Source organism: Zophobas morio, unplaced genomic scaffold, assembly GCF_036711695.1.
Source record: "Zophobas morio isolate AGI-343-1 ecotype UQ-CSIRO unplaced genomic scaffold, CSIRO_AGI_Zmor_V1 ptg000119l, whole genome shotgun sequence".
NCBI lineage: Eukaryota > Metazoa > Arthropoda > Insecta > Coleoptera > Tenebrionidae > Zophobas > Zophobas morio.
In genome coordinates, this window is record NW_026972224.1 from 55,088 (window position 1) to 116,035 (window position 60,948).

General features: G+C 34.9%; 9 protein-coding genes and 1 long non-coding RNA gene across 13 annotated transcripts; 5 read left to right on the top strand and 5 right to left on the bottom strand.

Moving 5' to 3' along the window:
• The first annotated feature begins 5,577 nt into the window (after nt 1-5,577).
• On the top strand, nt 5,578-7,071 carry LOC135145042 (succinate dehydrogenase [ubiquinone] iron-sulfur subunit, mitochondrial-like). 2 transcript variants are annotated; one of them, XM_064077165.1, is made up of 9 exons: nt 5,578-5,649; nt 5,759-5,812; nt 5,910-6,051; nt 6,107-6,240; nt 6,294-6,404; nt 6,459-6,587; nt 6,642-6,737; nt 6,804-6,871; nt 6,952-7,071. In XM_064077165.1, the coding sequence occupies exons 1-9, from the start codon at nt 5,605-5,607 to the stop codon at nt 6,956-6,958; spliced, it is 786 nt and encodes a 261-aa protein (XP_063933235.1). In that variant the 5' UTR covers nt 5,578-5,604; the 3' UTR covers nt 6,959-7,071. The 2 variants fall into 2 exon arrangements, with proteins under 2 accessions (XP_063933235.1, XP_063933236.1); XM_064077166.1 differs by lacking the exon at nt 6,952-7,071 and having other exon boundaries at nt 6,804-6,923.
• A 22-nt stretch (nt 7,072-7,093) lies between these two features.
• On the bottom strand, nt 7,094-8,880 carry LOC135145057 (autophagy protein 5-like). The gene is made up of 10 exons (XM_064077184.1): nt 8,805-8,880; nt 8,502-8,562; nt 8,364-8,438; nt 8,151-8,298; nt 7,941-8,092; nt 7,792-7,879; nt 7,535-7,628; nt 7,420-7,478; nt 7,270-7,352; nt 7,094-7,210 (listed from the first exon to the last, which is right to left on the bottom strand). Exons 1-10 carry the CDS (start codon nt 8,837-8,839, stop codon nt 7,094-7,096), a joined length of 912 nt encoding a protein of 303 aa, XP_063933254.1. The 5' UTR covers nt 8,840-8,880.
• A 7,273-nt stretch (nt 8,881-16,153) lies between these two features.
• Nucleotides 16,154-19,133, top strand: LOC135145046 (RING-type E3 ubiquitin-protein ligase PPIL2-like). Of its 2 annotated transcripts, XM_064077172.1 has the most exons (19): nt 16,154-16,293; nt 16,366-16,458; nt 16,581-16,643; nt 16,694-16,800; nt 16,862-16,976; nt 17,082-17,182; nt 17,263-17,303; nt 17,365-17,454; nt 17,567-17,717; nt 17,766-17,893; nt 17,947-18,027; nt 18,086-18,136; nt 18,194-18,245; nt 18,305-18,353; nt 18,408-18,481; nt 18,537-18,589; nt 18,644-18,730; nt 18,789-18,904; nt 18,955-19,133. In XM_064077172.1, the coding sequence occupies exons 1-19, from the start codon at nt 16,262-16,264 to the stop codon at nt 19,040-19,042; spliced, it is 1,572 nt and encodes a 523-aa protein (XP_063933242.1). In that variant the 5' UTR covers nt 16,154-16,261; the 3' UTR covers nt 19,043-19,133. The 2 variants fall into 2 exon arrangements, with proteins under 2 accessions (XP_063933242.1, XP_063933241.1); XM_064077171.1 differs by having other exon boundaries at nt 18,305-18,481.
• Nucleotides 19,134-20,719: 1,586 nt separating this feature from the next.
• Nucleotides 20,720-23,359, top strand: LOC135145068 (uncharacterized). Its single transcript, XM_064077194.1, has 12 exons — nt 20,720-20,852; nt 20,928-21,062; nt 21,508-21,657; nt 21,722-21,859; nt 21,913-21,984; nt 22,035-22,169; nt 22,223-22,324; nt 22,378-22,467; nt 22,523-22,612; nt 22,661-22,795; nt 22,863-23,000; nt 23,070-23,359. The coding sequence occupies exons 2-12, from the start codon at nt 21,035-21,037 to the stop codon at nt 23,294-23,296; spliced, it is 1,305 nt and encodes a 434-aa protein (XP_063933264.1). The 5' UTR covers nt 20,720-20,852; nt 20,928-21,034; the 3' UTR covers nt 23,297-23,359.
• Nucleotides 23,360-23,686: 327 nt separating this feature from the next.
• LOC135145040 (uncharacterized) lies at nt 23,687-25,698 on the bottom strand. The gene is made up of 5 exons (XR_010283308.1): nt 25,672-25,698; nt 25,427-25,550; nt 24,693-24,892; nt 23,915-24,007; nt 23,687-23,856 (listed from the first exon to the last, which is right to left on the bottom strand). It is a non-coding gene; the product is annotated as an uncharacterized LOC135145040 (long non-coding RNA).
• Nucleotides 25,699-29,790: 4,092 nt separating this feature from the next.
• Nucleotides 29,791-32,588, bottom strand: LOC135145050 (uncharacterized). Of its 2 annotated transcripts, XM_064077178.1 has the most exons (15): nt 32,203-32,588; nt 32,043-32,143; nt 31,851-31,986; nt 31,734-31,797; nt 31,570-31,664; nt 31,468-31,520; nt 31,213-31,289; nt 31,084-31,158; nt 30,929-31,033; nt 30,691-30,876; nt 30,587-30,630; nt 30,446-30,533; nt 30,142-30,387; nt 29,984-30,082; nt 29,791-29,926 (listed from the first exon to the last, which is right to left on the bottom strand). In XM_064077178.1, the coding sequence occupies exons 1-15, from the start codon at nt 32,395-32,397 to the stop codon at nt 29,844-29,846; spliced, it is 1,647 nt and encodes a 548-aa protein (XP_063933248.1). In that variant the 5' UTR covers nt 32,398-32,588; the 3' UTR covers nt 29,791-29,843. The 2 variants fall into 2 exon arrangements, with proteins under 2 accessions (XP_063933248.1, XP_063933249.1); XM_064077179.1 differs by lacking the exons at nt 32,043-32,143; nt 32,203-32,588 and having other exon boundaries at nt 31,734-31,772; nt 31,851-31,898.
• Nucleotides 32,589-34,338: 1,750 nt separating this feature from the next.
• LOC135145058 (uncharacterized) lies at nt 34,339-35,500 on the top strand. Its single transcript, XM_064077185.1, has 6 exons — nt 34,339-34,840; nt 34,891-34,926; nt 34,998-35,083; nt 35,133-35,247; nt 35,295-35,404; nt 35,456-35,500. Exons 1-6 carry the CDS (start codon nt 34,339-34,341, stop codon nt 35,498-35,500), a joined length of 894 nt encoding a protein of 297 aa, XP_063933255.1.
• Nucleotides 35,501-35,590: 90 nt separating this feature from the next.
• Nucleotides 35,591-39,449, bottom strand: LOC135145059 (ubiquitin-like modifier-activating enzyme 1). The gene is made up of 12 exons (XM_064077186.1): nt 39,251-39,449; nt 38,824-39,041; nt 38,353-38,775; nt 37,976-38,290; nt 37,808-37,909; nt 37,598-37,751; nt 37,285-37,537; nt 36,925-37,231; nt 36,651-36,872; nt 36,515-36,591; nt 36,079-36,451; nt 35,591-36,019 (listed from the first exon to the last, which is right to left on the bottom strand). Exons 1-12 carry the CDS (start codon nt 39,384-39,386, stop codon nt 35,591-35,593), a joined length of 3,009 nt encoding a protein of 1,002 aa, XP_063933256.1. The 5' UTR covers nt 39,387-39,449.
• A 907-nt stretch (nt 39,450-40,356) lies between these two features.
• Nucleotides 40,357-44,503, top strand: LOC135145052 (WD repeat-containing protein 36-like). Its single transcript, XM_064077180.1, has 20 exons — nt 40,357-40,435; nt 40,795-40,923; nt 40,976-41,090; nt 41,178-41,413; nt 41,475-41,559; nt 41,618-41,790; nt 41,848-41,909; nt 41,965-42,023; nt 42,093-42,184; nt 42,248-42,312; nt 42,365-42,687; nt 42,746-42,950; nt 43,014-43,083; nt 43,140-43,327; nt 43,382-43,637; nt 43,685-43,754; nt 43,804-43,959; nt 44,012-44,081; nt 44,136-44,238; nt 44,301-44,503. The coding sequence occupies exons 5-20, from the start codon at nt 41,502-41,504 to the stop codon at nt 44,442-44,444; spliced, it is 2,094 nt and encodes a 697-aa protein (XP_063933250.1). The 5' UTR covers nt 40,357-40,435; nt 40,795-40,923; nt 40,976-41,090; nt 41,178-41,413; nt 41,475-41,501; the 3' UTR covers nt 44,445-44,503.
• Nucleotides 44,504-52,381: 7,878 nt separating this feature from the next.
• On the bottom strand, nt 52,382-55,246 carry LOC135145060 (pescadillo homolog). Its single transcript, XM_064077187.1, has 16 exons — nt 55,146-55,246; nt 54,993-55,098; nt 54,776-54,921; nt 54,652-54,729; nt 54,463-54,575; nt 54,339-54,409; nt 54,175-54,290; nt 53,977-54,094; nt 53,878-53,925; nt 53,635-53,790; nt 53,496-53,564; nt 53,322-53,444; nt 53,173-53,266; nt 53,009-53,116; nt 52,516-52,718; nt 52,382-52,462 (listed from the first exon to the last, which is right to left on the bottom strand). The coding sequence occupies exons 1-16, from the start codon at nt 55,244-55,246 to the stop codon at nt 52,382-52,384; spliced, it is 1,731 nt and encodes a 576-aa protein (XP_063933257.1).
• Nucleotides 55,247-60,948: the final 5,702 nt, after the last annotated feature.

The following is a 60,948-nucleotide window of genomic DNA, read 5'->3' on the forward strand; positions in this document are numbered from 1 at the left end:
GTAATCAATTTTTTATTAGTTAAGCTTATTTATCCCTGACCAAACAGTTTATACCTCGCTCCACAAAAAGCAGCTATAGGCCAACAACCAACTTTAGTAATCAAAAAAACTCTTCAACTAAGCTATATTTTGTTTTAACAAAATAAGGCTAGTTAAAGTTTTGTATGCTGGTAGTTAAACTTAATTTTTTTTTATCTATATTTTAAAGCAAGGAGGGGAAAAATCACTTTCACCCAAACAAAATTGGTCATCAGTAGAGATTTATGCTTTTAAAATAAACCACGCAGTTTACATATTTGTATCTTTTTGTTTATTTTGCTTATTAATTAATGCCACCTAACATTAGTGCGTTTTATTGGTAACAATTTATTAAAATCTAGAAATATTATTATAATGCGCATGAATATAAACCCTAATTTTACAATATAGTTGTAAGGTTGTGCCTTCTTCTAAATGCTGGCTTCTGGCTTCTTGTTTTTTCTCTCTATTAGTATACGCCATTCATTAGTCGGTTTAGAGCCTGCATACCGTCATTCGATTAAGTTAAGCTATTTCACTTTTAACAGGTTAATACTACAATTTTCCGCCCATAAACTCCACACAACCCACTGGCAGAGCATTTAATGGCTAAGACAATGTTGCGTCGAGCCAATTTAGATGACAGTTTTAAGCCGGAGGCCATAAATTATGCTGCTGAATTTTTAAGTAACGTATACTCAGGCTGCTGAAAAAAATTTTATAGTCATTTCTAAAGTTAATGAAAGTTAATGAATGGGATTTTTTCTAGTCGATAGTATATTATCCCAAATTAAAGATCAATATTTAGCTTCCTTCAGTTTATATCTGTGGGTTGCGTTAGGATTTTTAACCCTAAAACCAAGAGAAATGCGAAGATTAAGCTTTATAGTATCTACTAGAGAAGCAAGAAAAAGCCATATAGAGGAGGGGCAAAATGTAAACGTTCCTTTGACTTAGCGACCACATAGTAGAGCCCTGAGAAAGTCATGGTGGCAATGAGTCCCCCACAACGCCAGATGTCACATATTGTAATTTTAAGAGAACTTACTGGTAGAATATAAATTACGGAAGTTGAACCAACCTCTAGTTTAAAATTCGGGACCAAAGTGAATGTACTGCATTGCTTTCCCAATAAAAAAAGGTATAAACCGATGTGGTTTTCTTGTATCAGCAAGTAATTATATTATAAAAAAACCTTTTTACACTATTGTTTCTAAGGGCAGTGACATTGGGCAAGCCCCTGGTAATGAAGAAATACAAGAAGTTTTTTAAGGTATGACGGTGAGCCCATATTGCCCCAAGGCATAGAAACGGTTGTTAATAATATGTATAAGGGACTCAGATGTCTAGTTGATTATCCTATTGTTAAGGCCAATAATAAATCTTTAATACATATTGCATACTATAAAAGTGGAACCAAATTGTCAAAACATTGACGTAATATAACTTAGATAAAGATGAAGTGGAGAGCTATTATGTGTTGTTAAAGTACGACCTTTAAATGAAATGTTAGCTGATTTTCTTAACAAATGTATATGACTGGTCATCAAATTACTTATAGGTCTCTAGGATAACTAGCTAATAATTTTAATTCAGGGAACTGTGTTAAAGTAATCACAGTTTACATATTTGTGTCTTTGTTTATTTGCTCTGCTTATTAATTATTAATGCAAACTAACATTTGCGTACTTATTGGAGTAATACTTTGGCGAGCTTTGTACCATATGCATGTATGTAAACTCTTATTTTACTATAAAATTTTAAGCTTTTGCTTTCCGGTTTTCTGCCTCTTGCCCTAGTTCCTCGCCGTTAGTCAATTTATAGAGCCTGCATACCGCCAGTCGGTTAGGCCAAACTATTTTACTTCTAACAACTGTGATCTAGAACAATACTTGATACTAAATATAAATTTTGACCCCAATTTCCAATAGGTGTGCTGTTACACGTATTTGTCTTACGTTTTCATGTTTCAGGGTTGTACACTTTAATAAGAATATTAACTAAACAAATTTATTACCAACTTATAAACTTGCATTGTTATTTCTTGTTTATTTCTTTTATAGTGCTTTCCATTTTATAAAAACAGAGTTACTGAGTGCCACTTAGCCAATTAATAGGTTTATTTATCCTTACAAGAGCACAGTCATATTGTTTATGGTTTGCGTAGCGTCGCTTTTAGACAGTTTATGTTTAAAATGTGCACATTCTTAGCTCAAGAAAGTCAAGTTTAGTAGTTAAAGAATAAGCAACTCCCTCTAAGCAAACCAAGCAAGCGCGCACCAGGGGCTGTAAGAAGAAAAAAGAGTGCTTTTTATTAAAACAAATAAGCGTTTTTATACGTAAAAAGTAAAAAATATTAGATTAATAGCGATGAAGAGCGTGAAGTGGCTTAGATCTCTGAGCTTATTGGTCGTAGCTTTAATCAATAACATTCACGGTAGGATCTCTTTCTTTGCAACATGTATGTATATAATTTGTATAATTGAGTAAAATAATATACTATATAAAATAAATATATGAAATACAAAATTACAAAAAAAATAAGCTAAGGTAACGAAAAACCACTTTATTAACCGGTTTTCGATCTGTATTTATATCTTTTAATTACGTCAAAAGTACTTCCACATTTGTATAACAAATTTAATTTTACCAGTATTTTTCTTGGTTTTGATAGTACCCGTAGTAGTGGTATAGCGGGTCAAATTATTCTGTATGTGAACAAACCTAATATCTCTTTTCCTGTTTTTTATTATCTGGTTTTCAGGTACCTGATTAGCTTACTCACAGAAATGTTTTTTTTATAACTTTTAAGTGGTGTTTGTTTTGTGTATATGTTTTTTGTATTTTGTTTTTTGTTTGATGTTTTAAAAGTTATTTAAAATGTGGTATTAAGTTTTTTTTATTCTTGTGACAGTCTACAGTTGTACCGACCACTTAAATATCTCAAGCACATTGTTAGTGTTCGCACTGTTATGCGTGAACTTGGAAGTCTATTAGTGGGTGATATAGAGACAAATAAATTAGTGACTTTCCGAACAGAGCCACGTATCCTTAACTAAGCCCTACTATCTTGACCCGTGAACTAATGTAGATTGTAAGGTTCGTATGATCATTCTTAGGGTGTACAGAGTGAAATAGAAGCTTGATATCAGGATACGTTTATCTTTATTTAGCCCAGGGCTAGCCATTTTAATGAAAGATGCACTTGTAGACAATAAACAAGAAGGAAGATTCTAACTTCTGCAATTGTAAACTAGTAGAATGCCAGGTAAAAGGACGTGAATTTACCAATTTTAAATCACATTCTTTTTTAATTAAAATATACTAATTTAATTAATTATTAACAACAATTAAGATAATTTTAATATTCTTAGTGTTATAAATACTAAGTTGGAATTGCTTTTAGTATAACTGATACCGCTGGCATGGGTCAAACTAAATAAAAAGGCTACTTGATAATCACCGGTCTGAAAAATAGGGTAATCGTAGCCTGGAAAAATGGAACCTGTAGTGTAATCATAACATGTAAATTAGATTGTTGTACTTTGTAAAAAAGGAGCAAGTAGCTCTTTGAGGTAGTCTCTCTAAACTAGCTTATAAATTTATATTAGATGTCCCAAAATAGCATTATTATAACTTTTTTATTATTGTTAGGACTCAATACTTAACAAATAATTTTTGTGCCCTTTTAAGTTGGGTTTCCACTTTTTAGCGTGGTGGGAAATTCAATAGTACAATTAGTATTGTAGTTCATCTTACAATGCGAGGACGCCTCGTAACACCCTGGGTGCATCTCAAAAATTGTTTGCAAAAAAGCACAGTTTTTTCACTCATCTTTAAACCGTCCTACCTCTTTATAATAAAAAACATTGAGCGACATTAAAAAAAAGGAATAAAGAAAGTAAGAAAACGAGCTAGGTTAGAATGGAAAAGGATCATATATTATGATATGGACCCATGATAAAAAAGGTCCGCCACGCCAAAAAGTGAACGTTCTAAGAAAAAAGGCAGAAAATCCTTTATTGAGATAACAAACTTAATACACACCCTTACTTTAATAAATATCATATTTAATTAGGTCATCGCCCAAGTTCACCTAAATTTAGTTAATCATTAGTGTTTTTGAGGGAAGCAAATGCATACGTAAATCCATCAGAAAGGAGACAGCTGCCACTATAACTCTAAAGTTAAATTGTCAAAACGTAAAAACCATGTCGTGGTCTCGATACCAGTCTATTGCAGCATGGGTTCAATGTACTTAAATTATTGAATTTTCTCCTTAAACGTGTAAAAGCTTTTATAAAGGCAAAACGAGGTGTAAAAAGTTTTGTTATTATCTATCATAATTATAAATAAACTAACCCAAGTAATTTAATTTAAAATTAGATACATATAAATTAGAAGGCTCCAAATTAGGCAATACTCAGATTCTACTTTTTATTTAAAATTTTTTGTTAATCTTTTTTTTTATTTAAAATATATAAGAAGAAATCAGCCCTTATAATGATTAAAATGTCGCATTTTGGGTTTAAAATTTTGTTATATAACTCCCATTATGTTTTAAAAATTAAGTTTCTTTTGCAGGGTGGCACAAGGGCAGCCCCTGTTTAGCAGTATGTTTCTTGGCAACTTAAGGCCATAATCACTGTATTAAAGATTCTCTTCTTTTTTGACGGCTTTACTGAAGCACAAATGTGATTTATGAGAGTATGAACTGGGTATAATGGGTTAATTTAGAAGTTGTTTACTTGACTGTACCTCAAGCTTTAATCATATTGAAATGTTGGCACGATACATCTTTAAAATTCCTTTTCAAAGGTGGCTATTCACTTTATCTACCATAATCCTTCAGTATCATTGAATACGATTTAAAGAGGGTTTTTTTTAACATTTAAAATTATATCCTGTTTTAAGCCTTAATCAATGCTGTAAGGTTTGTGATTAACCTCATTAGCAGAAAATTGTGCTTATTATTTTGTAATTATTATCCAAAAATCCTTTTTACTTTAAAGATTTATAATCTTATACATTTACTAGACTTTTATCATTGTTTAAGTCAACTAAAGTAGCATAACTAAAGCTTTTAATGTTATTTTAGTCAGAGAACTTAAAAGAGGTAAAAAAATAGCGGCTCAAGCTTAAGGCTAGAAAGTACACGTACTCTTAGTGGTAAATTTATGAATATTACTTAATAAAATATAGAAATAACACATTTGAAGCTTAAATAGTTATATTTAGAATCTTCTTTACTTACTACATTATGAATGAAAGCGTGGTTGAGGGCGTTGCAAATGTGCAAACTCGCTTGACTAATCTTCGCAATTGTTAAATTACTCGTCAAGCGGGTCAAACCATAAAAACAATTTATAATATTTATGATGTAATTGAACTACTTAATTAAGTTTATCAACACTGAAAAAGCAAAGATTCATATTGAAGAGATAGAAGCTTTTAACAATTCATTTAAGGGTTAAGGTCATTGGCGAGGGTTATAACAGTACTCGTAAGTTTTCGGATATACGGCGACAGACTCAGTTACTTTTATTATGCGTTGTTTCCATCTTCTAGGTGAAGACTTTATAAACAATGTTCTCAATGAAAGTTTCGAAATTAAATAAGAAACACTTTCAAGTACAACTCTAGTATTTTTTTAAATGGCATATTAATGCCTAGTATTTTTTTGTGAGCTGTGTTTAAACGTAAACCCTTATTTTCTATAAAATTAACTTAACTATTTAAGATCTTTAGAAGTGTTTCTACCGCCAACGTGAAAGAATTTTTAGTATACCGTTGGGTGAACTTACTTATCCTCTTTATTTCAAGAATAAAAATTCTTATCCACAGTATACCTATTTCTGTCTTTTTTAATATTTATTTTTCTGTTTTTGTAGAGTCCAGAGGGTAATGAGAAGCCCCGATTACAAAGTTACCTTGTTAACCTAAAAGAATGTGGGCCTATGGTTCTTGACGCTCTTATAAAAATTAAAAACGAACAAGATCCTACTTTGACGTTTAGACGTTCTTGTCGCGAGGGTGGGTTTTTATAAAACTAGTATTTAAAAAGTACAGCATTTTGTAATAATATTAGGCATTTGTGGCTCCTGTTCTATGAATATTGGGGGCGCAAATACTTTAGCCTGTACCTCAAGAATAAAAGAGGCGGGCAAGCCTACTAAAATTTATCCCCTTCCTCATATGTACGTAATAAAGGACTTGGTCACTGTAAGATGCGCTCAAAAAGTTGTGTTCTTTATTTTAATAACTAACCTTGTTAGGACATGAGCAACTTTTACAAGCAGTACGCCTCGATTCAGCCGTACTTGCAAAAGTCTGCTCCGCTTCAGAAAACCGAGACACCACAAAGCGTCGAGAATCGGAAAAAACTAGTTGAACGCAATTTTTCTCCTTTACTATTTCGCTTTTTACTTTTCCTCTAATAGGATGGATTATATGAGTGCATTCTTTGTGCTTGCTGCAGCACGTCCTGTCCCAGCTATTGGTGGAATCCGGATAAGTATCTCGGCCCGGCCACTCTGCTGCAAGCCTACCGCTGGATTATCGACAGCAGAGTGGGCTCCTTTCAATTTAATTTTTATAAATGTCTTATTAATTTCCTTTTACAGGACGAGAAACAAAAGGAGCGCCTGAAGAAGCTGGAGGACACCTTTTCCTTATATAGGTGTCATACTATAATGAATTGCGCCAAAACTTGTCCTAAGGTTGGCCACAGTATAAATACTTTTTTTGTTCGGTAGCCTTTATAACTTTTCTCCACCTAATCGTAGGGGCTCAATCCAGGGAAGGCAATTGCAGAAATCAAAAAGCTAATGGTTTCGGATAAGTCAGCTTCAGCGTAGCTTTTACACCTTATTTTCACCTACATTAAAGATAATTTTTTAATTTTGGTTGTCTGCCGGCTGAATTTTATGCTAGTTTTTAGTCCTTAAGCCTTTCTATGGTACAACCACCCAATAACTTAGCAAAGCCTTTCACCGCAGCCGCAAAATAAAGAAGTACGTCAAGTCTTTTCGGCCTTAAGTTATAATTGTATACAATACTGAAAATTAAATGAGACTCAAAAATTATTTTTATGGTCGATTACAATATGAAGAAAATTATCAGGATGAGTGCAAACGTCGCTGAGCCAGAGCATTGGCGTGTCCAAGGGGGGTTCCACTCCTTGGATTAGGACCTTAACAAAAGTACTTTAGCGGCATGCGATCTGCAAAGGATAAATGAAAAAAAAGTTACCCTGTACCCAGGAATTAGGTTGTTATTTTTAATGATGTCCGGGCGGATCTCAAGAAGAAACTCAAGAAGCGTTTTACTGTCCTCTTCAAACGAGAGAACGAAGAAAACATATCAGTAATGACAGGGAAGGCTTTAAAAAAATATTTATACTTTCAGTGCGGTAAGGCGAGAAAGGCTGCATGCATACGTTAGTTCCCCTTTCATATAATCTAGTCACAAGCGCTATTAAGTAAAAGTAACGGGTAGGCTTTTTTTTAATACCGACCTAAAGGGGAGGTTTTTCATGTATTCGTTATCCGCTAAAGCCACCAACTTCTCGTTTACGGACTGAAAATGCGAAAACGAGTTTTCTGTGTACTCTAAGTCCAAAGAATTTAGCAATGAGTACAAAAAGAAGAATGCTAAGCCAAAGGGGAGTACAGAAATGAAATTCTCAAGCTGCACCTCATATACTGCTCAGCTAGAACTTATCTTGCCTTTATAAAGTATTAATCAAATATAAAAGGCTAAAAAGGTAAATACGTTTTCTAAAACTACTCCACAAAATTTGAAAACTCTTTTTTTCTAAAGCTTGTGACTTATTTGAAGTTCCAAATCTTATTGAGTCGCTCTATTTATTACAGATATAAATATTAACTTATGCGCTTTCGCAAAACCGCTTCTTCTCGTACCTCTTTGATCATGGATATATAATAACTCTCTATGACTTTTTCTAACTGTTCAACCTTGCAAGAGAGCACTTCGTCTTCAGGAAAGAAAGAAAAGTGAACAGTTATCTTCCAAGGAAGAGGGTCTCCAGTTGCGTTTAAGTCGTAGAGCACACCTCGGTGATATAAAAAGAACTAAAAAAAGCTAATTGCGACAAGGTAAAAGGGTATAACCTATGGGGTAATGCCATTTTAATGGCTTATTTTTGTAGGAAAACCACATTTCGTCTGAAATGTCCGTTAAATCTTGAGAGAAGTCTTGAAAGTAACGCCTAACGTTTTCAGTTATAAGACGTATATATGTGCCCCGGGGGGCCAAAATCTATAGAGTTTTAAAAAAAAAAAAGGGAAGCTTATAAATAAATGAGAGCTAAAATAAAGACCAACAAAAAAAGGTTGTGGGAGTTCTGAGGTAGTAACTTCATTTTCATCAAGGTCAAACTGAAGGGCAATCTTTCCGTTCTATTAAAAATGAAGTGTAAATAGGTCTTAAAAGTCGTTATACAGGAAAAAATTAATCTCAACCCAAATTCTTTTTTTTAACTGCGAGTCTTCCAAGTCGGTAGACTGAGTTGAGCCTAAAGAGCTATATAAAAAATTCTAGCTAAAAAAAAAAGCGTACTTTCAAATGAAAGTATCAGAAGTGTGATAGTTCTTTAACTCGAAAGTTATGCTAAATAACGCAAACAGCTGTTGAGAAGAGATCCATTTAGTTATAAGTACCAAATAAATTCATCTATCTAAGATAAATACTCAGTATGCCCATATTATGCTTTATCATTAACATAACAGTGGCCATTTCATACAAATATATACAATATTAACGACCTATAGTCCGGGATTAAAACCTCTGTCGTAGACATCCCCAGTTCAAATGAGAACCCTGCGAATACGCCGGCAGACCCTCAACTTCTTAAACATCAGCCTTCGCGGAGGGAGATCGATTACATTACCAATAATATCCTTAGTTAAAAGCGTTGTTATATAAGTAAATTTATCACCCACTTACAAAGCTTATAAACCGAATAAGTAATTATCTTAACCGTTTTTATATATAATGGCAACTAGATAGTATCCGGCTCTTTCTGCTCAGTTTTACAATTTTTTTAAAAAAAATTTGCTATATATCTTTTTCTTGCCTAAGTTATTAATTTAACGAAAGTAATGTTAACACTCAATATAAATTCAACATTTAATTAAGTTACTTACGCGTGACATCTTTAAGGCAAAATTGTTTACCCGAAATAAATAAAACCTTTTTTCTAGGTATAAATTGACTAGTTGAGCTATATGCTAAAACTTCTAAACCACGATTGCGGCCCGGTTCTTATTTAAATACCTTATCCCCTAAGAACGGAGGTCCACCGAGGTTAATTTCTCCGTATGTAAAAGCGATGCACCAATTTTTATCCGGCTGATTCTCAAGTTTTTTTTTAAGCATTTTAATTTAACATTTGGGACTAAATGCATCGAGATCTAAAGCCAACAAAACTATAACGCACTTACAGCAAAAAAAAATTCCATAAATGACCAAAAAGTATTTGTGTTCTGTAAATTTTGTACATGGAGGGAAGCAGCGCGGAACTGGGACGTGAAGCAGGATAGATGAATTTTACAAATTTTAATAAAAATTTTAGCACAAAAAATAAAAATAAGTGGCAAAATAATAACCGTGAAAGCGAAACGAAAGCTTAATGTCGGATTGCTAAATATTATTAAGGAAGTTATATACTAATTTTACTGTTAATTTATAAAGGCAAAAGCGACGTAAGGAGGACTCTGGGCTCGTTAAAAAGTTAAAAAGGTTACAAAGGTGAGGCATATCTATATGTCCGGTGAAAATTAATTTTATTCATTCTCAAACTTTCAAACGTCATCGCCCCTAGAATGATAAGTTTGGACTTTTAATTAAATAGTTTTTTGAGTTGCTAAACTGAAAAGCTAAGATTAATTTGAAAAAGAGAAAATAGTGTATATTAGTTAAATAGTCAATAAAAAAAAAGCTAATTTGAAGTTATGGAAAATCAAAAAAGTTGCAATAAATTAATCCCCATGAATTTCTGGCTAGGTTATAAAATTTTTATTTGTTTTAAATACACTTATTTATATTAATAACTTTATAAAAATTAGTAATTCCCAGACGAAGACTGATTATTTGGGGTTAATTATTTTATAATTATATTTTATGTACCCTCGGTGTACAGTGTGCCATACTTGCGCTTCTGTAAATAGTGCATGAATACCCACGCAGGAGAGCCTGGAGGCTATGTTGAGTGCTGCTTATTTGCTCAAGGGCATCATACGCTTATGGATGAAGCATTGAGTTACCGATCTGACCTCCAGCGCGAAAAGTATTCCCAATCCTCAGTAGCCCAGCTGAGTCTATCATGAGTATCCCTGCGCCTTCGAAAAAGGAAAGAGGTACTTTTTTAAAATTAAGCCCCTTATCCTTTACAGCGTTAAAATTATCACGTCTCATTGCCGACACCTGTGTCTAAGTATATTGTAGGGGCTGGCGAATCAGATTAGGGCTTTTCAACGAGGCTTAGATCGTTTTGTCGTCAGCATTTTCTATTATTCACACAAATTACTTTATTAGCTATTATAATGTAGGGGTTTAGTCTGCAGAATTCGTTTAAGAAAAATGAAAAATATTTATTATAAATGTTATAATAAAATTAGGTTTTAGATGTGAACTTAGTTTGCAAAATGCTGCTGTCGTTAGCTAAAAACTTTCTATTCAGTTTGCTCTGCATCTAATTACTTTTTCGGTTATTATTTCCCTTACGAAAACGTGGCTGTTATATGAAGGGTCTATAATTAATTTAACTATAAAAACCAAGAGGCGAATATATACGATAAAAAAGAAAAATAAAGATAAATGAAGGGGAAAAAAAGTAATTTTTTCAAACAGTTGGTTTTCCTGTTTGATTTGAGAAGTCAAACCTCTCAGAAACTTGGTTAACCTAACCCTTGATTATCTTATGTCGTAAGGATAACGGTTAGGGAGTGAATATACTAACTAGGAGAGGTATTCCCTCCCCCCTTTCCCGACTTTAAAATTATATAAAAAAGCTCTTGGTTAAGATTAACAATGCAAATAACCTAATCCCAAAAGTGTGAATCAGACAGGATCGGGCTATTACTTTTTTTTAATAAACTTTCTCCGAGCCTAATGCCTATAACAAATCCAATTTAATAATAATAATCAGCTTGGAGCTATTTAATAAATGCTTGGATATCAACTGAGTGACCTATAGCTTTTTTTTTTATTCCCGAGTAATTAAGTGAGCTCGACTATTCATAAATTTAAGGGAGCTATTCAACTTCCCTCGCATTTACCCCGAATAATATGGCCCCCAGTGTTTAGTAGTAAAATTTCCGTTAAGATTAAATCTTAACATTAAAAAAAAAATTTGTTAGAAAAAAGATATTATGTTAGCTTTATTACCCTCCAATTAAAGTAGCCCTTAATAGACATCGATTAAAGCTATTAAACTATATTTTATAACTCATTAGAAAACCACGACACCTGAAGTCATTCCCCACATGTAAAATTGACATTGTGCCCTTTAAAGCAAAAAAACAAATTTTTAACGCTCAGGAGGGTAGAGTAGCATACTTTACCCAAGCACCCTTTTTGTTTCGCTTTGAGAAACTTGGATGAGCATGACTAAGAGCATCGTTAACATGTTCCGTAAGGTTGCCGATGAGGGAAAACCATTGAACTGCTCCTAAGTTGTTTACCTTAAAGGTTAAAGTGCCCTGAGGGCATTATCAATTTAACTTTTAAGCATCTAACACCCATGCCCTCTTAGGTACAATTTAATAGCACTCATTGCGCTCTTCTTTTTTAGACTACTGGAAACTTGCGACATTTAATTTCAATTTCAACTGTAACAAAAAGTGCATCCTGGTAAGTGAGTAACGAGTCGGAGACCTTTTTTTATGCTTAACTAATTAATTACTAAAAGATATTAATAAAAAATATATTTCGGAAAAATTTAGCAACTAAAATTTTTTTATCACTTATTAGACCATTGGAATCGGTAGAATATTAACGAAAATTAAATTTTAAATTACAGGATGTGGCTCTATAGTCCGCTTAGTCCGCTGCTTTTGGCAAGCGCCTTTATGCTGTAAAAGGAGATTATTTTTAACATATCATGCAAAACAAGCAAGCTAGTCAACAAGTGTGGGCGTCCGCTGCCGGGGCTAGTTTATCACAAAAGAACTTAAATTTCTACAAAATAGTGATTGCGAAGAACTATCATAGCCCTATTGTTTTTTAAATAACGCTCAACTTTAAGAGTTGGCAAGTGAAACCTAACTTATACGTGCATATATCCCTCAAGTACGCGATTCTAAAGCATACAGTGTGCGTTACAACAAATTATTGTCTAAACCTTTGAAATACTACTCTACTTTACCAAATAGCGTTAAAAAAATTGCTCACTTCTAATATACATATTATAAAATTAAAAGATGCATACTACAAATAAACTAGCTTAACAATCCTAAAGATGTTCTGTGACAAACCTATTGTATTTCTTTAGTAAATTTTATAATAATCCACCTTTTCAACGTAAAGGGAAGATAGAATAAGCATGCAAAGGTCTTTTAAAAAATAATTTTATAAAAGTGCTATTCTTAATAATTAGATAAACAACTAAATAGAGCACAAATTGTTTATACTAAGCACTCTGCTTTATTTTTTGCCTATTGGTTCATACTAACTTCACCAATGTGAAGACTCAAAAACCATAGTTTCCTTAAATATCTTTTAGCTTACCTAAAAATAAGATGAGGCCAGTACCCACTAGCTATTTTAAAAACAAGTAAGCTAAGAAATTTTGATTCGTGCTTCTCACGATAGGGCCTAAAATAGAACTTGGCTTTAAAAAAAAGTACCACCAAGTTATTATAAGGAACCATAGGGGCAAATAGCCAAGTCTTACCAATTGGACGCTCTTTCAAATTGTTAATTTTCCTTTTAAGCTTTTAGTCTCCTTTTAGTCACACGCCCTTAAGAAGTTAAGTTCCCAATAAACTATTCTGTAGACGAACAACGCTTTGTTCGGCCTATAGAGCGAAACAATATATTAAACTTGATCTTTATATAATAAAGCTAAAACTTCTTTACAGTCCTATAGTCTGAAAAGATACCACAAACCAAAGGTCAAATCTTCTTTTAATGAAATAAAATGATTATTTATATTCAGTTTTAAAATAATCTTGATAGATTAAAGCTACTATTTAAAATTAATATAAATGCAAAGAGCGTACCCTCAGGCGTGCGGATCTACCCTTTTTTTTTTTAACTGCGCACTGTATTTGGATCATATAATCAACACAAAAATAGCTCTGACTAGAGTCTCATGATTCATGGCAACTGCAACTTACACCGGTATTGTAAAATTTAACTTGTCAAAATGGTATTCAGATTACAACCTACATCCTGCAGCTTGCGATCTTAACAACTATAGCAAACCTAAAAGACTTGAAAATATTTCCACGGAAACCTAAAATCCTAATAATAAGGATAATATCAATTGTAAAGAATCATCCTAAAAACAATAATTATAATAACAAAAAAATAATATTCACAGTAATAATTTTAGTAACTATAAATAAAAATATTAGAATAATATCTAAAGTGACTTCTATCATAAAAATAAATCACATGGACTAAAGATACGGACTAAACACTCTCAGGCCCCTTGGATCCATTACTTTTGTTTATGAGAAATGGATTAATTTAAACAGCACTGAACACCAAATAGCAGCCTGCGCACTAAAATTATAAAAATATATAAACTTTTCCTAAGGAAAAGGGCCACCTTGATTTTGGTTTGGTAAAATAAGCGGATGAGATTATCTCACTTCTTATTCTTATTAATCACTGTTAGGATTTGATATTTTAACAATATCCTCCTTTTACGGCGGGCGTTTACTTTTTGGTGTGGTGTTATTCATAGAATGGCACTATCATTGGAAATGGCTATAAAAGTTTAGATATGTACACCCTAGATAGGAATAAATATGGTAAATGATTTATTAGACAAATTACGTATAAAACAGTAATTAGGCCCCTCTATACCACAAGAAACCGCACATAGGAACAAAGGGCGGAAATATTAAATTCCCTCCTGCGGGAGTGTGCTATCCATATTTATATTCAGGGGCATACTAATTAATAGACGCACGTGGCTAACAGTGGTGAAAAGTTATGAAAATCACTTTGATTTATACCATGTGCGAGGGTAAACATAGCACTCCGTATACTACAACAAAATATTTATTTTATTTACTTATAACCCTTACTGTTTAACTACCTCCCCTCCGCACTAAAAGTAGGTGGTTTTTTAACTCCCAAGGAAGATGAAAGGGGAAAAAGTCGTGGAGACATCCTTATAACCGGTAGGGCAGTCCGTTCAATCTATCCCGACTTGTCTTCTTAGATATATTAAGCTTTTATTAGTACATGTTTCAGCCGTTTGGATTTAGTATACCAATTGGGAATCATACTATTGTGTTTCAACCAGCAATTTAATGGTGTGTTGACCGTATGCATTCAAAAATTGTTGTCCGCGGCTTATTATAGGTGTGTCTATAGGTTCTAGTTGAGAGCCCCTATGTAGCTGACTTCCGCTCTAAAACCAAGGAGCATTAATAATCATTCGCAATCACCTTTTTTTTAATAATTGTACTTTTCCAATGTTTTCCGCCAAAGAATAATCTTGGGTATTAACGCATACAGCAATATCGGTCGTATACACGCCATGTAGATGAAATGTTTGTTACGTAGTGATAACCCACTTGAGTTATTTTAGAATCGTAAGCTTTCTTTTACCCAAAACCCACATAAGCTCCCCAGTTAAATTTGTTATCTACTATAGTTGGGACTATAGTTGGGATGACTCTTTCACGGAATAATTTGGCCAAATAACGTGAGTCCCCGAACGTGGGGATCCTTCTCCTAACGAAGCTTCAAGGATGTTTATATAATTTTAAAATTGCCGGGTAGCAAAAGGTTGCCTTGGAAACTGTAACAAAATGGGATGGTTGCCCTTAATAAAGTAAGTTTAATCAAAGAAGTAGTAGTTTTTTTTTTGTTGTTGTGGTTCCCTGTCCAGTGAATTAATTTATACAAAAATATAATTAATATTAAGTAGTTTTTAGGTTCGCAATTATTATATAACTTTTACATTTATTAGTTATACCAATTTTTATGTTATATAGTAATTAGACCTTTCAAATATAAGTAATGTAACTTTGCCTAACTAGAGCATGTACTACTAACAAACTAGAGTAAATTTATTTAGCGTATTTCATGTCTAAGCATGCTTCGCCAAAGACTATTTCATAGCTCTAGAGATGGCAAATTATCATCTAAGCTATATGTAGTTTCATACTTGTAAGTTATAGCTGAACAATATCTAAATGGGCACTTAATAAGAAGGTACGACTTGTTACTCTGCAAAAAAAAAAAATAATAGTACTCATGCGATACAAAATATATATTATTATAGTGTAGTATAATTATTATCTTTTTACAACTTATCTCTTAATCCTTTGCCAAATTAGGAATCTAATAATTTAGTATACTTATTTAATTTTTTAAATATTAGTTCAGATTTAAAACGGTCTGTACATAGAAGGAATGATATATTCATGGTCAATTTTTTTTGTTTACACTGTTATAAAAATTATCAGTCTTATAATTCTAAGTGGCAGAGTAAAAGGCTTACTTTAGTATATAATTTTGACATGGATCATGAAGTTAAGTAAAAATAGGGTTTGTAACATATGGTTGAACTGCGAAACTTAGACTTAAGATTTACATCATTTTAAGTTACTGTAAACCTCAGATGTTATGACAAAGCGCATTCATACTTCTTGTTGATGGTGCAATGAATCGTTAGGGAAGTTGTGGTTTGTCGCTCTCTCAATTAATAGAGGGAAAGTTAGATTAAGCAGCAACTGACTATAAATCACGCCTGTAGCAAGCCAGAGCCATAAATAAAATAAAATAAGTTACTGTAAAACCTCGAAAATTGTAAACTTACTATTGGGCCTAAACTAAAAAATATGTAAATGATGAACTGTTCATATAGTTTTCTGGTCGTCACATGATCCTTGACGGTTTTAGCATTAACAGTATACACTCATCTGTTATAACTTTTACCTTTTAAGTGTACTCAAAAAACGGCGTAGGCTTTTTTTAGCAGTTAACGAAGCGCCAGGCTAGCCGATGGGTTTTAGAGCGTACTATGTTGTAAGAAATGGGCAAAAAACAGCATCAAAGCGATAAAATGTTTGCTTCTACTTTTGCTCTTTTCCATAAATTTTGTAGCTTTATTTGTTTCTTATAATATCTATCTTTTAGTTACATCTCCCATTCAGAATGGCGAGATTATTGGGGAGGTAAAAAACGTAGCAGTGGTGTTTCGTATAGTCGACTACCTCTCAACTGTTGCTGGTACACTTTTTTATTTTGTATTTATTTTGGTAAAGAGTTACATTAGCCTCCATTGTTGCTGTCTATATATTATTTTTTTAACTCGTACCTTTTTACATAATTAATATTTCATAATTTTAAAGCATTTCTTTTCTTCCTTTTCGAGAACCCTACTGCGACCAAAACGGGATGATTTATGATCTGATGTACGTTCCACTTTTACTTTATGGTTATTTATACTTAATCTTATTTTAAGGAACATTGTTCCTTATATAAAAAAGTACAAGACTAATCCTTGTACTGGTGGGCCAATGACCGCGAAAGAGTTAATAAAATTAAACTTTTGCCGAGATGAAAGTAGTGGTAAAGGGTTTTTTTTTCTTTATGCTTACCCTTTTACTTTCCTTTAATTTTTCTAAACTAGACACTTTTATATGCCCCGTTACTAAAAAATCTTTTTCTCATAATTCCAAAGTTGTGTGTGTGTCTACTACTGGAAATGTTTATCTTTATGAAACAATCGAGAAGCTCAATTTCAAGTAATTCCTTTTTTATTGTAAATTTATAGAATTTACAAAGTTTTACACTATTTTATTAATCTTTTTTTGCTGAGCTAAGTTCATCTTTATACATTCTTTTTCTAGATTTAAGAATTATAAAGATTTACTAACTGACGTGCCTTTTAAACGTTCTGATATTATCATACTCCAGGATCCTAATAATATTGAAAAGCACAACTACTCTGGTTATCTTTTAAACTTTTTTCCCTCTTACATTGTAAAAGTTTTTGTGACGGCGCTGTTTACTCAGTTTGCTTAATTATAGAATTTCACCATTTTAAAAACCGCCTTAAGGTGATAAGCGAGGTAATTATTATAAATTCAACTATCATTTTTAATAAAAAGTTAACTTATAGCTAAAATATAGGAAGAAAATAGACTTCGAAACGACCCTTTGTACAGAATAGGGATGGTTAATCCGGAATTTAAAAATACTCTGGCGGAACACCATAAGGCCGTAAGTCCTCGTACAGCCGAGAATCCTTATTAATTTGATAACTCAGCCTCAATTCCCTTTCGCATTTATTAAGGAATTTAAAAATCTAAGTTTTTTTATATATTTGTGAAAGAAAATACAAGGAAAGGAGCAACAGAGAAAAACCAAAGACGGTAAGGATGAAGTTATGAGCAGTGACGAGGAAGAGCTGCACACTTCCACAATTTGGAGCGATAACAGAATGGCCGCCTCACTGACCAGCACGGTCGCCAGCTGCGTGACCGGTGTGTCTGGCAGAAATCATCTCTTTCACGGTTGACACTCTTTTATAGCACTTCGCGGTGCCAAGCTGGATCCTGAATTTGTTCGTCACAGCAAAATTACTAAAAAGGGATATGCAAGCCTCGTCACTAACTTCGGCAATCTTAATATCGAACTCTTCTGTCACTTAACTCCAAAAGTATTTCCAGAAAACTTCGCTAGAAAAAAGATCGCTTTAGAAATTTTCTTCAGGCCTGCGAAAATTTTCTTCTTCTTTGCCATCGCAAGTACTACTCCGGAACTAAATTTCATAGACTCATCCGGTATTTCATGGTACGTTTCGTATATCCTTTTGGCATCCGTATAATTACTACACTTTCCTATATTATAGATCCAGGGAGGCGATCCGACGGGGACCGGCTCTGGTGGCGAGTCTGCCTGGGTGTCGCTGCTACTTATGTGCCGCAGATTGTTATAAAAACTTAATTTCTTTTTTAAGGGCAAGCCCTTTGAAGATGAGTGGAAGCTGGAGCTTTCCCACGACCGGCGCGGTTCTCCAAGCTTGCAACCTTTAATTGCTGCATTTGTGTGTATGGCGTTTCTAAATTAGGACTGCTGAGCATGGCCAATAGCGGGCCTAACACGAACACGTCGCAATTGTACCGTTGCCACTCGCATTTCGCCTTTTTTTTTAACACTGCTTGCTTCTATAGCTTCATCACGTTCAGACCTTGTAAACATTTAGATAAGAAACACACTATATTTGGCGCTGTAGTGGGCGGATTGGGTACTGCGCTTTACTCAATTGGAAGTTTTTCGAATAAACAATTGCTTTTGGTTAGAGGTGCTAAGCAGGATGGAGAATTCGGAAACGGACCAAGAGGACAGGCCTCTCGTACGTTTATATTATGCAATTCCTTTGTTTAAGTGCTGATCACATTTTCATTAGGAGGATATCTTAATACAGCAGACGCAGGTGTTTGTGGATCCGTTTTCTGAATACGATGAAGAAAAGAAAAAAAAGAAAGAAGCAAAAGTTAATTCGTAACAAGTGGACTGAAAAGTTTTATATATAAAGTTTATATGCCTTACAGCTTGCGAAGGTTGCACCTCCTAAATCCGTCGAGGGCCCCTCTGAAGGCATAACAAAGCAGTATCGAAAGGGCGTGGGAATGTATATTGAGCATCTCGCCCCTCCCGCATTCCACCGGTATATACACGCGCTCAGCAGGAGCCGCCCATTAGTTTATACTTGTTTAGGACAACCAGTAAGGCCTCAACTGACACTGCCCCCCCCAAAAAGTTGAAGCTAAGTGGTTCGAAGCTTTCTGATTTTAGCCAGTGGTAACACAAGCACGGCAGTGCAGAGCCAGAGTGGGGGGCCTCGTTTATAACAAAATTTAAATCCTTATCGGCACTTTAGTAAAATATTAGTATATTGTATTGATTAATAAAGACGTGCATTGTCAGCGAATATTTATTTTTTTAAATAAAGTAAACATCTCGCACTTGTCATGTTCGGTTAGAGTCTCTTTGTTTCTCTTCTAATTGTGTACTAGTAAACTGGAGGCAGAATAACTCAGTGAGAGCCTTTTAGGAAAGAGACCGAAGATATTTACTTTGTGTTCAAAAACATTACATTCTTCAGTAGTACTCCGTATTTGCCGGCACACGCCAATTATATCTTACCAGGTTATTCTTGTGGTGTGCAGTGGGCATAACTCTTCCAGCGGAATAAAGTACAAAGGCTCTTCTACCAGAAACCATCTATGTTATACGTTAACCGTTTTAATTATTACTATTAAAACAAGAACGAGTCGTTACTTTGCTAGACACTGAAGATGCCCTACATATCACAGTTCTTACTAGTACTTGTAGCGCAGGTTGTTACCTTCTTTATTTATCATTGAATAGCCAGCTTTAATTAGCATCGGTTGTTTAGCTACCTTTTTTATATCTTGCAGGCACAAAGTACATTTATTTGAGGAACGACACCTCTTGGCAGAGAGGGCCGCAACTGTATCTTAAAGCAAAAGGACTAAAGAAAAGAAAAGGTAGATTGTAAAAAAGATAGCTACGAACTTCTCCGAAAAGTTCGATGGAGAATTCCATATGTTTAGGAATTTTAATAAGATTTGAGAATAAAATTTTGGTTTCTTCCTCCTGCCACTGCGAGTTATGAAGCAAGCTCATAACTGAAACTATTATGTTATAAAGTTACTTGTATGCTTAAGGGGAGCCTACTCCAAGGCAAAACATTCAGCATCGTTGACATTATAGTAAGCCTGCTACAGAAGAGATTACTCGATACTGTTTTTTCTCCTAAGTCTATTAATGGCTTTTTAAAAATTTATATTATTTTTTTTAAGGGAACTCTTTAGTTTTTTTCAAAGAAAAAATCTCTACAAATTCTTAAAGATATTTCGATAACGTTGAATCTACCAAGCCCAATCAACTTAGATAGAAAGGTATTGTAATACTACCATCTTCGAAACCTTATGGTATAAATGGAATACCCTTAAAGCACTTTTTACATCAGGAAATCCACTAATAACTAAAATTAATTTCTTCTTCCAATAAGTCTGTGTCAAAACTAGTAGTTTACAACGTTTAGAATGAAGGAAAGCTCTGGACTAAGAGCTCTTTTAAGAGTTTTCCTAGCGCCGTTCTTTATAAGGCCGTTGTGCTGTCTAATCCTTTTAAAAGGGTTAACCGTGTAGCCGATGTAGGTGTGGTCTACATAATCTGGATTTTTTGATCGAATAATATAGCAACCTAAAAAGAACAATAATTCGTTAACTTAAACACGAAAAGAAACTTTTCAAATTTTAAAAAAATTAAACAAAAAATGACGATGGTATAAACCCCGCGATGCTTTTACCTACTGTAACTGTGGTTGAAGGCTTAGCGTTACTGCGAAAGATTGTCCGTCCAAGTTTGGCCGAAGAAAACCATGTTGTTCTAAACTTTTTGGTGTCAAAGACTTTAAAGGGCTTTGAAGATGCTTTGCACACTTTCGTCGACTAAGTTAGTTTTTACAACTCTTGGAGCTAACTCTAGTCGTTTGAAATATTTTTCTTCCGCCATATCCCAGTTGGATTTGGCTTATAAAAGAGATTTTATTAGTCGAGCTAAAGAAAAAGTGAAGCGGTTTAAAGGTCTTTTATTTTTTATTTCTAAAGACTCTCAATATATTGTAAGAGAGTGATAATGTTAAATGTATAATAATTAAGAACACTATTCGAAGAACTTAATAACGCATGAAAAAATACCAACCAGCTTGTTCTATGACATAATTCCTAGTCTCTATACACTGAAAAAATTGCAAGATGCCAATCAAATGATGAAACTGTTTTCTCTAAAGAGCAGTACTTTATCGTTGTATATTTGTATTAACTACATTCTTTTGACTTTATGTTAGCCTTAGTTTACGTGCAAGAGCTTGTAATTCGTAAATGTTAAAGGGACGTATTTTTCTGTGGATTGAAGGTGGGCGTTGTGTTTTAGGAAATATATGGTGGGCTATGAGCGAGCTAAAAAGATACTATAGTATTGAAGCTATAGTATAGAAAAAGTTTACAGACTATTCACAGTTTTAAATAAGTAGAATAGTATTATTTATCTTCAAATTGTACTCTAACTGTCCGGGCCATAAGTTGATTTCCTGTTTCACATAAAACTTTTATTGTTTTTAAAGTTTTTGAATTTGACTTTTTCAAAGCCCTATTACAACTTTTTTGCCTTTCTTTCTTTACTCTTCCCTACCTATATACTTCGTGAGTTACAATATTTCTAGTCACTTTTTTCCAATAGGTAGTGTGCTGCCTAATAAAACTGTTCAGTATAACCATTTATTGTCAAGCCTTTTTAGTAACGGCAATGCTAAACAAGCGTTCAAGTTGTTTTACCAAATGCTTTCTGATAAATTAGCTAACAACGCTACGTGGGCCATTGTCGTCAAAGGTTGTCTTTGCAACTTCGGTGTTCATCTTAGGAATTTCTCAATGGCCGTTGACTTTAATTATAGAATCCTTTACTTATCGAGAGTTTGAGGGGTGTCTGGCATTATTTAAGCAATACAAAGCCATTGCGACCTCTACAAAGGAACCCATCGTATATAACTCTTTCCTTCAAGGATGTTTTAAAAAGGATAAGTTAGACCATGGTTGGTAGTTATACTCACTTTATAATAAAATTTGAAAATCTTCACATTTTCAGCTGCGCACTGTTATGACGAAATGAAACAAAGCGTTAAACTAAATACTATAACGTACTCGATTATGATTAATGGTTTGTGCCTCCTGTTCTTGTTCTTTTAATGAAACTTATACGAGCCGTAGGTTATTTGCAGAAAGGGGAACTAGCCAAAGCGGAGTGCATCACTGCCGAGCTAGTCGTCAACCTTGCGGCTACCCCTCCCATTGTTGATAATTTGTTTCTGCAGTATTATTTAGGAGTTGGTGATCTTGAAAAGGGTAAAAAACCAATTTTCACGCACAACTAAGTACTTATACTTTTTATTTGCAAGCAATGGATTACTTTAAAAAGTTGAAAGACTTGGGATCTTGCGATGAGTTTACGTACAGTGCGCTAATTAAATTTATGGTACAACGCGATAACATCAATGAAGGTGGACTTATTTATATACTACTTAATTTAAAAACATTGACTCTTTCGATTCAGCTCGAGCTTACTTAGAGGAAATGAAAGCATCAGGTTTAGCTATTACGACTCTCTCGTACACGTCGCTTCTTACGTATTACTTGGAAAAAAGTTTGAAAACCCGATCTTTCGGGGAACATCTTACACAATCTTTTTTTACATTTAGATGACTTTGATTCTGCTTTATCCTTGCTAAAAGAAATGAAAGCGCAGAAGGTCAAGTTTGACAGCACCATCAGAAAAATTTTTATAAAAAGTCTGTTTTTTTTTTAAAGTTGCAGATTTTCTCTTAAATATTTCGTAGAAATTGTCCATCAGCCCGACATCTCGCGCTCTGAGTTTTTAATAAAAGGAATTGAGCTTGCTGGCTACCGCTTGAATGCAATCTTCTACGATGCTCTGGTGCACTACGCCGCGGCGACGGGGTTCTCTTCTTTAGGTTTTTTCCTAATTTTTTTTTTACTAATTAACCTTATTTTAAATCCCTTTCTACCTTTAATCTCCAGCGACAAATTATTATGATAAACTTTTGGCCACCGGAAGATACACTAATTTATATTTTCTGCTTCTTTTTTTAAAAATGGAATCTAAAAATGGCAATCGATGGGCATTAGACTTGCTTATTAAAAAAATTCGCCGCCAAGGTATTAACTACTAAGCATCTTTTTGAAACCATCTACTTGTTAGTGGTGGCATCATCTTTTTTTTATTAGGATATTACTTCGGACCGGAATTCATCTTGAAATTTTTTAATTATTTTTTAGCTGGAAACGATCTTTCGGCCGCTTTTGCTTTTATTGAAGCTTTACTCCGCAACGACATAACAATTCCTGCAGAAGTTACTGATTATCTTTTCACTCGGTGCATCCCCCTCGCTTTCGGCCTTCCTGCAGACCATAAAACTGTACAACCACGTTTAAAGAAGCGCAATTCTTCATAAACCATCAGGCGACACGTTTTTTTTGCTCGGCATTAATAGCAGTAACTAGCTTTAATCCGACTTTCTTGGAGAATAATCAGTTTTTTTTATAATGTTAAATGCTGCACTACTATACAAATACAATTTGAATGTGCAAAAAAAGTGTTGAGAAACATTACCATTATAGTAATATCGCTCACACTATTAGTAGTCACAACTAAAATTTACAAAATTTATGTTTTATTTTATTTGAGGGAAAGGGCTATTTTCTACTAGAGAGGTACTTGGAATAGTTAGTTTATGGGAAAAGTAGATGATAAATAGAATATCAATTGATTGACGCTGTCTTACCATTGCTTTTAATTATTTATAATTCAAATAACGTTATGCATGCTTTTTAATGATTTCATGAACAATTTAAAAAAAATTAAATTTTACCTGCAATTTTTGTAATACTGGTCCATGGACTGCGTATCCTACTCGGTTCCGCCTGATATACGTTGCACAGGAGAATTAGTTTCTTCATAGAGTGTATATCAAGCAACCAGAGCCACAAGTTTTAAGACTTTCCTCTAATGGAACTAATTTAAAGCTTAAAACCTTGTAGGTTTTAAAAGGCGAAAAATAGTACACAACCACCTTATAAGCGGCCGTGTAGGTTTAAGCAAGAACCACGAATTTAAATATAATATGCACAACTTGCCAAAATGTAAGAGTGCGGCTTACTCCTCACTGCATGTAATACGTCAATTGGAGAAATATTTAACTATTAACAAGAGCAAGTATATTTAACAGTAAAGTGTATGCATTCATAGGACAGAAACCAATGGCTTCAGTTTATTACCCAGGTGTCGTCTATTGGAAATACCACTATATGGCCCGCGCGTATTGCTGTACCGTATGTATATTGGATAGGGTTAGCCAAGCCTGAAGTGTGATTTTCATGATGAGCAAATAACCCGAAAGAAATCACAAAGATGGCAGGAAATTATGCAAATGTTTTGCGAATACTTAGAACAGCACTCTCACGAGATCACGAGAGCGAAGTCTAATGCTCTGTCAAGCTAATTGATTGGAGACTTGCTCTAGTAAATTCCTTAATACGGAAATGCTACACTTTAAACCAAGAACTGTGCACGTCGGGGATAGAGACCTAACGACGGACATTGTGTTGTGTTTACACCTTAAGATATTTATCGTAATGTGTTTAAGAGCTACTCTCTTTTATACATCAACAACTTAAGCTTGTCAAATTATTAGAATGCTCACTTGCCACGTTAAAGCTAAGCTAAATTAAACTACTTTAATTTTATATGTTTACTATGTGTTAGTGACAAATGAAATCAGTTAATAAGGATTGTACAATGACACCAACACAGAGGGGCAAACAAGTTTTCAGTAATTGTCTTGGGCTCACCATCAAAAAAAGCAGGACTCAAGCAGACCCTAAGAACAAAGGCAACTGAGTTAAAAAATTGCAGTCAGCTGGACCCAATTTCTTTACTATTGTGACTGACTTGCTCTTTACCAAACCTATTTATTAATAACGACTGTTACTAGCTTCAAAGGGGTTTTGGAAAGGAGAGCACAGTATGAGGTTTCCTGCATGATCACCCCCTGCAGTAAAAAAGAATTTTAAATTAATGAAAAATAAAAGCAGTTTATTAAAAAAAGTATTTATTCAATATACAATCAATATATATATATATTAGATTATTTAATGATACATCAAAATTTAAAGTATAAACAAGAACCGCATCGATTAATCTAATTATCTCTGTTCCTTAATCTTTTTTTAAACTTTCACATCTTATTTATAATAGTTTATGTTTTTTTTTCTAATTTTCTCTTAATTATATTACGTTAATAGCAAGCACTCTTTAATTTCATATTAGTGCTAAATCCAAATTTTAAACACACCATGCCACACTCTGCTGGCTTTCAACTATTACAAGAACTTACTCAACTGCGACAATAGATTAGAGGTATTATAATTACTCTAACTCGCTACGGCTTACGAGATTTTTTTTACAAAATAAAAAAATGGAGAACTCAAGCTTCCTTTCCATGAAAAATTGTTAAATATAGCGTTTGAGATAAAGTTAATAATTAGCGGTTAAGAGTAGATTCGAAGAGATAAATGAATTGCACCCAGAAAAAGCAATTGAATGTATGAAAATTGTCTTCGAACGAAAATCTTTAACTACTTTTATGTTGTTCATACATGAATTGTGCACCACTTTCACGAAAGTGTTGGTTTAACAGGCTGGAAGTCCTCGAAAATATATATAAAGAAATACGTTATGTAATATAATAATAAGATAGGCTATAGACTTTAAGGTAATATAATCATGAAGTCGAAGAACTAAAAGCACTGTAGAAATTTAATTAATAACTATGAATTCTAGGATAGCCAAACCAACCCTAGAAAGTAGGGAGAAGAGTAAAAAAAATGCAGCAGCGCGTGCATGGGCTGCATTAATATAAGCACATGCAGCCCTCATTCCTCGTACCATAAAGAAAAGAGAGAACGAATCTTTGCAACAATATGAGAACAGACTCAATTCCCCTTGGTCAACAAATGCAAGAGCAATGTACTATTTATGATTTAACACCCCAAAAATCTAAAATAATATTTATTCATATACTATTGCCATATATATAAAAATGGGGACGAATTTAAATATGAAAAATACTTGGAGCAACATTTTAGTAACAATAATGAACTCTTACTATAACTACGTTCTTCATTTCCTTTTACAAGCAGAAAAAAAAAAATAAATACAAGAGAACCACTATAATACTGCATTGTTAACTTCAAATTAAAAAATTTGCAAACCTATAAGTAAAACAACAAAATTCCAAAAAACACTTGTTACACCCACATACGCTAAGCTTGTGGGAAATATCATGAAAGAAAGTACGGCCCCTTTTCTTTAATAGTAAACGCACTTGTAATAAACTCATTTTATATAAAAAAGGTAATTTTAATGGAAAAAAATTACATTTTAGTTATCAACTCCGCAGTGTATCCACATATCAATATGAACAAGGATTACTTAATGATATAAAAGAAGTAAATGTAACTATAAATACGATAAACGAGAATACATTTTTCTCAAGCTGGTCACTCGAAATTTTTTGTTAAAAGTAAATTTACAACCCAATTTCAGGGGTAATTTAATTACAGTGGGAAAATTAGACGATGTATACCAAATCTGGACATAAAAAAGTAAATTATTAAAAAGAATAAGACACCTGTTGCCAATGACTTTTTAAAAAACGGAATATATAAACTTAACCCGAAACACATATAATAATGGGCATTAAGTACTTTGTAATCGGAAGAGGATAACGAAATACTTGAAGCACACTACAAATATAGGCACATAAATTATAGATATCTGAAAAAATATCATTCTTAACGTAAAACCTTTTACTATTGTTAAATGTGAAATATGCAAAAAAGTTAATTTTTGAAAAAAAGTAAGTAGATAAAATAAGCCAAACACATCATCTTTGTAAACCTGATCAATTACACTACGTCGATAATACACACTGAGTCATAATTCCTTTTATTGGTTTCAGTACATAGTCATAGGTACTGTTGCAAAGTCTAAACATGTCGTTGCCTTATTCTTTTAAAGCAAAGAAGCTATAAAATATCAACATTTGGACTGGCTAAAATGCCACGACAAGTATATTTAAAACAGGAACTAAATATACAATTTCCACTGCATGCATAACTGAAGAAGTAAGAACAGATAAAGGTAGTGAATACGTCAATGACAAAAGTGAAGGAACCCTTTTTATCCCCGTTCCAAGAATACACCTCAGTATACGCTAAGTGAACGTTGTATACAAACCTCATACAATATAACCAGATGCGCTCTCAAGGACACTGTTATTATATACCAACATTTCGAAAGGCAGCAGTACTCTTCCACCTACCGAGTTATATGGCCTTAAAAGTAACTTAAAATATAGGCTCTTAGGCTTCAAAGTTTATCTTTAAAACCTTGAGGACAAGACGAAATCTCAAGATATAGAGCAACGGAGAGAATCCTACTTTTTAAACCAACAGGTTCAACAGAGGATGTATATACCATCCTAAATTTCAGTACCAAAAAAATAAGTCGGTCGAGGGGTGTCAAATTTTATAAAAACACATTTTCTTACCAAAACAATCAGCCCGGAACTGTCAATATTGAACTAAAAAATTTTACCCCACACCTCGGTAGTACGTCAAACCTTTACCCAATACCAAAAGATATTAGTACCGTTAATGATTTTGATATTAAATCAAAAATATAAAAGACGGTATTTCAATATTATTTAACAACCGCTTTTTTGCGTACAAAACTTAAGAATCTAGTGTGCACTTACATGCCTCATAGCATGTATTTAATTAAAGAATTACTAAACTCAGAAGAAAAGCTTTTACAACGTGGACACTACTCTAAAGAAGTCAATTGTGTTATAAAAATAAACGCAGCTTTATGGTTTAAAAGAATCAGCTAGATTTTATATCAGGGCTTATCTAGAAGATTAAGGAAATATGACTATAGACAAAGTGTATTGGATCAATCTATTTTTTACTCGGAAAATTTTGATGTTGTTGGCATATATGTTGATTGCATTATATGTTGGGAGACGCTGTCAAATTTCTTAACAAAATGCGCCAATACGAATTGAAGGACTTAATTTAAAAGGATTTAATTTTGGGAATAGGTATTAATATTAATAAAAATCCATTTCCCATACTTAAGGTTCTACAAATCGGCAACTTGCAGTTAAATATGATACAAACACAACAACCAAAGTTTATTCGTATATCTACATATACAAAACTTAAACCTCCTAGCCACACGGATGAGAATTGAAGAATTTAGCACAAGGTGGGCTATAGCATATGCAACTACCATTTTAGGAAGGGGTTTACAAAACAGTATCGAGGAACATATGAAAACCTAAAAGAACTTAACTTATCTCACTTATAATCAATAATTTTTCAACTAATAACACTTATTGTAGAATGTTACTGACTCTCCTTGGGCCGATAATTATGTTTATCGTAATACAATGGGTTATATAATTTTCCTAAACGGTAACTAAATACGATGGAAAACTAAAAACTGAATAGAAGCACTATAAAGGTCTTCTTATAAAGCTGAACATATAGCTTTTAAGTAACTAAAACCAAAACTATAGTTATAGAAAATGTTTTAAAAGTACTTCTCCCTCGTGCACCCACTACAGCACAAATTTATACAGAAAAGGTTGTAAAGATTATTTTTTTGGGAAGTGCGTCATCTAAAAGTTTATGTCATGTTAATATTGCATATATTACGTTAAACATTCTGTAGAGCGAAGAAACTTTTATGTAAAACATATAAAGTCTTTAACAAACATAGTTGATATTTTCACCAAACTGCTCTCTTTCCGAAGACAGTACTTATTTTAAACAAATACTTAAACCTAATTAAGGGTAGTTCGAAGTTGTAAGAAGAATTTAAAATTAAGGAAAAATTATAGTATTTTATTAAAAAAAGTATTTATTCCATATCCAATCAACAAAGACTTATGAACCAATCTACTATTTTTTTTAGTGATATATTAAACTTAAAAGAATAAACAAGAACTGCATCAGTTAATCTAACTGTCTCCCCCTTTGATCTGTTTAATTTTATTTCTTTGTTAATTATTTATATTTATACTTTTACATGTTTTTCATTTTGGTTTATAACTTTTTATAATTTTCCCTAAATTCTATTAAATTTATAAAGATGAAGGCAGAGTTATATAGGCAACCCATCAAAGACCGAAAAAGAGTCAAAAACCACGGCCTTTAGTATGCGTCAGTGGTCTTTATCAAAATTTTATTTATAGGGAAGTTGTACACGTAACCACCAAACCAGAAAAACGGGATTCGACCCGCGACCTTGAGAATGCGTGAGAATGCTCTAACCGCTGAACAACGGTGAGAGCTCACATTTTCGGTCGATAAATTACTTATACAATTTTTGTTGCTCTTAAACGTTGAGCTACCAAAACATCTATCGATCCCATTATGATAGCTTTGCGTATTTAATCACTACAGGACTAACCACGCTCCTGACTACCTGACTTTTCAGAACCTCTTCGATGAATGCTCTCCCCCTTATTAGATAGAACCCCCCCTTTTAGGACGCAATTGGAAGCTGTTTTATTTCGAAATCACGAACTTTAATATGTTTATAATCTCTTTATACTGGTAGGACAAGCGTTTTAGATTCACGCTATGTAGTCTTGAAAAATCGAGATGGAGAGCACCACAACTCTTTAGTTTAAGCCTTGACAGACTAACAGCACGTTGAAGTGCAATATAGTTTATTAATTTCTCATAAACATTTTCTCTTCAAAGACCCTCTCTAGCAGTATATGCGAGTAACTAGACATAACACACTGCTAAACCTGCCAATTTTTTTTATTAACAGTAAAATTCTTTTCTAAGTGTTTTTTTGTATTTAGCATCATAATATTATTAATTATAGTACTTGGAAACGCAAATTAATATAAATTGTCTCTATCACTGCGAGTTCTCAAGTCTATCATAAACGGCCTCTGAAATTGATTGTATGTTGGAGATAAAATGCTGCTGCACGGTGGAGCCTACAGGTCAGATGTTACAATCACAGAGGAGTGCGAGGGTGTAAAGGCGATGCCTACCACAAGCAATTTTTACGAGCGCTTCGTTAAGCACATAATTGCCTAAGATGTCGACATGGTCTCCAGTGAAGTCGCCTCCTCGGGGGCTGATCCAGTGAGCTGAGCAACCCGCATAAGAGTTCAAAACGTAAGCGGCTGAGCATGAAGTGCTTATTTACGATTGTGGGCGATCTCGTGAGTGATGATCTTGGATCCAGCGGGATTGTGAGATCGAGTTCGCCACTGCTTGGCGGAGAGATAGCCAAGGCTAATCAGAGGTACAGTCCCGTCGCCCTCAGAAAATCGAACTCCGTTGATCCACGTGTCCTCATTATAGTTGGTATTGATGACGAAGGAGTACTTGAACTTCTGATTGCATCTGTACCGGAATCCTCGTTCTGTCGGTTTTCCTACGCCATAGAAAGCTGTCTCGTTTTATTTGGATCACTGAAAAGGAATTAATGAGTTCAAGGATGCCAATACAGTAGATAGTCAGGTTGGGACTGTAGGGAAGCCGAACCTCTAGAGGGTTGTGCCATTTCAAAGGATTGTGATCGTTCGCTGACGGAGTCTATCAGTACCATGAAAGTAAAACCAAAAACAAAAGCAAACTCAAACAGAAACCTTCGAATAACCAAAACTCATATTCAACGGCATTGAGCCCGAGCCTGTAAAGATGCATTGCTCAAGCTCAAAAGCGTACAATTCAAAATAGTAGAAAATCGCACCAGTAAGTTCGTTCTTCAAAAAGTTCCGCAAGTTGGCAGCATTCACATTGGCATCCGCACAAGTTTCTTCCACGTGTGCAAATAATCCATTAACCAGTGGGGGTGCAAAGAGGTTGCTCCTATTGGCTCCCTGAGGTGAGGGCTCTTCGGGAGTCGACCCATCGTCCCCCCAGACCTCGGCTCCCCCTAAAGAAACAGGAATCCGCGCACGCAGTAAAGAACAGCGAGCAAAGCATACCAATAGGGAGCATCGTGAAAAGAGAGTGCCATGTACGAAATAGATCTACACGCTGCTTTCGACTGGAAACAGACCAGAATTCCAGCAGCTCATTTAGGGTCCCTCCTTTTCTGGTTTATTAGTAGAACATTTAGAACAAACTTCAACTAGAGCACCGAGCTGAGAGGTATCCTTCATTTCGCCACTTAAAATGGCGGAAAAGCTTTTAGGGACACCAAGAAGAGAGCCCGCTAAGGAAGTAGTATTGATGTGTAAATTAAATTATTAATTGTAAGCATAAGTACCAATGTTGCAAATAGCATGGACATGTGTATCAACCCAGGAATCTCCGCCTTTACCACCTTGCTGGCTTTCCGCCCATCTTGAGAAGGTATATTTTATTATAAAGATCAACCATTGAAAACAGTACAAAGGCGCATGTACGCAGGGATGCGCTCTGTACTAGCTTATAACAAAGCACACTTTACAGTAAACAAAGCACATTTACGCAAAGCAGGGCGAACTATACGTTACGTGAAGCCAGTGGGTTTAGTACTTACTTTAAAAAATACAAAAGCAATTGAGTACCGTAGGAGTGGCTCATAAAAACCACCTACTTATGATATTTTATCTTTTATTCTTTGTTACCTTCAAAGTGAAACCTTTTTGGAGTGTATTAGTTTCATAAGCTCGACTTGAGTTTTCAATCTTGTAAAAAGCCTGTCTCTAATTTCTAAATTAACAAAAGAAAGCCTCCCTGGTGCGAACGAAGTAAAGGGAGCGTTTTATCAAGAAGAGTTTAAAACGTGCTCTAAAAAGTAATTACAGTCGTAGGTAACCATGTGGATTGTGTTCGAGTCGTAACCTACTTTTGCTAAATTATCAATGATCTGCGTCCAAAAATTTAAATAGTATAAGAGAAAACTACAACAGGTTTTATAACCTTATTCCAAAGCCAATAGAATTCGTTAAATTCCGCTGCTCCTGAAAAGCTATCGACGGGCCGAACTTTAATGCCCTCCGGGTCTAAACCAGTTGATCTATTTAACGACATATGTCGAAACCAGCAACGAAAATCCCTAAGAAACGAATAGTAACTAAAGCTTTTCTTTAAAGCAATTAATGCTAAGTTAACGTAAAAAATGCTTTTGCCATAGAAATTGAGCCCCAGACTCTAGTTCTGTGCATAGTAGAAGAGCAGAGTTCGTGCTGCTGCCACACTTCGAGACCCGTACTCTATTATTTAGTTTATGCAAGATAAATTAAATCAATATAAACAAACTAAAAAAATAGACCACAAAACCGGGAATAAGAACAACTGGATGTTCCAGTTTATAGCCATGTTTAAAAAGTTTTGTGCCCACCGCTCCATTATCAACAACAGAAAAGAGCGGGAAAACGCTAAGAGTGTTGTTGACTAATAAATCAAAGCTACTTTTGAAGGTTGCACGATCCGAATTCAAACTGGCATATACAAAGTATGAAACCATAAAAAATATTAAAGCCCAAAGAATGCTCTTCAAGGTACGCCTTTTTCTAGTTTCAGTTATTAGTTTTTGCTTTTCTTTCTTTAGTAGCCTCTCAGTCTTTTTTAATTTGCTTGAACTAACGAGGTTATCTTTTATTTCTCTCAGTTTTTTTATAGATTGTATTAAATCCTCCTTTTCTTCATTTAAAGCCTTTATTTCAGCTTGAGTGTTCTCGGATGAGATCCTGGCCTCCTCTCTCTCGGTCATGACTACTCTATTCGTTTTCTTACGACTGCCCATCTATATAAAAATTGTGATATTTTGGTACCTTAAGATAAATAAACAGTTTAATTTGGTACTAAGAAAACAACTCTAAAGTTCCAAGTCAAGAGATCAGCAATTTTTTATTAAACACAATTGTTAGTACTTGGAATAGTATATTGATCATGAAAGCGTCATCATCTCTTCTTATTCTCTCATTTTTAACATCTACAATTCTAACTTTATTAGTAATTACTTTATAGCGCCGTGAATAAAGATTAATTCAACTCAAACAAAGGGTTTGTAAATTGACTTTTTAAAATTTTAAAAAGTTAAGCATATATAAGAGAGGATACTTACCTAAATGAATTACTAAATATTATGCTGTAACATTGGATCGACTTACCAAAGTTTACACCTTAACACACACAAAAAAAGGCAAATAAGTCAGTCCGTATAATATTTGAAACTCACTTTAGGAGTACTTTATCAAGGCAATTACTCCACAATATCCTAACAACAAAATCTTTAAGCAATTCCATACTACAACAACATTAGCCAGGGAAAGAACGTTTAACCAAACGTATGCGGCAATAAGTACAAGATACAAGCTGTTAATACCGGAAATCATTTTTTACAATAAAACGAGGACCTTGACCGAAGCTAGGCCAAATTTAATGTGGTAACAGCTTGAAACAGTTAATAAAAAAAATTAAAGGAAACGAATATAACTGCTGCTACCTCCCTCATAAAGTGAGTCTATGAATACACCGCCCAAAGTGAGTGAAGAATTTACTTCCTTTTGTACTTGTACTTCTACTAATAAAATCTTCATATATTTTAATACCTTGGATTCATATTTAAAAGTTAATATTAGAAGAAATAAAATCTTTATCTACTTTCATCGATTAAGAAAACAGTAACAAAGATACTCAACTTATAAGCTATGTTATTAATCCTTCTTGAAAGTACATGCTTCGAAACTCGAGACCACCCTAAATATATTTAAAAAAGTCGCTTCTGTTTGTTAGGACTTACTACCTTGATAAGTGATTTCCTGTCCAACTTAAGGTGGAGGAGTTTATTTTTTGGCGAGGTGGGAAATTTAACAGTTTGAGTCCAAGCTCTACCATTTAATATTAAAGATGCGTTTCATTAATAAGCTGTTACTCTAATAGTTCCACAATTCTGATTTTTTGCTCAGATAAACATTATATAATTTGGTACAAGTCCGTGAGAGCCCTTGTATTATTATCTTTGCAAATTCCATGAACAAGAACTCGTCTCTTCGTAAGTTGCCTTATTTTTGGCTGAAATATTTGCTATGAAAGAGTTGCAACAAGGTTTATCCATGCGATCAAAATGAGTTTAAGAAATATCGCAGATAATCTGGTCAAAAACGGACCCATACTCTTTTACTTGGTTAAACTCTTTCAGCATGTATGATTACTACTATATGCGGTATAGTAATATTATTTTAAATATTGGAAATTTGTTTTAGCATCTAAATAAACAGTCGGGAATAACCGTTTAGCTCGCTTTTAATCATTCATTGCTAGATGGCAAAGAGTAGTAAAGTTAGCTACTTAAAAGCAAAGCTTAACAGACGTGAAACCAAAAGAAATTGACACAAAAAAAAATTTTAATCAAAAATATAGAAGAAAAAAAAAAGATATGAGACTATAAAAAAAAGATATTGTCATGGAGTTGCACTTTTCGCAATATAATGGTTTAGTTTACACTTCCAAGCCGGAAATGTATACATCATGGTACCGCTGGGGGACAGGGGGAGACACTCTGTTGGCAATGTTTCAGGTCGTACCTGTTCCGGTTTTAGAGGACAACTATGCTTACTTAGTTATTGATGAAAGTACTAAAGAAACTGCAGTTGTTGACTGCGTGGAACCAACTAAAGTTATAAAAGAAGTTAAAAAACGCTCTGCAAAAATCTGCATGATTCTGACCACACATTCTCACTTTGATCATGCGGGGGGAAACAAGGAGATGCTAACTTTATTAAATAACGATAACATTCCCGTATACGGAGGATTTAATGATTTTGTAGACTCTGTTACTAGAGAAGTAAAACAAGATGACCAAATCGATTTGGGCTCAGACACTCTAATTAAAGTACTGTACACGCCTTGCCATACTCAAGGCCACGTATGCTACCACGTCTCAAGTAAAATAAATAGCAGAGAAGGTTTTCCTTTTTTAGTGCCGTTTGTAATTCTATTAACTTGAAAATGACAGGAGCTGTGTTTACCGGAGACACGCTTTTTGTTTGTGGTGGCGAAGTTTACTCTTTTTTCTACAAACTTTTCGGTTAGACTAAGTGTTCTGTTTGTAATTAATCATAGGTTGTGGTAACTTTAACTCGGGAACCCCCGAACAAATGTACGAAGCTCTTTACCATAAATTGGGAAAACTACCAGAAGCAACAGAAGTGAGTTTATCATCTATAAAGACAACCTATTCTTATGTATCTTTTTAAGGTATACGTAGGCCACGAGTACACTGTCAAAAATATTCGTTTTGCTTTTACCGTGGATCCTAACAATGTAGTTCTTAAAGATAAATTTAAGTGGGCAGTATCCCAACGCGAAAGAGGTATACTTAGTAAACTCTCGAATACACTAGTTTTGAAATCGTGTCAGGCCTACCCACGGTCCCCTCCACTATTGGTTGTGAAAAAAAGACAAATCCATTTATGCGGGTTAACGAAAAGGCAATACGCGAGGCTGCTGGCCAGACGGATCCAATAAAAGTAAACGTGCAACTTAATTTTTCATGAAAATTTAAAATTCTTTCTTCCTAGGTTCTTGCAGAAATTCGCCAAAGAAAGAATTCTTGGAGAGATTAACGGATGATCCCGTTTTTATAATAATAAAAATGTGTCACTATTTTTTGTCAGTAACTAGTTAATGAAAATCTCTTTCAATGTGCAAGTTGTTTATTTTTTAAGGTAGTAACGCACGAAAGGAAACTCCACATCTTCACCGTCTTTGTCGGTACAAAGCACTTCGATGGTCAGCGATTTCACGTGCGGGGGGATGGGCATGTGGGTGGTGGACACATAGAGCTTTTCCACTGTCGTCTCGTAGCGCTCTTTGCGCTTTTCTTTGGGCATAAAGACAGCATACAACATGCTAACGCCGCAGGAGATGATCATGACGTTGATTTGGTGCTCCTCCTCCAGCTTCTTTATAAGATCTTTGATAAGTATCTCGCCGTAAATCTCTATACGGTCCCACAGTGTAAACTCCTTGCCATTATATTTTGCTTTGGGAGCGGCAATAGGCTCGGAAAAGGTGACCAAAGGCAATGCCAGATTGATAAAACCGCACTTATAGGAGTCCAACTTCCTGTTTTCAAAAGCAACCTGTTAAGTATAACATAATAATGCAAGCATCATCATAAACCCCAGCAACGAAAAGGCACCTTGTACAGCTCGAGACACACCAACCCGGCAATCATACTTGTGGTGGTAGCGACTGCCGGAATAATTTTGCCGGCGATGCCTTTGGTTTTGAGCCGATCCGCGTGCGCAATATTATAGGCTGTGGCTCGAAGATTGGAGCATGCCGTTATATAATCGACATGGAAGTTATTGTCATCGTCCTTCTCGAAGTATAACGGAGTCAGTTTCAAGGAAGAGTCTCGTAGGGGCAGTGACGAATATAATCGACGGAGTTCTTCAAGATCGGCACTTTCAGGCTCGATACTCTCGTTCTCTGAGACTTGAATCCGGACATTACTTTTAGGTTTAAATTCTGGCAAATGAGTTTCCGTTAAGGCGCACTTTATAAAGTTTCTGGAGGAAGAAGGGATAATCGATAAATTAGCGCCAAGCAATTGTGAAAAGCGAGAAACATACAAATCACGACACGAGGGGATGCCATAAAGAGCAGCCCGGAGGTTCGCCGCTGCCACGATAAAGCTCAAATGGAGGCTCTAATTATTTAATTCAATGTTTTATAACGAAAATGGAATCAGGAAAACGTTAAACATACTTTGTTCATGTCGAAAAGGATGGGAGTGGGACATCTTTTAGGATACGACCAAAAAGGAAGACCCGAGGAGGTAAGCGAGTCTTTAGGAAAGTTGTACAGCAACTGGGCAATCTTGTTGAAATAGTATTCTTGAAATAAAAGTCGTGCCCAGGAAACACAATCTGCGAAGTTGCGCGGCCTTTCGTAAACTAACGATTTCTGTATGATGTCAAGTGCTTCTTTCTGGAGTAATGCATTGTCAGAAAGAAGACATTTTTAAGAAACTTTTATGCACCTGAGTGGAATCGGGCTGTTTCTGCAGCTGACCAAGAAACGTGTCATTGTCGATGTATTGGTTCACGGTCTCCGGATCCCGCATGAAAAGGCCCTCAAACGATTCGCGAGCCCACTGGATCGTATGCTCGATAGCATAAGGAAAGTTTTTAAGAGTGCACATCGGGATCGACTTCTCGGGAGGATCCTGCGAGCTGCTGTAGGACTCCGTAAGATAAGGGATGACGACTTGGGTGTTTCCCTTCGTGCCAAGAGTCCCGCTTTCCAGTAATGGCTTGCAATAAAAAACACAGCGGCAATCGACGTATCTGCGTAGCGCGGTTCATTGCAGCTGATGGCGTGCGAGGCATAACGACTATACCTTCTAGCTTCCACGTTGTCCAGAGCGTTGACAACGACGTCCAGCTGTTCAAAGAAGTCATCGTCAAAGACATTTTCAGTCTCCTCGCCGACGCGATCCTGGTAGGCTTGGATATTGATGGCTCCGTTCATGTGCTTGACTGCCTGGCTAGCTACAAGGCTTTTCGGCTGCGAAACGTTCGAGTCACGAAATAAAAATTGTCTGTTGAGGTTGCTTTTTTCGATGGTGTCCATATCCGTGACGTTAATGCTGCCTAAGCAACAGATATGAGATAGCGCCTGAAGTCGGCTCAAGCGCAAAGGTTTTATAGAACCGATGTCGCTGCTTCCTATCCCGCACAACGCCCAATTTTTAAGGATTTCGCACCCAATAGCACCTGATCCGACTAGAAAGGTCTTCAGGTTACGGAGTTTGCAATGGTAGTTTTGCCCAAAGACAGCAAATTGTCCGTCATAACGGGAATCAGCCTAAAATCTCATGAAGAGTTTAACTATGAAAAGAAAAAAACTCAGAGCAGGGATACAGGGATGCAGTCTTCTTCGTTCAACTGAGCATCGGGCGGCATGCTTTCGAGACTGTCGAAGTAAAAAAATTGCTGCAAGGGGGTAAACTTTTTGCTGGTTGCCTTTCATTTACCAAAGAGGAAAAAATCAAAATAGCAGAAAATAAAAGAAACTTGCTAGAAGAGTACCTTCATAACCTCTTGAGCAGCGAAGCCTCCAAGGACTGATTGCATGGGGGGCAGATCGCCAGACGCTTGATAACAAAGATTTGATAGATATTTTTTGGAAATCTTGATGTCCCCGTGAGCTTCAGATTTTACCTCATCAACAAATTTAAAAAATATGGAGAGATCCCGAGAATTATACGGACGGGGAAGGTGGCCTTGCCGTACAGAAAACAAATCGAGGGCCAAAAAGCCCAAATGCATTTGGATGGGATTATCAAGTTTAGAAAAGTCGAACGGTAGAATTCTAGGTTCCCGCAATTGTTCGCGCAAACTTTTCTTAAATTGTGAAAGTAAATAAAAAAAAGGTTATATATACAAAGTTTTAAATTAAGACTAACAAACTCAAAGATCTTGGGCATCTTGACTTGTTGAACGAGACCACCACGGACGTATTTTGAGTAAGACGAGGTGTCACCGATCTCAAAAGTGTATGGCCCTGTAACTTTCACTTTTATGGGGGGGCAGTTGTTCAGTTCAGTCATCCCCTCGATTTCAGAAAAGGTCACATAATCGCCAGTTTCAAGGCCATGTCTCTTGTCTTCCAGGCAAGTCACAGTCCCTTCATCGTTGATAGACGCGATCATTTGTGCAGCGCATTCCTCACCGTTAGTATCGAAAACTTCAAATTTTGGCCCAAAGTCATTAAATAAATAGCCGAAAAGTCCAGCCGTCCGTGCAGAGATGAAGGGTAAGCCGATTATACGAGTCATTTCATTAATGCACAACTGGTCTTGGAAGGATAAGTTGGTACACACGACTACCTAAAAAAAAATTTACGAGGATCCAACTAACTACGATACCCAAAGTACCGAAAAGCGTGAAATTAATTCAACAGTGAGGTCGTCTTCATAAAAAGAGCAAGCTACCAAAGAGTTAAGTTCCTGGAGTCTTGGTGTTACCACATGCGCTCTCTTCTTACCGATATCCTCCACGGTAAGAAAAAAGTGCGATGATAAATCTCTCTTCTGCACCAAGTTATTGTCATAAAAGACACAGGTTTTAACCCCACTTAAAACCACATTCTTGGCTAGTAAGTAAAATATAGAACGAAGAAAAATTAAAAACTAGAAAAAAAAGTGTGAATATTCCCATATTGCGTCAAAAAATTAAATTAGGCATCAGTAAGTTATTAATTTTTTTTACTACAATTAGCTCAATTTAGGTTTAAATCAATTTTAATAAGTCTCACTTGGAAATCTTTTAAAAATAGACGATAGAAGCAAATAAAATAGTAACCTATTTCTACCCCGAGAGCAGCAAGTCCAATAAATAATACGTTTGCTCCGGCCATGTTTTTCATTGCTTCGGCGCCATACGCATAAAGTTGACGAGAATAAACATCTTCCCTAATTTCGCTAGACGCCGGCTCCATTCAAACTTATAATGAGAAGATAGTTTAGCCTAGTAAAATGAACAACTATATCAGCTGCTTGGCCCGCTTATAGCTAAAAACATAAATCTCGCAGGGAAAAAGAGTCCTTGCACATCATTCCGGGGTTAAAATGGTAACCTGCCCCATCTAAACCAATTGTGCATGTGTTCAAACCGAAGCCTATTAACTGTATGTATATTTCTGAGTTTTAGGGTTCAGGTAAACTTGCTAATATCCACTTTTTACACGAAAACTATAAGCATCTACTTCTGTTATACAACAATTAATATTTATAAGGTTATATATAAATTAAGCTATAATAGGAAAAAATGTTTATTTTTATTTCAAATCGCAATACCAACCATTTCAAAAAGGTTTATCATATTTTGTAAACAATACTCTAGAAGAAAAGTATATGATTATTTATACATTGCACAATTTTTTTGTCTTTACAACCAGCCTCTAAACAGCCAATTTAAAAATTCGAAGAATCCGAAACGTAATTCGGGCCAAAATTGTGCATTACACATATTTATGTCTGCTAGATATTAAGACAAAAAACCATCTAAAGCCGATACTTGCAAACTTGAAAATAGAAAAAATTACGACACAAGTCAGGTTAAGGACCAAGCGCGTAATCTACTTTTTATAACGTTAAAAAATAAGATATTAAAGGGATTTTTTAGTACTACATATAGGAAGACATTGATCCCAGGCAAACCATTTCGCAAATAGTAAGCCGTCCGTCAAGTCGACTGTTGTAAAGGTAATTACAACCTCTGTACAAATGAGAAAGGTAAACATCTGCAGGCCAAGTTGGCGTCAAACCTCGTGGAATCGTGAGCCCCACTCACCCATCTTGGCTATAACCTAAATTCTGTTCCCCCGTTTGCACTAAAATGCCAGCACTGTCCACCCGACCAAGTCAAGTGTTCTTACCTTACAGGCCTTTAGGCTACGTTACAAACTATGTCCCGTTTGTTTTACAAAGGAAAGGATCGGAATTCTTTTTGACCACTTCCGTTGGAAATGCGTTTCATATTTATAATGTATCTTTTTGCACCTTACATCGCTTTAGTCATTGCTTTTTATAGAATTTTGTCTCCAATCTGTAGTTCGCCCAGGGACCTATTTAATTTTTTTTAAAATATAAAATTTTAATTAGCTTTTAAAAAATTAATTGTTTTTTAAGCCGTAGATTTTGCTTATTTTTTTTTCTGTTTTTCCCTTATCTATTCTTCTGTTATTTATGCAGATTGCATCTTATAAAGTTAATATTATTTCGGAACAAATTAACTTTTATAGTAGCGGAATTAAGCAGTTATAAATTTTGTTTTTGTAGGTGTTATGCTATATAACAGTTACTCTTTTTTCATTTAATATTTTATTTGTTTTATAATATATGTAGTGTAAAAAACTTCAACTTCTGTTTGTTGGACCTCAACTGGAACAAGATATTTCCTGTCTTACCGCTTACAATGACTTTACTATCGCTGCTGCTGGGACTGATTTGTTATGGTTTCTTCGGGGAAAACTTGTAACTATTGCTTAAACGCGCGATTTAACCTTCGTAGTTATTATTTTGACAGGTTAAAAAAATCAATTCGCATCAATCGCCTATTTGCCTACTTTATTTGTTCGGAGAAACTTTAATCTCCATCAGTGATGGAAAATTGTTAAAGTTGCACTCTGTTACAGATGGAGGTAGCGCATGTAGCCCTTTTTTATAGAGCATTTACTTTTTTGTCCTTTTTTATATATTTTGTGCGCCTGGATTTGATTTACATGTAGAATTGTGCGGGGAGATTGACTTTAGTCAAAGTTTTTTCACTATCAGCGCCTTGACTCATCCCAGCACCTATCTTAATAAGATCCTGCTCGGTTCCGTCGAAGGCAAACTGCAACTTTGGAATATTCGCTCTCGAAATCTTGTCTATGAATTTTCTGGTTGGAACAGCGAAGTAGTTTGTCTCGTGTCTGCCCCGGCCGTGGATGTTGTGGGGGTCGGACTGCAGAACGGACACATCGTACTTCTTGCTATATTCACAACTCATGTTCTCCTTATGTCGTTTGTTAACACGTGGTCAGATCATTCACAACATACGCTTCGACCAGATGGTGGTCTCTTTTCACCAGGAATATGGTCCCGTCACCGCCATAGCTTTCCGGACGGGTATTCATAAGGGCTTTGCTGTTACGTAGCCCCTCATAGTTGCGCTCGTCATTTTCAGACGAGCATGCCGTGCTAGTCACAGCGTCAGGCGGTCGCCTGCTTTTCTGGAGTTTAGAACAGCGCCGGTTAATTAGCGCCCTGACCGAACCCCATTGTGGCCAGGTGACATGCGTGGAATACTTACCTTCCCAGCCGGTCCTGGTCACGATTGGATCTGATAATTCTATCAAGGTTAGATGACCTCCTCTCTGCTTTATAATACTTTAACGACGCCACATTGTCATGAAGATGTGGATTTCTGATCGACCTGACGCGAATCCTCGCCTACTTCGGTCTCGCTCCGGTCACAGGTTTGTATACCCCTAGACTAGTTATTAATGGACCCGGAATCCGTTTTACTACCAGCGCGCCGCCAGTCAAGGTGAGACATTACGACGAAGAGGGAAGATATCTCTTGAGTTCTGGTTTTTATATATTTTTATTGAATTATTACTATTACTGAATATCTCTCATTACTTGTGGATTGTCCACAGGGATGGATAAAGCTCTGCGTCTTACATGTTCCCTCCGGGACTCGCAAAACGTAGAATTTTCTCAAGGCCACTTACTGAAGCGGGCTAAGAAGGTCAGCGTTGATGCATGAGAGCCTTCAGCTTTATTTGCTGTTTACTCTTTGGAAAAATACCAGCTTAGTATAACCGCGGACGACTTAAAGTTTTCTCCTATTGTGGACTTTGCTTCTTGCGCGGCCAGGTCCAACCTTTTCTGCTTTACGCACTCTTCGCGTTGTGACGGTTTTCTTAAGAGAGCGAGACTGGGATAACATTGTCACCTGTCACCTGCACGAGCTTGAGGCTCGCACCTGGAAGTTTGCCGACAAAGTTATCGGGTCTCATGTGCTTAAGCCGCCTTTTGTAGTGGAAACGTCGGTGATTGGGGGAGAGATCGACATTAAAGGCGCACGGGTCCCCTCCACACCCTCATCTTTCAACGTCCAGCATGCCGCCGTGGCTAGGAGAGTTGAGCTCAGCGCTTGTGGGAATTTCGCCTTCATTGGCCTGTCTAACGGCCAAGTGGACAAATACAACATGCAATCCGGACTGCACCGTGGCATGTACGGCAGACCTGGTAACCGCATCACCCATTGGCTTGCTGACGTGTCATTTAACTACCGGAATACTAACAGCACATAGCGGCGCTATTCGCGGAATATGCACCGACGCGACTAATGCACGTGTAATAACCGTTTGCGCGAATGGCAAAGTGAAGTTCTGGGATTTTGAGACGCGGAAATGCCTGGGAGAGCAAAACTTGGGCGCTCCAGTTGCTCATGCTCGTTTACATCGGCCAACCAATATGCTAGCACTGGTCTGCGACAACTTTGTTGTTCGGTTTGTGTCACGCTGGCATGTTTTTCTGCGAGGTTTATTGACCTCAATATGTTTTTTGCGCAGTGTCTACGATGCAGAGACGCAGCAGCTCATGCGCACTTTCCGTGGTCATGCAAACCGCATTACCGACGTTGTTAGACTCTGTAATCGCACTCTTTGAAAAATAGTAATTTGACTATTATTTTGAAGGATTTTAGTCCGGATGGCCGTTGGCTAGTCAGCGCTTCAATGGATGGAAGCGTGCGTATCTGGGATATTCCATCCGGTAGACTTCTGGATGCCTTTTTGGTCTGCTTTCCGGTCACGTCTCTCTCCTTTGCGCCTACTGGTCAGTACCTGGCCACTTCCCATGTAGACCATTTGGGCATCTTCCTTTGGTTCTCTTAATTTTTTTTATCGCTCGCCGTGCTTGCGTGTAACATGAACATCAGGGCCAATAAAACTCTGTTTTCAAACTCTCAAACCGCTTTTCTACCCGACAACTTTCAGCCGAACTATATAGACATGCCTTCTATTGGTACCTCATGCCACAGTGATGAAGAAGATTGGCCAGCTAGCGTTACATTTGCTGAGGACGAATCGTTAGTACCCCATCCGTCACCCAATCAACTAGGCGTTAGGTGTCTCACTCTTTCCTTGAAGCCAATGAATTACTGGCAGACATTGAGCCAGCTGGATCTTATCAAAGTCTGTGCTCCCTTTTTATCATATTATTATTTATTAATACTTATTAGGAGCGCAACAAACCAGTTGAGGCTCCACAAAAAGCACCAAAGGCCCCTTTTTTTCTCTCCACACTTCCTGGTAACTTTTCATATATATGCTACGAGCACTGTATAATATCTTCTTCCAGGGCTCACTCCCAAGTTCGCTCTCGATGAAACTCAAGAGGAGCTGCAAAATATACTTAATAGAAGTTCATCTGCCAGTCGCGTCTTGGCACCCGCCTCTTCTGTTCTGTTGCCCCCTTTGCAAACTTTTCTTTGTAGCTCTTCTAGTGGAGACGATTGTACTTCTTCCTATTTGTTAATGAGTGTCTCATTTGATGTTTTGTTTTCCAGCTAAAAGACTTACGGACGTCTTAGGCCACATGACTCCGTCAGCTGTGGATCTGGAAATTCGTACCATCAAGTACCAGTACCGCTTTATTCATTTTTTTTGTGTGTTATTTATGTTGTTGCAAAGGTCTGCGGAGGCTCTGCAGAAATTTATGAAGCTTGTTAACGTCGAACTTCTTAGCGGCCGCAATTTTGAGCTGTTAGAGACTTATATGTCTATATTTTTAAAGGTTACTTTGTCTATTCCGCCGTACTCCCTATTGATTATTTCACATATTAATGCTTTTCTTAGCAACACGGCCGAATGGTTGCCGAAAATACTGAACTACTGGCTACGCTGGAGAAGGTGCAGCTGACGCACAAGATTGCTTGGAGCAACGTCTCAAACTTGCTTAACCACTCTCTCTGCCTTATTGAATACTTGAAAAATTTATAAAAACTTTTTGGTGTAATCAGCTTTATTACAAAGTTAAGTAAAGTCTGTCTTTTTCCGGAGAGAGGAAAGTTTATAAAAGCAATTCAAAATAAATCAATTTGCAGTTTATATTTTTTTATCCTTGAGAAAAATTTTATTTAGCTATACTATTGTGGGGAGATGATTTAAGTTTTTTATTATAAAACTCACTGAATGTCGATTGCTCTTTTCTCTTTTCTATGTAAAATCTTTTATATTTGAATAGCTTCCGATTTATAGTTTTGTACTCTCTCTTTTCGCCTTTTTGCACTTCAGATGAGAATTTTCAGAAGACCTCTATTTCCTTTTTTTATATGCTATTGTGCCTATTACTGTTTGAGTTTGTGAAAGCTTTTTTATAACGGACGTATTATTAGTGGTTTTTTGCCAGTTTAGGACGGTTTTAAATAATGAAGATGATGCTTATAAATTACTTGAGAGTCTGTTTTTCCCTCCGATTTTGTACTGGTCGCATAGCGACCTAAGTGTGTGGCTGTAAAGCTAATAGGTTTTCTGTGAGAGATATATCAATTTTTTTTCTCTTATATTCGTAGCTGTTTACTAGAACAAAAAACAGTTTAGCACGCAGAGGAGTCTGTTTTTATTAGAAGCACTTCTATAGTGTTTAACTTTTGATTTAAAAACTCTAGGATATAATTTTTCGTCTAGTTTAGTACGGAGCCCCTAAGAACTATATCAATACTCTTATTTTTAAGAAATTTCGATAACTAATATTCACTTGTTAATTAAACAACAGTTCTATTAAACTACGATAACCTAAAGTCTTCGGTAATGTTTATATTACGCGCGAAGCGATGAAAGCATCTTTAGTTTTTAGCTTGTTTTTGGTAAGTTTATTTTAATTATATCTAGGCTACCTGTTTTGTAGTAGACACCCTTTTTTCACGTTTGTTCCAAGCTACTCGGTTTTTGGAGGCACCTCGTTACATATTACTTAGTAAAGTAGTATTTTAGTTTAAGGATAATTATTCTACCTCTTCTGTTTTATTATAATGTCGTGAACTTTATTGTTATTGTAATTAAGACTATTATAACGACCTTCACCATTTCTATTACTATCTTTGTAAATTACCTTATCAATATTACTGTTGTTGAAACAATCATTCTTTTGCCTATTTTAACAAGTGGAATTGACTTTTTTATTTTTATAAAAATCGCCATATTTCAAGTTAGCTGGTTTAGTAAACTTCATTTTCTCAGCGTCTTCTGTCATGCTATATCATTATTAGCCTAGAATTCAGAGTAAGTATGAATAACTTGTACTTTATGTTTGCAACTGGAAAAAGGGTGAGCGCGTTCGCTAATATTTTTAAAATATACATGTTTATTAGACAGGCGGTTTCTCTGCTTTTACACGTATTAACGTAATGGTAAGCAATGTAATGTATCTTCCTTTTATATGAGACTTCGAATTTTATAATATTTTTACAGCTTCATAGCCAGTGTATTCTTCTACATAATCCAGAGGAATTTAAGTTGAGTTAGATATATATAACATTGATAATCAACCGGCTATGCATATCGCCGCAGGTATTACTAGGGACAAACTTACTAAATACAATGGACTGTAATTTCAACGTATGAAAGAAATCCCTGGGGACGGTCGTATAAGCTTGAAGTATTGTAGAAGCAAAGACATGCTTGCTGACATCCTTGCAAAAGTTTTTTGCGTGTATGGAAATTCATTAAACTTAGTAACATATTACTCATGAAATAAATAAAATCCATTGCTGAAGGGTCGAGGGGAGGCCGCAAAGAGAGATTTCTTCAGCATGAATAAGAAATCCATACTACTTCGCGCTCATCGATGCTATTGGTCTAATATTGTTTACTTCTGTACGTCTATAAAGCTTATCTGCTTTAATAACATTTTTTTGCTTCTTACCAGTCTCTGGTGCGCGCTTGCTTGGTTTGCTCAGAGGAGTTGCTTATTCTTTAACTACTAAATTTGACTTTCTCGAGCTAGTAATATGCATATGTTAAACATATACATTTAATTAACTGCTATATTTAATATACTTTTATATATGCTAGTTTCTATAGATTTTGATGGACTGTATTTAAGTGCAATTTCCTACTATATGACTGTGGCCCCCCGTCTTTTTTTTGTTTTTGTTTTTTTTTAAATCCTGTTATCAATCCTAAATAAAGTTATGTATTTATTATTTTTAAAATAAATTTCCTTTGTTTCCTTATTATAATTTCGTCTTCGTAAAAGTACGATTTTGGCCTTTAGAGCCTTGGCTTTCTCTTTCAATAAGTGTTCTTTTGTCTATCTCAACTGTAAATTAAATGTTCATACTCAGAAATGTATAATACATTTACTTAGTTAATTCTTTTCGTCAAGTTATGGGACATACTGAACTTGGTCGTTTAAAGGGTCACATCCTGTAATTTATATTACATAGGAATTAAAGTTATCTGTTTTTCCTAATTTTTATAATGTTTTATTAGGATTTTCTCTATAGTATTTACTGGGAGTTCCAATTTTAAGGAACGAGTTTTCTGGGTGCTGGTTAACCATTTATGTTATTCATTTTTATACCACAACCAATTTTTTATTCTATTCAATTAAGATACTATCTAAATTATGAGCTAAGCTTCCAAACTAATAGGCCTAGTTAATCTTATAAACTTAGCCAAGGTTTGTCTCTAGTTAGTTTATTGTGTGAGTAACTAATTGCTCTATACCTTTTTTAAAGTCTAGGGTGAAGCGATATAGTAAACCAGTTTTCATCCTAGCCATAGGAACTGCAGTATAATTTTAAGACTACGTTCAGAGAGAGCTAAAATGTTTGTTAAAGGTACGTGAACCGCCAGCCTAAGTAGAAGAGCAGTGTAGTAATTTAGTGCTTTTAGGAAGGTGGAGAATGAACTAGTGGATGAAGTTGTAGATTGAATGTATAATGCTTTTAGATGCCAGATTAGGTCTATTTTATTTCCATAACTTTGCTGATGGAATATGACCTAAAAACAAACGTAGGATACCAAAGAGACGTTTTCCAAGAGCTTTGTGGAAATAAATGTCTCCTAAGGTGTTACGACTCAAAGGTGTATGTAGAGATATTGAAATTAACACAAATGATTACCTATTACCCAAAAGAATCGATATATTGTTAGGAAAGAAGCTTATGTAATAAATGTACCATATTGTTAACTTTAATAAGTTGAGAGAAGAGCCAAAGAGTTGCAAAAACAAAATGTCGTTAGAGTAAAATTTGATAAAGTAAGACCATATAGTCTTAACGTTCGATGTTTTCGAAAGGGTTGCTGCTAATATAAAGTATCACTTATATATTTGTTGTATAAGCAGGTAATTACGTTGAATATTAAAAGTGAGCGCAGCAAGTAAGTAATATAGAGAAGGAACTGTTGGCGTAACAGGAAACATCTAGTAACAGAGCAATACACTAACTAAATATTCATAATTCTAACTGTAATAGAGCAATCAAGTATCAATAATTACGACTGCTATAAATCAAATAATAGAAAGTAAGATTATACTTAAACACTCCCAAAACATAAAACACCAATTTATTTAAATAGAAATAAGCCAAGAAATGGAAAAACAAAACACAAACCAAATTAATTTTATTTAAACAGTAAAAATGTTAAAAAAATGTTAATAGTTTATTTATAAGTACAATATAATTTATTTTTATTACTGTTGATTTGCAGGCCAGAAGTCCTCGAAAGTAAAGATAAAACAATACGTTATATAATATAAAAATTAGATATATTATAGGCTTTAATGTAATATAATTATGAAGTCGAAGAACTAAAGGCACTAGAAAATTATTTGGTAACACTGGGCTCTCTAGTAGCACCAAAAAACCCTAACAGAAGAAAAGAGACGAGAGAAAAAATAACTGCATGGGTCATAGTTATATATGCACATGCAGCCCTCGGTACCTCTTACCATGGACATAACCAAAAATATTGTTCCAGAAAATTTTAATAAAATAAAAAAAACTTCTTGTTAAGTCAATTAAAAAACAGGATAAAAAGTATTTATTTAACTTATTAACCAGGAGAATGCAAAACTTAAACTCTAATGAAATATGATTAAGAACGCCAATGCCGTGTAAGTAGGGGCTAAAGGGGAAATCTAAGGCGCAACTTTTGTATGCAAACAGCATAGGTATATATAATCTGTGACTACGCGCCCGTCCGAGGCTAAAAATCTCTCTGATGTAGTGCAAAGCAATTCAGTAAAAAGAGATTGTTTCTGCCTATAGTTAATAGTCACTATTGTTTAAACAAAGAAACTACGCGAAAGGGCAATCAGAAACAACATCACAAATATTTTTTTTAAAACAAACTAAGCAAAAGGTGAATCTATTATAAAAACTAATATGGTACTCTATATTAATTCTTAAAAATTTAGAAATATAACCTTATTGTATGTAAAGGTATAAATACAGGATAAAGTAGGCAATAAAAATAAGCAGCCCTGGGCCCGTGTCAGTACTTACCGCTTTTACAAGTTCCCCAGCGAGCCTCTTGTTAATTCAGATCTTGGCCCTTTCCATAAAACTGCTGTGTTGGTACCCAACCGGACGAATTCTCGAATTCTTACAAGGACGAGCTCGGAATGCGCGTTCTAGAACCACAGTATTTATAGCACATGGCGAAAACAGGGCCATCAGATATATTAGATATCGCTAAGTACATATATTCAACTTTGAAGGCAATGGTCTCTTTACGAATTCTCGTCGGCCTTTCTGCCTGTTCTTCTTAACTTGGACCATGAAAAGTTATTATTAAGGATACCAGACTTTTATGAACTGAGCTCAATTCTTTGAGGCTCTTAATATAACCTTTTCAACCCCCTTCGGCTTACCAAGGACTTCTGCCCTACTTGACTTTGCTGTTGCTAAATTCGAGGCCGCTGTGACTATGGCAAATCACACTTCCATAACAACGGGTAAGTGAGTTCCGCCTTTAACCGCTTGCCTGGGGAATTGAAAGCCCTTATCTGCGAGCAAAGACGCCTCATTCGAGTGGCCACGGTGTCACAACGCCCTTTAACGCTTAATAGATTACACAGGTGCATTATGAAAGAGCTGTTAGGGCCTACAGTCAGCCGTTTGTAAGCGATAAAGTTAAGTAATATATCGGAAGATAACGGAAGCCTTCGGACCTCTTTCCGAAAATTTAATAGGTAACCCAAAATCAAGCACGTTTATCACTACCTACTATGCGAGACGGCAACTTAGAGACGAAAACAACACTTTTGCTGCTCACTTTGCTACTCAGTATACCACTACTACCTAACTATTTAGTGGCAGATGAAGCGCTTTGCGAATCAAACGTCTCCACTGAAGCCGAAGAACAGCTTGAGCCAATCACCACAGTTGAAATCATGAAGATTACTAAACCTTTTCCGAGACGAAAGGTACCTGACTCCAATGGTATTACTAACGTGGTATTAAAGCAATTACCGGTGGTGCTGTAGAAAGTCTATGCTACCTCATTATACAGTGGCCCTCGCCACCTTCCGTGCGCTGCGGAACTGTGGTGCTGCCTATGAAAATACCACGCCAAGCAGGCCTGTGAGCCTCCTATCAGCCGTTGGCAAAGTAGCTGAGGCAGTCGTTTGAGCTTCTTGAAAGCGTTCGTTGACGCAGGCCACGCTGTGCCAGGGTTTTATTATAGATTTCGACAAGGACACCCCACGACGCAAGGGCTACATCACCTGACAAAGTGGACGACATGTACCATCAATTTAAAGTAGGTAACAAATCAATGTCTTTATTGTTATCGAATAAGCAAGGATTGCTTTACAAATTTCGCGGTAAATTCCTCCCTAGTGTTCTTTTTAATGAGATCAAATCTTACCTTAGAAACCGTATTTTCGATTTAAAGGTGGGCGATGCATGCACCCAGCGCGGTTCTCTTTTTCGGTCTTTGATGGGTTGCTTATGTAATGGCTCCCTCATAAGTTCTAATAGTTTACGAAATTTGGGACGGCGCACACCATCGCCGACAGCGCAAGCGCAATGGTCTCTAAATAAATAAAATGGATTATGCTAAATTTTTTTTTCAAGAAACCATTATGTATATTGGATTGCTTTAAGAAAAGCTTAAAGCTAAGAGCTCCCCCTTCTGGTGAGGAGCTTTTAAGGGGGAAGGCCTGTTTGGCAGTGGTGCTGACCGGTGTCTTCAGGTGGCCACGATTCTTGTGCCCAACGCTGCCTCTCTTGGTGGTGGTTTTAGCGGTTTTCCCGCCACATTAGGTCGAATGGCGGAGCCAGGACCCGAAATTTCCGCTTTTCCAATCTTCGGGATTCTAAAGAGCGTGCACTAGTGGGCACTCGCGCCCCAACCCCTGCAGAAGAGGGGAATTCAGATTAAGCAGCTTAAGGTCTGAAGAAGTCCGGCCATAGTATGTCAGGGCTAAAAAAAAAGGCTTAAAGCTAATGTGTACGCTATTACCTTATCGAGAGCTCGTAAATTTGGTGTTTTTAATACGACTTGAGCGAGGTACAGGAAACACCATTTATAAAATAAAGCCATGAGTCTGGTTGCGCAACAAAATTTGTTTCCAGCTTTATTTTTCTTGTTCTGAGTTAAGAACCACTTAAAGTAACAATTAAGGAGCACGTAGCACCCTCCTAGTGCAAAAATAAATTAAAAGGTTAGGCTAAGTTACTGTCGTCAAGAGGAAGGTGAGTAATTATTAAGACCTGAAATTGTTAAAGAATATTTTAACAGAGAATGAAACCTCATGCAAGTGATAGTGACATAGAATAATAGGTGCAACGTAAGAAGAGATGCCAGTTTTTATTGAGGCAGTTCTCTGAAAGCTATTGCTTGGAGGAAATTATATCGCTATACACCTAAAAACCGAGATTGTTATGACTCTAAAAACTTAGCTATGAAGAACAGTGAGACAATAAATTCGATTCATTTACTAAAAAGATGGATTTAAAGTACGGTTTCATAAGTAATATATGCTAACATTGAAAGGAAAGCGAGATTTATTTCATACGAAAACACAAATACTTCTTCCGTAGACAGGGTAAGGTGGGCTACAACAGAGTAGTTTTTGCTGGTGCTAACTTTCAACTTTTTATTGCGTAGTGCTTATACTTTAGCGTTTATGAATGTAATTAATACAGGGTTATAGGAGTAGAACGGTTTTGAAATTGCTTAACTAAGTGAGGTATGTTATTTTAAAGAAAACGTAGTACTACAAAAGTATGTAGCACTATAATACCGCTTTATGCGTAAGTAGCAGTAAATATAAAGAAAAATCTCTCCTTTTTTTCTACTATGAATCTTAGATGTTTTATTATTTAACTCTTTTGCGTTTAATTGCTAACACTGAAAGACTTTTGTTATATATATATACACAAGCGATGTAACACGAAATATATACGTTATAAAGTTATTGGGAAAGTAAATAACGGACGTGCAGCGCGCAAAAAATAAAGTTTGTTTAACCTCTTCCCTTACAATTATTTAATGTTTGTGAACCTTGAAATAAATAAAAATAATTTGAAAATATCTTTAACGAGTATCTCTGCATACCTGCAGGTTATGCTCATGGTGAGAGGTTAAATATAAAAACTTTATTTTTAAAGACTGCGCCACGTTAATGAAGAGCACACCAAATATGTTACTAGAATGTTCTTCAAGTTATTAGAATCAATTTTAAAGTTGTCTTCTCACAAGCCATCTTTACAACGATAGAATCTTGCAACACGACTCTAAATGGTGAGCAAAGCCAAAATCGCCTTTCAAATTATATAATTTACACTAAACTTAGCATAATTAAAATAACAAGAAATGAATAAAATATGTAAACAAACATTAAATTTAACCAAGATAAAAATTTATTATGATTTGATAAACCAAATTACATTAATGAAATAATTAGTTTATATAATTTTTTATGAGAGTGCAGTGTTATTCAAAGCTTTCCTCCTTTTAGCCAATTTTGAAATGTGTGCCAATTTCCGTTTCTCTTTTTTCTTTCGATAAAAGTTTCAATAGAGTTAAGAAAACCGAAAATAATTAATTATACCATCATTCTCGTGTAGAGCTTTTTATGTTTTCTAGGCATCATAATTCTAGCAAGCGCCTTCTCTTCTGCTTCAACATCGATTGCGCTTCTCTTTTTCTTTGGAGAAGCAAAAGTTTTCTCAGAGAAATTGAGAGAAGAGGAAAAGCTGATGCCCGCTCTTTCGGCTTCCAGTTCTTTTCTATGCAGAACCAACTCGTTCTCCTCTACGAAAAAAAAAAAAAGATTTATAAAGAAAATATTAATAACTTTAAGGTTAAAAAAACTTTAGTTAAATTTTAAAAAGTCTATAAAAATAAATTTATTATTAATTATTTTTATATATTTATAATTAAATATAAAAAAAAAGCTTTGGTATATAAAATTTGAGTCAAGGAAATACAGAAGTCTATACTTATACAAACTACTTAACAAATATAAATTAATTTATAAATTAAATAGTAAAGATCAACATATAGGTAATAAACGAGAAAAGTATATAATAATAAATCTCCACCGTCCACTGCTCTACTGGCCTTCCTCTCCTTTTGCAGTTTACGGCTCATAAGATATTCATCTTCTTCGGGATCCACAAAAGGCGATAAATGAGGTGGAAGCAGTTTTCCTTCATAAAAATTTAACAAAAATTTTTTAAGGCATAATTGTATATATAGAAATTGCCTTCCAAGTAAAGCTCTACTGGAAGCTGCTTTCTAGCATTGACGCTGTCGTAGATCCATTGAGGCTGGACGTAATACCGAGTAGACCGCTTAGCCTTGGTACACACCAATAAATTCCCAAAAAAAAAAGATTTGAATAAATTAAAACACCAAGGTGGGCCGATCGACCACGTGATGGGTAATGGAAGGATCCGCCTCGTCGTAGGTCAGACCTTCCCAGGAAACAACGCCGCCGCAGGAACGGATCACAAACTCAAGAGATTCTCGGGGGACCTGTTGGGCGTGTTAGCCTACAACAAGTGCTAACAAGATAATAAGAAGTGCCTCTCTTCCTAAAAAAAAAGTGCAGCCTGAAAAAAGCTTTTGATAGACCTCTTCATCGTCAATGACTTTCTTGTATATTAATAATTAATAACAAAAAGAAAATTAATTAATTGTGCTTTAAACAATCGTTTTATAATACGTCGTTATCTGGACCGGCTGGATCGAATAAATCAAGCACAGTTTTGCTGGGGTCGAGCTGAGGCTCTTCCTCGTAGAATTTATCATCTGCAGCACTAATCGAAGTTATAACGCTCTTTAAAGTTGCTATTCTTTTTTCTGTGGCATTTTGTTGAGCCTGAACAATAAAATCGCGTAAAAAGAATTACAAAGAAAAAGAATTAATTAATAAAAAAAAATTCGCTAAGTTAAAAATCAATTGTACTTTCAAATCTGGATTAAGCTCTGCAATTTCCACGACTTTTTCTAAATTCTTAAATTCTTCTTAACAATTGGAATCCAAAAAAAAAGAAAAAAAAACAACCGCATTATTAGAATTATTGGAATCAACAACTTCGCTAACACCAGCAAAAAGATTACTGACGGAGACCATCTTAAAAGCTTTGAGACTTCCGGATTTTTCATCAACAAACAAATCGATTCTATTCCAAAAAAAAGTTAAATCCATTATAAAAGAAAAAAACTTAGCTACGAGATTTAGTTATATAATAATGCCGTTTACTCTGGCGGATACTTCAACCCTAACGACTGAAAGAGATGACAATTTACAAAACCGAGAGCAGTCGCGTAAAATTCTAAAAAGTTCAGCATAACGTGAAAATCCACGTCTTCTGGTATCTAAGCAAAGTTCAATTAGTATTTTAAATGATTTAAATTGTCTACAACCTTTTGCTTAAACAGATAAGGAGTTATCCAAGTAATAGTTTGGCCCATAATCTCAACTTGATAATAAATGCCTTTAAAAAATTAATACAATTTAAAATTTAAAAACAATGAGTAAAACTTTAACCTTTTATAGATAAAAAAGTTTTCCTTAAAGAATTTGTGTAAATTACGTAATTCATAAACTCTCTCGAAAGAGTATCACAGAGTGAAACAAGATTGCCTTTAATTTTATTCGATCTATTAAAAAGGGGATTCAAATTTTTAAAAATTACGGAGTGGTTGAATACAAACAATATAAATATGACTAGTGTACCTGGGCATAATCCTAAATAAAAACACTAAGCAAAGAGCATCATCTAAATCTCGAAGCGCATCAAGAAATGTGGGATATCTAAAAAAAAATTAGCTCTATACCTTAGCAATAAAGAGGTACGGACCTTTCTTTTACCAAGTGATCAACGGTGTAAACAGGCTTATTTTCGCGTAAACGCTCTACGGTGTTCTTGTCCCCTTTACCAAGAGCTCGACGTATTTTACTAGTAAAAGCCTTGATCTCCCTAAACTTGCGAAGAAGGGGCTCATGCTATTAAAAAAAAAAAAATTTAACAAAAAGGCACTCAAGTAAGAATTATAAGAATTTTTCGAGTAACAAACCGATAAAAATTTTATATCCTTTCTAAAGTAAAAAGTTGAAGTTTTCTTTAAATGTTTAAAATTGGAAGGAACGCGTGGATAAATGCCTTTAAGTATACACAACCTCCTATAAAAATTATGCAACAGATTTCAAGAAGTAACAAATTTTTCAACCTGAAATCTGACAAGGAAAGTTGTAATTTTCTCAACGCCTGTGTTCTAGATATATATGTATTAGCGGCTCCTCTTTGGGCAAATTTAAGCCTTTTCCCCATATCTCTTTTAGCCTTATTATTTGCGTTGCTCTGACAAAAACTGAGTTTTTTTAAAAGTAGAAAAAACCACGCGCTATTGAGAATCTCATGGCTTATGCACGCCCTCTTCCACCGAAAGGAAGTACGCCACTCGTTAACGCACAGCGAAGCGGGGGAATGTTACTAATTTTCTTTTTGTTAGTGTCGTAGTGCCGTATGGAAATTGAAGGACAGATTTATTTATAAAACATAAAATAAAGTTACAAGGTGAAAAGGTTTAAATTTGAATATGCATTAAAAAACGCTTTTCTCTACAAGGAGCTTTTGGAAAAATATTTTGTTAATACGGTAAGACTGTATTTTACAAATTATTTTAAGTTTTTTATTTTAAAATTAACTTTGTTCACCGTAGTTTTTTATAGACAAACATTGACTCGAAAGGTGTGTGGTTTTCTGAATAGTAATAATTAGAGGGCTAAAGACAGCTAGTAAGCTACTTCACCTAAAATTTTTATGAACACATTCGCAGCGATCAGAATTTAGTAAAAGGATTGTGCACTTATAATCTTTGCCTTTTTGTGTACTTTCAAAAAAAAGGAACAGTGAACTTTTTTTTTCTAATAAATATTTTACTGAGGTGCTTATTAAATATACCTTAGTGATCTTAAAGTTTTACTGTATTATTTAAATCTTTTTTTAGTTTTTCCTATATTTCAGTTAAAATAGAAAATTATAAAAACTAAAACTAAAAAGTAAGAGATAGTTTTATTTGCGTAGTGTCGATGCTTTAAAGAAAGATATGACCGAAGAAACTAGTAAGTACTTTCGTTTTTAGAGTTAACGGAGGAATTTTCTTTCGGTTAATAATAAAAAAAGAAAGTCTGTTGACATCTTCAAGTTAGCCTTAGAGATGCTGTATTTTTGTTATTGTAAAAAATTTTTGGGCTGCAAATAGTATATACATTTTTAAATCCTTACATTTATTTTATACAGCTTCTCGTCTCGTTACTCTGCTTTATAATACAATACAAGCCAATATAAAAAGTTTATACAAGAAATTTTGGTTCTTTAACAAATTAATTTACTTATATTAAATGTATTCTGTTATCTTAACAATTTTTTTAATATTTGGGGTTCTTTGTCATATTTAGTTTAGTTTTGGTGTATAGCTAGCATTGTATATACCAATTTCCTTACAACACATAAATGTTTAATTTCCAGCTTTATTATTAAGTTAAGTATTTCTTGACATCTGTTATTGTTTTTTTCTAGTTAATTTTTTTTTTAAAATTTTATAAAGTTGCGGAATAGAAAAAATTCAGTTCCTCTCTGAAGTTGGAGTTTATTTTTTAAAGTATTTTGGTTATGTTCGGAATTCACTGTTTGCTTAAAATTCGAATATTTTAAGATGGTACTCTATTGTTGACCGTCAATCAAATTCAGCTATATTATTAAAAAACAGGCAAGAAAAGTGGTTTACAGTTTTTTTTGGAAGAGTTGTCTAAGTAAACAGTTATGTGAACTTATTAGATGGTTTGAAAATTTCTACTCTTTTGGAACTGGTAAAGCGGGTTTAATATGCTTTAGCTTAGTGCCTCGTCATTCTATGAGGATTAAGCAGACTTTAATATTTACAAAATCGATCTTGGCTTGCACTATGCTCATCGTATGTAGATAATTATGCATATTTTATAATAATTCGGCAAATTAAAAATGTTTTTTTCTGTTTCCTCACTTATACCAGAGTTCTTAAAAACACTTCAAGAACATACAAAGCGATTTATGAAACCACAAAGTCTAAACGACATACACTGTAGTTTTTACAAAAATAAAAACCAGGAAGTTTTTTCCATTTTTAGACTTGAAGTTAACATATATCTGGGTTGCTTTAACTTTCGGCGCTTAAGCGGCTAATGCTTTAAATAAATATATGAATTTAAGAATTTTATTCTAGTTTTTGAAGAGAAAACTTATATAAGTATTTAGTAACATTTCAGACTAATGAAAAAAAAATTGAACCCAGTTATTAACAAGGTTTAGATAAAAGTAATTAAAAAGCGGTTTTTAAAAAAATGAATAGAGCTCTTTATTATATTAAAAGTTTTAAAAACCTATTTTGGGAAAAGTTAAAACTTTTGAGTTCCGAAAAATAGTTATTTAGTTTTTAATTTCTTGAATACCTCTAAAAGGTTATTATATTCGACATAATGAAGCTGAGGTATCCCTATTTACTTACGTACCTGATGATTATTTTATGATCCTTTACAAATTATTCCGCGGTCGTAAAGGTCCCACGCACAAACAGCCTCGACCCACTCAGAAGTTCAAGGATAGGCCACCTTTCCATTTTTTCTACTTTAGTTAATAATTTTTACTGTAACAATATCAACAGAAAAGGTACGTCAACACGTGTTGCCTACTAAATCCGTTGTCTATTTTTGGATGTTCTTTAGATTAAGAAGACCATTTAACTCAGATTTTTGGGCACAATTGTTAAATGCATAGGCCAAAAAATAGCGCTGGTCTTAGAGTTTGGTAAAAAGTAAAAAACGGTGTTGTACTGAAGTTTTTATTGAATGTATTTCTTGCTTGGAAAGATATAATTTTTTTTTTTGAATGGTGTGTATAAACATAATCGTTTAAAGCTTCTAAAGATGATAGCAGCGGTACTTTATAAGGTGTACTGAGAATACATTTCATTAACTAGTATGTTTAAAAATAAATAATGTGGAGAAGTAAAACAGTAAGAGTAAAAAATTATGGAAACGAGGCCTCAACACGGAACATGCTCCGCAGCCAAAAGGTCCATTTTGTATAAAAGGTATTGGAACCCTCGACTTTAGCTCTCTCATTGCTACTACAAAAAAAAGTTAGTAACGTTTAGTTCATGCTAACTAAAAGTTATGGCAATACATTAATAAAACTATATAAAAATGTAACTTCAGATCGCATAATTAATTTTAAACCTGTTAATCTGTTATGGTAGTCTCTAAATTTGTGACTGAGAATTTTTTTTTATTTTTAAATACTATAAATTTTTTCTAAATATATACTATAAGGGGTTCTTTTTTAATCATAATTTACAACTTTTAAGGTTTTTATAGAAATTGTACTCAACTTGCGGCGAGAAAAACCTTTCTTTGATTGTAACACTTGAATTCTCTTTTCGTCCGTTGTTATGTAACTTTCTCCTAAAAACTTTTTGTTTGGTTTTTACCTATAAACATTTTAATACGTAATAGACCAGTAAGTTATATAAGGATAATATAATATACCCTTTTCCGAAACTGTATAAAGTTTAGATGTTTTTTTTGGGGCACTGATGATTAGTTTGGCAAATAATAAAAGCGACAAGTAGTTTAGTAGACGTGCTATTTAAATAAGAAGTTGTGATCACAAAAAGAGCTGGTATTTAATTCCATTTAAATATAGCATAATTATATTTTCTTCTTTTGTGTTTATGGCGATTTGTTTTGTATCTATTTTGAGTTTAAAATTGGTTTACTTTCAAAACTTATTCAAATTTCATAAATAATTGGTTTCTCTAATCAAAAAACTAACAATTTTTTTTTAAAACTTCCGAAACTTTTTAGTTAAAAAAAAGTAAACAAAGCAAACTAATCAAAGGACTAAAGATTTTTATTTTGCTGGAATAAGTCATAAGAGCACAGGGAATCTAGTAAAGCCAAGTTCGGTTGCAGAACTTGAGCCTCCATCGAGTCGTAGGAAACCAAGGGGCGGAGTCTATAATTATTGCGCCGAGAATACTTATATTCAAGTAGTCCATTGGTGGAAAAGGCAATATAGAGTTTAATAGTAAAATTACATTGGTAGTTCCAGAGTAAATTAAATGTGAGTTCCCCAGAAACTTTTTATTAATCCAAAAAAGGAAATAAGATTTGTAATTAAAAAACTACCCGGACGCTAGCAGCTCTGGTATATCCATTTCACTGAAAAAGGAAGTTTGCGCTTGCCGTTTGGCGACTTCTGCTTGGGGGAGGGGGGGGGGGGGGGGGTTAAATTTAAATGCCCTTGTGGCTCTTATGAGCGAAAGCGGTAGAGAGTTCCACTCGAGCTTCGCTTTGTCTCAGTCTTTTCTTTGTAATACCGCTGGTTTTGGAACCAGATCTCTACTACTCGAGGCGGAAATTTAATAAACTCTGCCAGGGCATTCCTCGTTTTGTTGTCAGCCTGTAGGGAGCAACACGAGCCACATTAGAAAAGCTCAGTTGAATTTCTTATGGTAACTTCCCAACTGTTTATTAGCTAGTTCTATCCTTTTTCGAACGTTGACCTTTAAAGACTTTTCTTTTTTGTTTTTAAGTAGAAGAATATTTAAAAATAATGAACCGCTCATTCTGGCCGCGCTTATGCTTTTTTTTTTCGTGCTGATCACTCCACTTATATATTTTTGAATTTTATAACTCTATTTTCGGAATGTATAAAAACCGGCTGGATCAATTTTTTATTACTAAAGTTGGGTTGCGCTTTTCTTCAGAAAGTATATTTAAAAATCAGATTTTCCGTGAAGATTGTAAAGGAAGGTTATCCAGTGCAAAAATTGTTAACTATAAAAAAAGATGTTATACACCTATTTACATGAATTACAGCCCTTTTTATTTTATGTAGAAAAAAAAGTTATTATACCCTAAACATGGCAAATATAAATTTATATTGGGCTGCATTCACTGTTATAGGTTTTGAAAACTATTGCACTAAAACATGCTTGGAACAATAATGAGTTGGGTTATAGAGGGATATACTCAACGAAAAAAAATCTCATGACATCGTGAACTTATAATATTTACCGTTGTTCGGACATGTCGGAATTTTTAATGTAAGAAATGATTAGGTATCTGTTATCGGCGACAATTAACACATGCAACTAACTGTTGAATATCCAATTCGCATATTAAAAAGCCTATTTAGTGAACTTTGCTAATTTGAAACTTTCTTAAAGTCATAAGTGACGCCCTTAGCTAGTATTATGAACTTAGTATTGATCTGCACCTTTTTACATTATTATAAAAATCAAGAGCTTTACTTTTACAGAAAAAGTTAAGTAGCCCCTCTTAATTTAGATGGGTTAAAAACCAATTAAATGCTAGGAATGTTGCCACCAAAGTAAGATTTTACTATTTATCTGTAGTAATTACTTTGAATCGGATTTAATGCCTAAAGTTATATTAAAAAATCCTTTGGTGATATATAAATTCAGCTTTGAACAATTTTTTATTCGTGCAGAATTTTCGAATTTTTTCCAGGATGAAGTGTGTCAAAAACCTCTTCAAGATTATTTTTAAGGATAAAAGAACTGTTTACTCCTGTGCCTCTTCCTTTTTAATTCGACACGTTAATCAAAACTTTCACGGAAAAGTTTTTACTTTTCCCTTCAGCAATATTTGGCTTTTGCTTTCGCCTTGCGACCAACTTTTTTTTAAAGACCCCTTTTGATAAAGGAGATCTCGGAAGAAGAAGTAGGGGGTTGCGCTGTCTTTTTGCACGAACGCTTTTTTTTTCGGTGAAAAAGCTTTTGCGTCAGAATCTATGGCTTTTTTCTTAGGAAAAACCTATTATTGGTTAGACAGTTTCCTGAGGGAGCTGTAAAAGGCTCTGTGATTTCGTAAATTTGCTTAGGATGAATAAGACTCTTCACCTTTTGCGCAAATGGATTATGTAAATGTTGCAGTGGTAACTGTTCATGGGCGTTAAATGAAACTTCC

Coding starts and splice junctions, on each gene's coding strand:
- LOC135145042 (XM_064077165.1), top strand. CDS start 5,605: ATGTTCTCAATGAAAGTTTCGAAATTAAATAAGAAACACTTTCAA. Junction 5,650..5,758: donor TAAATAAGAAACACTTTCAA/GTACAACTCTAG, acceptor TAACTATTTAAG/ATCTTTAGAAGTGTTTCTAC. Junction 5,813..5,909: donor AATTTTTAGTATACCGTTGG/GTGAACTTACTT, acceptor CTGTTTTTGTAG/AGTCCAGAGGGTAATGAGAA.
- LOC135145057 (XM_064077184.1), bottom strand. CDS start 8,839: ATGTCTACGACAGAGGTTTTAATCCCGGACTATAG. Junction 8,439..8,501: donor AGTTAAAAAAAAGAATTTGG/GTTGAGATTAAT, acceptor CATTTTTAATAG/AACGGAAAGATTGCCCTTCA. Junction 7,353..7,419: donor CTCGCCTTACCGCACTGAAA/GTATAAATATTT, acceptor TCTCGTTTGAAG/AGGACAGTAAAACGCTTCTT.
- LOC135145046 (XM_064077171.1), top strand. CDS start 16,262: ATGGGCAAAAAACAGCATCAAAGCGATAAAAT. Junction 18,028..18,085: donor GACTCATCCGGTATTTCATG/GTACGTTTCGTA, acceptor CCTATATTATAG/ATCCAGGGAGGCGATCCGAC. Junction 18,731..18,788: donor AAAAAAAGAAAGAAGCAAAA/GTTAATTCGTAA, acceptor TATGCCTTACAG/CTTGCGAAGGTTGCACCTCC.
- LOC135145068 (XM_064077194.1), top strand. CDS start 21,035: ATGATGAAACTGTTTTCTCTAAAGAGCA. Junction 22,170..22,222: donor AGTTGGTGATCTTGAAAAGG/GTAAAAAACCAA, acceptor TTTATTTGCAAG/CAATGGATTACTTTAAAAAG. Junction 22,325..22,377: donor ACGCGATAACATCAATGAAG/GTGGACTTATTT, acceptor CTTTCGATTCAG/CTCGAGCTTACTTAGAGGAA.
- LOC135145050 (XM_064077178.1), bottom strand. CDS start 32,397: ATGGTTTCATACTTTGTATATGCCAGTTTGAATTCGGATCGTGCAACC. Junction 30,631..30,690: donor TTTGAAGAACGAACTTACTG/GTGCGATTTTCT, acceptor GCATCTTTACAG/GCTCGGGCTCAATGCCGTTG. Junction 29,927..29,983: donor GCTCGTAAAAATTGCTTGTG/GTAGGCATCGCC, acceptor TCTGACCTGTAG/GCTCCACCGTGCAGCAGCAT.
- LOC135145058 (XM_064077185.1), top strand. CDS start 34,339: ATGGAGTTGCACTTTTCGCAATATAATGGTTTAGTTTACACTTCCAAG. Junction 34,841..34,890: donor TAAAATAAATAGCAGAGAAG/GTTTTCCTTTTT, acceptor TGAAAATGACAG/GAGCTGTGTTTACCGGAGAC. Junction 35,248..35,294: donor AGTATCCCAACGCGAAAGAG/GTATACTTAGTA, acceptor AAATCGTGTCAG/GCCTACCCACGGTCCCCTCC.
- LOC135145059 (XM_064077186.1), bottom strand. CDS start 39,386: ATGGAGCCGGCGTCTAGCGAAATTAGGGAAGATGTTTATTCTCGTCAA. Junction 38,291..38,352: donor TGCCCAAGATCTTTGAGTTT/GTTAGTCTTAAT, acceptor TCACAATTTAAG/AAAAGTTTGCGCGAACAATT. Junction 37,752..37,807: donor ACGAAGAAGACTGCATCCCT/GTATCCCTGCTC, acceptor ATGAGATTTTAG/GCTGATTCCCGTTATGACGG.
- LOC135145052 (XM_064077180.1), top strand. CDS start 41,502: ATGGTGGTCTCTTTTCACCAGGAATATGGTCCCGTCACCGCCATAGCT. Junction 42,688..42,745: donor TGGCATGTACGGCAGACCTG/GTAACCGCATCA, acceptor GAATACTAACAG/CACATAGCGGCGCTATTCGC. Junction 43,328..43,381: donor CATTTGGGCATCTTCCTTTG/GTTCTCTTAATT, acceptor CATGAACATCAG/GGCCAATAAAACTCTGTTTT.
- LOC135145060 (XM_064077187.1), bottom strand. CDS start 55,246: ATGGGGAAAAGGCTTAAATTTGCCCAAAGAGGAGCCGCTAATACATAT. Junction 54,576..54,651: donor TTATTTAGGATTATGCCCAG/GTACACTAGTCA, acceptor CCTTTTTAATAG/ATCGAATAAAATTAAAGGCA. Junction 54,410..54,462: donor AACTTTTTTATCTATAAAAG/GTTAAAGTTTTA, acceptor AATTTTTTAAAG/GCATTTATTATCAAGTTGAG.